This window comes from Agelaius phoeniceus, chromosome 5 (genome assembly GCF_051311805.1).
Source record: "Agelaius phoeniceus isolate bAgePho1 chromosome 5, bAgePho1.hap1, whole genome shotgun sequence".
In the NCBI taxonomy this organism is placed as follows: domain Eukaryota; kingdom Metazoa; phylum Chordata; class Aves; order Passeriformes; family Icteridae; genus Agelaius; species Agelaius phoeniceus.
In genome coordinates this window covers 11,488,233-11,555,172 of record NC_135269.1, presented here as the reverse complement: position 1 = coordinate 11,555,172, position 66,940 = coordinate 11,488,233, and the positions used below count along the sequence as shown (strand labels likewise).

At 42.0% G+C, this 66,940-nt stretch overlaps 1 protein-coding gene across 16 annotated transcripts; it reads right to left on the bottom strand.

Annotated features, from left to right (window-relative positions):
- Positions 1 to 7,116: 7,116 nt before the first annotated feature.
- RESF1 (retroelement silencing factor 1) lies at positions 7,117 to 59,944 on the bottom strand. 16 transcript variants are annotated; one of them, XR_013182300.1, is made up of 9 exons: positions 52,507 to 52,750; positions 43,948 to 44,125; positions 36,881 to 36,965; positions 26,307 to 31,596; positions 25,507 to 25,581; positions 15,688 to 15,834; positions 14,420 to 14,594; positions 9,374 to 10,322; positions 7,117 to 8,550 (listed from the first exon to the last, which is right to left on the bottom strand). XR_013182300.1 is itself a non-coding variant. In XM_054631654.2 (7 exons), the coding sequence occupies exons 5-7, from the start codon at positions 31,555 to 31,557 to the stop codon at positions 24,212 to 24,214; spliced, it is 5,469 nt and encodes a 1,822-aa protein (XP_054487629.2). In that variant the 5' UTR covers positions 31,558 to 31,596; positions 36,881 to 36,965; positions 43,948 to 44,125; positions 51,852 to 52,092; positions 52,507 to 52,750; the 3' UTR covers positions 23,167 to 24,211. The 16 variants fall into 16 exon arrangements, 11 of the variants coding, with proteins under 11 accessions (XP_077034413.1, XP_077034414.1, XP_054487629.2 ...); XR_013182299.1 differs by having other exon boundaries at positions 7,117 to 10,322; XR_013182302.1 differs by lacking the exon at positions 14,420 to 14,594 and having other exon boundaries at positions 7,117 to 10,322.
- Positions 59,945 to 66,940: the final 6,996 nt, after the last annotated feature.

The following is a 66,940-nucleotide window of genomic DNA, read 5'->3' as shown; positions in this document are numbered from 1 at the left end:
TTGGTATAACTCCACTTAGCATCATTTGGTTGACAATCTCACTCACAAGCCAAGGGCAACCTCACCTCTTCGGAACATCTGCACCCCAGAGGGGAAATCTGGTATTTTACAGTGTGTCAGTTTTTCTGCATCACCCCAAAAGAAAGTGCAGTGTGGAAGGCAGGTGTGGTGCCCTGTGCAGCAGTGTGTGGCATTCACATTCTCTGGAAAAATCCCTTCGCCCAGGAGTTGTCTCTGGGAAGCTGAGGAGCCTCAGAGAAAAAGGAAAACAATTCTTATCTCATTTGCTTCTCCTCTGTTTTGCTGCTTTGGAATGTGTTTGGAGATTGTTTACCCACAGGTGATTGTTTCATTGGATTCTGGAGTGAGTTGTTTTCACTCTTTGGCCGATCAGGGCCAAGCTGTGTCAGGACTCTGGAGAGAGTCACGAGTTTTCATTATTATCTTTTTAGCATTGTGTAAGTATCCTTTCTGTATTCTTTAGTAAAGTATAGTATTTTTTAATATAATATAGTATAATAAATTAATAAATTAGCCTTCTGAGAACATGGAGTCAGAATCCTCATTCCTACCTTTGTTGGGACATTCCCAGCAAATACAATAGCAGTGCACAGTGACTGTGAGGTCCTCAAGCTCCTCTGAATTGAAAACACCAAGATGCCCGTGATTTTCTGTGACTAGTGCCCATTTATCCCTCTTCTTGCCTCCTAAATGTAAACAATATCAAACCTGGATTCTTTGGCGATATTTGTCTCTGCTTTAAAAATCTACTTCTTTAAAAGTCTTCTCTGAAAAGTCCCCATTTGTGAGTTGTCAGTTTCTCTGCACTGCCTGGGCTGGGCAGCACACACATGGATACCTTCAGACATACATATTTAATTGACTGAATCCCACCTTTCACTTCTCTATCTTTTCTTAGGCCTAAAAACCAGCACCTACATTCTGTTACCAAGATTCTCCATTTGTATTTATAATGGACTACTAAGGTCACTGATGGATCTGGAAAATATTCAAGCTCCTTTCCCTGTTACAAGGAGCTCTGATTTTGCCTCATTCCTGACTCTGTGGAGATGAGAAAAGATGGATGATCTTACAATATAAATAGCATCTAAGTTTTAGCCAAAGTCTTCATTTAAAGAAGGAGGTGCTGCAGCATGACCCAAAGGTGGTCATTCCCTAGGAATTATCCCATAACAGAGGCAGTGGGACCTCCTCTGATTGAGTTCTCTGGCTTTCTGGGGTGCCTGTGAGAAACTATGGATTCAGTGGTGTCAGCAAAGCTCTGGTACCTTTAGGAGCTCACTCATCAGTGCAGATAGCCCTAAAACAATGATACTGGCATTTCAAATAATTCCACTGCCCTGGTGTGATCACCTCACATTGGTTTAAGCCCTGCTGCGATGCTCTTGGGTTTTCTGCCTCCCCAGGTTCAAAAAGCATACCCTGGTCTTATTAAAGGTTGGCATATCACCCTACATTGTTATCTCTCCTTCATTTTGCCCTGTGCACCACCTTCACATGAATATTTCAAGCAAGTCTCAAGTAATTTCATCTACATGTCATACCACATACTTTAATAAAACAAGCTTCATTCTGACTGCATCCATTTCATGGGCATGAAACTGAATTCCTTTGAATTCCTGAGATGTGATACCACTGGATTCCTAAACCAAGGATAAGAGGTTCCAGTACTGATTACACATTTTTTTAACCAATCAGATATTCAAGGACAGGGAAAATTCCACAATTCAAATCTTACTCGAGATATTATTAAATTTCAGATCATTTAAGAAGCATTTAATGACCTCTATGAAATGAGTGATTGGTTCTGTGCCTTAGTGACAGTGCAGCTGTAAAAGCAGCCTGCACTGTATGGCAGAAGGCTGGATCTGCACCTGCAGCATGCACAGACATCCCTGTGAGTCCATTTGTATGGAGCATCTCAGAGCACCAGAGCCCAAACCAACTGAGAACTGCTAATTAGCAGTGTTTGGCAGGCTCACCAGAGTGGCCAAAGGGGGAAAAAAAAACAACAAGAAAAAGAAAGGTATGAGGACCAATCTGTCATTGTTAATGAAAATGGCATTGATTTCCTGAATGGGAAGAAAAGGAAAAGCACTGAGAGAAGTCTCTATGGGAACTGTGCTGGGTCTGGTTAGGAAATAAACAAGTGACTGTAACACTGCCAAAGCTTTATTTTTCTCCAGCACTGAATGTAAACATTACCTTTGTAATGAATGGTCAGCCTAGAGATAAAAGGGAGACACTGGGAAGAAAATGAAATTTAAAAAGATATTATGAGATCCTAGTCCAATAGAAATGGTAATAGGTTTTAAGAAAATTAGTTTATGGAGACTGTTAAGAGAAACTAAACACAGGAGCTAAGAAACAATAATGCATATAATAAAAAGTAATGATGTTTCTCTGATTAATGAGTGTCAGCATTCAGAAGAGAGGCTTTCAAACAGATGTGTCCTTTTGTGAGTCCTCTGTGAACTGCCTGCAAAGGTAAATAATTTTAATTTTTATAAGCCTTTTTTCAGGTGGAGTTAAATGTGATATACAGGAAACTGTAATTTTACCAGATAATCATTTTGAGCTCCAAAAAGCTGGAGGTTGAAAACCACTTGTGTAGAACATATGGAACCTGAAAGGAAAATGGAGTAAAACAGAACACTTCAACAAGGAAACCAGGGAAAAGGGCTGCACAAAAATGGTTGTCAGGATGCTTTGTGTGTAATGAGCAGGGATTAGAGACTCAAAAATTAATTTTACAAGAAAACTACAAAAAATTAAGTGCAAGAACATTTAGAAAATACAGTCAGCAATAACTAAGCAGCCAACTGCTACTTGCATATAGAAAACTTACAGACTGCAGCAAAGAATGTGAATTATAACTGTTGTACTGAATAAATAATTTCAGCTTGAAAGGGTGTTGCTTTCAGGGAGTGTTGCACATGGGTCTTGGTTCAGCTCCACAACTGTAAGCTGAGTCTTTTAATTGACAGCATTGCCCCAGGCTCAAGATCCAGGACACTGCTCTTCCATTCTATGCAGGGACTCAGAACACAAATAAATAATGGCTGAAAGGAGCACAGAAAAGATTATTATGCCTATTTAAACCACCATGCACTTTCCTGTGACACAAGGAAGACCTGCCCACTGAGAATCCTTTGTGCAAACAACTTGTCAGCAATTTAGCCTAGATAAATCAGTGTCACAGTGCTCCTTACTGAACAGCTGCAAACCTGGGAGGAGAAGGGAGAACAGAGTTTATCTCAGATTTACAGCAGAAATACTCCAAAACCAGCAAGAAGCTGGAGTGCTCCTCGGGGCTGCCTGCTGGCCACAGTGCCTGGCTCCCCCTGCTTTGTAATGGCCACTCCCTCCCACTTCATCTTCCTTCAATCCCCATCAGCCCAGCTACAGCCTGGGGGCTCTGACACCCTCAGAGCAGTGATCTCTGGCCAAGCTGCCAGCCAGGACCCTCCTGAGGCAGGTGCAGCACCTGTGGGGATGACCAAGGGAGTTTCTGTCTGGAACAGCTGGTCCCTCCATGGAGCAGAGGCTTTTTGCTGCAGCAGAGATGCCCAAAGCCTCTCATGGCTGCTTGCGCCCCCAGCCCGCTGCTGTCCTCAATGCCCAAAGGCACAGCACAATGCCCTCTTTTCTTGGCAGCTCTATTCTGGCACTTTTCAAACCCTCTGGTTTGTTGTGTTTTTTTCCAGACTCTCACAAATCAATTTCTCAGTCATCTTTAGTGTGTTTCTGGGAAGTGAAATGAGGTTATACATTATTCCTCCAGTCTTCTTCTTCCTTTTATTATGTCAAGTCACCGCCAACAGCTTTGGAGTGAGTGGATGTGCAGAGCTGCTCAGTTCCCCTGCTTCTTCCTATCACCACAGCATGGGCAAAAGCAGCTGGCAAAACCAGAATAATAGGTAGATCCCACATTTGAAATGTGATCTGACTGTAAAATAAGAGCCAGACTGCAGGTGATGATCCCATTTTGACTAGTTTTTCTCCTCAGAAGTCATTAGTGTGGGAGAACAAATTTCTCTATAATAATGTGCCTTGTCTTGAATTTGACAGCCTAGAATCTGCAGTGCACCTATTAAATACAGCTTCAAAAGGCACTTAGTTCTGCTAAAGCTAGCATTTGCCTTACATTTCTTATTGTGCATCAATGACTAAAAACATTTACAGACAGTGATCACTGAGAGAGAAACTGAAATTTCTATGTGGAATCTTACTGTTATGCTGTGTTGATAATGTGAAGAAAATTTGATTCAGATACTATAAAAAGCATATGATTTAGTGATTTTTTCCAAGAGCTCTAAGCTAATATTTCATCACTCAGCTTCTAAAAACACATTACAATGAATGCAGAACCCACAACACAAAGAAAATTACATTACATTTCTATTAAGTGAGTGTGGCATTTGGGAAAGATGCCAGGTTTATGACACTATCCTATAAACTTGGACTTTGCTAGGCTTTTATCAAAGTACCTAATACAGAATGGGTGGTGTGTATTCAAAGCACTAAAACAATGGATTACAAAGAAGGCATCTGCATCAAAGCTACAATTATTTTCCTCAGCTAAGAGAGGAGTCAAAGTCCAATTAGGAGATTAAGATCTTGAACTGGAGACTGACTTCCGTGGGAATTTTCCCAATCACTTTTGGTACATCTTGGATTAAATGATTGTTCTATCACAAATCAGGATACTGCAAACTTAACCACTTTAATATCCTTTCTAGAACTTTTTCAATAATTGCATTTATACTGTAAATGCTTCTTCTTATAATAATCACATTATTCAACCTACAGACACAGATTGCAATAGCTGAAACAGGTGCTACATAAAATTATTTCATGTGAATTCTGTACTGTTAAATCTAACCCTTTAAAAAAATTAAAACCCATAAAACTTTCTAAGGATATTTTCTTCATGGCTTGTTTTGCTGTAATATTTTGGGCTATTATAATTTGCCTTATGCTTTCTGAGCCAAATCAAGACTGGCTGGTACTTTGTTCCAGATTTCCTTACAATCAAGAGCTTTATTCTTACAAAACAGAAAACCAAAAACAAAAACCACAAACAAAAAAATTAAACACTTCCAAGAGATTATTGAATGAACTTATGAACTTTGGAGGTCCAGGAGAGATGGACTCTAACTAAACCTGCAAATTAGAAAAACATCATGAGCATGGAGCAGTTTCCAGCCCTCACCTTACAGTCCCCAAAACATGACTGAATTCCTAGAGGTCTCCTGGAGGAGAACATGGGAAGGTTTTTTTGGGTGAAACATTTTTCTTTCAAAAGAAAGTCTCATCAATGTAGATATGTAGGAAGGTTGTGTTGTATTTTAAGAATAGCAATCTGATTGTATCTAGCTGGGAAACTTTAATACAGTGTAAGATGAGAGTAAACCAGTCCTATAGTGTGAGAGCCTTTCCTGATCTGTGCTACCATTTGGGAGGGGGATAAAGTTAATTGGGAGTTTCTGTGAGGTTGTCTTGCTAGGTTTTTTTTATTCCTTCTCAATGATCAGGAGTTTCTGAAGGCACACCAGATGGAGCTTGGCATGGGGAGTATTTGAAGTGGGGATACAGCCACCTTTGGGTGCTGGGTGCTACCCTTGCTCACAGCAGTTCCTGGTAAAAGCAGAGGAAAAGGCAAGAGGGATGCTGCTCTTTGCCTACCTTTGTTTGCCCAGCTGGGCAGCAGAGGATCAAGGGAGAATAGGAGAAGCAGTCAAATTCTTGCCAGCAGTGCACAAAATTGAGAAGAGAAATAACAGATGGCAATTCCTTTGATGCAAGGAACCCATCTGCTACTGCTCCCCCTTATGAGCTGCTGGAGATACTGTGTGGAAAACTTCAGAAAGGCTGTGAGAGGCAAATGGGAGTGTGGGTTGCATGGGAGAAGATGGAAGAGAGAGTAGCTCTGCTTGTGGAAGGGGACATTACAAGAAGGGAGCTGTCCTTCTGCTCAGCTCTTGGTAAGTCCCAAAATAGGCTTGTGAAAAGTTGAAGCAACTCGGCTATATAGGACAACATGCAAAGCAGCTGCTCCCTGATGTCCCACATTGAATACAGCAGTGAGAATAGCTTGCAAAAACCTGGCTGCAAGGGAAGTCCACACAAAGCTCATGCAGTAAGTGTGGCAGCAGGGTGCACAGTCCTGCAGAGCAGCTCACTTCTGCTACTGACATCTTCTCTCATCACCTCTCACTCTTGCCTGCTTTGATGAGCAGAGGTAATATATCTTGATATTATGTAACATTGATGCCTGACAACTACCATTTATTATTCCTTTTAAAATTAACAAGTTCATAAATCTTTCTGCTTTTCAGGCTGTCTGAGAACACAGGCAGCTGCTCTCATCACATTTATCTATGTGTGCGATATGAATGGAACAATGTCTGCAAATATGGGGATGTCAACTTCCCTGTAAGAAAGATGGTCATCTGGAGCATTCAGTACAGCCATAGAAAAGTAAATGTGGGCACCTCATTGCCTTCCTGCTTCTTCCTGACTGACAGCTACTGGTGTCAGCTGCAGATCACCCAAGGCAACTGAAGAAATAGCAAACACCTTCCATAAGAAGACTCACCACCATGGAGAAGAAAATACAAGTGCCTGGCTAGAAGGAGAAAATCAAATACTAACCCTCCTCTCCTCCTTACTTTTCTTTAAGAGCAATCCCTCTCCTTAATATTGTGAGAAAATGGCTACATTTTAAGGGATTTGACAATTTACTGATAGATGCAGAGGGGAAGCTTGATTTGCAAGCTTGTCACAGATTCTCTCTGCAAGAGAGAGAGTCATGTCAGAGTAGAAACATGTTTTGAAAGTGAATAAGCAGGATGAGGGAATTGTTTTGAACATTGGAATGGTCAGGGCAGTCAAGTCTCTTTAATGACTTCTGTGGCCCATAGCTGGCATCCTTGGACATCAATCCACAGAAAGCTGGAACAGGCAGCTTTCACTGCCATACACTTTGGATAACTCAGGGTTATCCAAAGAAAAGGGCAAGCAGAATACTTTTTTCATTGTCTTTTACAAAAAGCAGTTGAGATGTGGTGTTAAGTAAACATAAAACAAGAGTTAAACACCCACAGACAAACATTTATTTATACACTTGTTCATAAATACTGACATTACAGGAGAATCATGACTTTGCCTTGATCGGGTGCTGAGTTACTGAGCATCATGAGCTGTGGTTGGTAGGACAGTACAAATATAGTGAGGTGAGCCTTGTAATGGGCCATGGATCAAAAAGCCACTGAAGAACAGTATCTGAAACTGCTGGGAAGGTGGTTTCATGGAGAAATTTGCTAGTGGCCTATGTTGACATCCAGCCAGAAGTCCCTGAGTAGTGCAGATTTCATTGCTCTGAAAACATCCAACATCTCATGGAAGCAGATTGCTCCAGGTGGAACCATCACATGCTGGCACCGAGGTGCTGCTGCCCATTGCCCAACACAGAGACAGATTGGGCAGAGCAACTTCGTGTTCCTCCAGGACTGGCTGTGCATGCTCACTGTGCATGGTGAAGACCCCAGATAATTCTGATGTGTTGTGGTATTTTCTGGGTTCCCCAGACGGAGGAGGAATTGAGATTCTGACTCCGTGTTCTTAGAAGGCTAATTTATTATTTTATGATCTATATTAAAGAATGCTATACTAAACTATACTAAAGAATAGAGAAAGGACACAGACAGAAGGCTAAAAGATAATAATGAAAAACTCGTGACTCTCCACAGCCTCGACATAGCTGGCTGGGATTGGTCATTAAGTCAAAACAATTCATATGAAACCAATGAAACAATGACCAGTTGGTAAACAATCTCCAAACCACATTCCAAAGCAGCAAAACACAGGAGAAGCAAATCAGATAATTATTGTTTTCATTTTTCTCTGAGGTTTCTCAGCTTCCCAGGAGAAGAAATCCTGGCAAAAGGATTTTTCAGAAAATATGATGGTGATGATGTGTGAGCCCTGTATATGCAGTTTTTCCCTGTGCAGCCTGTCCCTTGCTTGGGGAACTAAGTAGGTTGAGCTTGACAGTACCACATTGGTGTTTCTCTTTGACCTGTGGTAGATGGGAACTAGAAAATCAGGGCTGGAGAGGGGAAAGAGAAGGAGGGATGGAAGGATGTCTTTGTCAATATGACAATAAGAAAAAAACCAAAATCAGAAAGTGTATGGGAAATGTGTGAGGCTTCAGTGACTGGCTGACAATTGTCAGTGGATTGGAGACAGAACCCAGGGTGAAAGGAATTGTCCTCAGAGATGGCAATCTGCCATCTGATCCTTGTCAGTAATGTCTGGGGATATGACCACACACTGAAACAGGTCCTCCCTTCCTTTCCCTTCAGAAAACACGGCCAACAGTACCTTGCTCTGCCATTCTCATGGGAAATGGATGTCAGGGAAGGAGCTGCTAGGGATGACAACCCAGCTGCCTGCTCTCCTGTGCAGCTCTCTCTTCAGTCTGAGTCTCTGTGTGCTCCAGATTCTGCTGTCTTGATAGAGGAGCTTGAACAAAAATATCAGAAGAAAACTTACTTGGGTGACTAAGCACTAAAAAATGAAGTAAAAACTTATTATAGCCAGCCTGATAGATGAAATTATATTGAAAAATGAGATTATATATGGGAAAGCTGTTGGCAGCCTAAGGGGAAAAGAAACCTCACTATTAAGCAAAGTTTCTTTTCAATTATTGCTATTAATAAGCTGTGGTTGTAATGATTGGATACAATAAATGTAGGTAGAGGTTACATTAGCTGCTCTGAGACTCCTGATTTTCCTTCTAACCAGTGATCTGCTTAAAGAGAAAAGCAAAATGTATTACAGGTGCTCAAAATTTGCTGGTGCATTACTTCCCTGACCTTATTCAGTGCACAGCATCACAGCATCACAGCTGCCAGGCTGGCTCAGGGAGCTGGGAGCGTGGGGATGCTGGGACACTGGGATCAGGCAGTGCCCGAGGCACAGCTCCCCAGACACCCTCCCACCTAAACTGACAGGCTGTCCCAATTCTGGATCAGTCTGAGCATGGCTAAACTGCTTCCTCTGACTGCAGTTAACCTCTACATGAACAAATGCTTCAATCTTTGGAGCGCGAGGTACTGACTGTCAGTGGGAATTTAAAGAAACCCTTCAAAGATAAAGGTCTCTGCAGCCTTTTGTTTCATTTTCTGCACATCACATTCTCTGATGTTTTCAGTGAATGCCTCTGAATTAATGGTGTTTATTCCTTGAGTTAGGAATGAGATCTGGAATAAAAGAGTATGTCTCTAAACAATCCTTCATGCTGAATGTTGCAGACCTGCCAATACATGTGGAAAATCACATTTACCTGCTCCACAGACTATTTCATCATCTTAACCACTAACACAGCTCCACGCTGACACAGCTGCAGGGACAGCAGAGCTGTGCAGTGCCCAGGGTGTTTGGTCTCTCAAATGGCCAGGGCAGGTTCCTGTGGTACATTCCAGATGTGTTCCTGCACTTCCCACTGCATCACTTGCAGACATTTCTGAACAGCAGGGAGCAGCAGGCAGGACCAGCTCGTGCCTACTACAAGAATTATTTGCCACAGACATGGATGTTCTACATTTCTGCTCCCTGTTCTTCCTCACAGATTTATATGTCAGTAGTTCCCAAGAAGCTTCAATTGGTTCCCTGGGAGTCAAAACAATTTTTTTTGGTCTTTAAGTAGCTTTGTTTTTCTTAAATCCACCTTCAACACTCTGTTCTGCATATTCCTCTTCTTTTTATCCTCTCTCCATTCCCCTTTTACATTCTCTGCTTTCCTCAGGTTTCTCCTGCCACCCTACCACTGATACTATGAAGGCATACAACAAAAGCTACATTTCTTTACGTGATTTAATTTCATATTTATACTGCATAGAAGACAAGGAGTCCTGCAAAGCCATTAATAAAGTGAAAATTCACAGCATATCTATATATAAACCCTAATCTAAATAATTCTGTCATTGCTGCTGGGTTCAGCTGCCATGTGCTGACAGAGTACTGATAAAATACACATGTGATGTATCTCCATCCTTAAAAACACATATAAAAGAGCTATATACCAATGAGACCAATTATTGTTCACTCTGTATAATGAAATGTGCCAAAGCCAGCAAGGACTCGTTGTGAACAAATCGATCCCCTGTCTTCAGGCTTTTCTGGTTGCAGCATCAGAGGAGTTCTCAGACAGACCTCCCACTCCCAGCAGTTATTCTGCCACTCCTTGCAGCTGCCTTTATAGCCTGGTCTTGAAAATTTTGCTCATGGAGTCCCTGCAAGTAGATCAGGGAAAGTAGCTTTAGTCTCTGCCTTCAGTTTATAACTAAAGGAAATGGTTTGCCTGAAAATCTGGAAGGCAAAGTATGTTGGGGAAAAAAAAGAATTCTTATGTTTATTTTTGTCTCTTTCACTCTAGGGTGCTGAACAACTGCAAGCAAACAGAAGGGGAGCAAAAAAAACCTTCAAAGAGGTGTGGCATGTAAACCTCTGTCATTTCTGGGTTTGGGGTTTTTTAATCCAGGAGGGCTAATGCTTCAGACAAACAGCATTTAACTTGCTAGCCAGAAGTTGCAGAAAGATCTGGCAGGACTGCCCAGCTAACAAAGCAGCAAGAGAAAAGCAGCACAGATGAATGCAGAGCAGTGCACACGGTGAAGTGACCTTAATTCTACGTTCTCAACAGCTTTTGTCACCTGGCGTTCTCCCGCGTCACTGCAGACAGCGCTTGCAGGATGAACCTTTCTATCCCCTGAGCAGCAAAAAGACAGCAAGGCAATATATGGATTAACTATCTTTATATATGGATAAACTTTTGGTATTCCACAAGGCTGTGGTGTACCCAGGCTTCCGAGAGGCTCTGGCCACTGCAAAAATGAGATTTTCCAACTAGAAAGGGTACAGATAAGGGTCAGATTGTTTCCTATTTGTGACTCATCTCGGCTATAGAAGAAAGCAAAAAGATTTGGTTTCCTCGTTTTGAAAAAAGAGATTAACTGAGGACATGGTAGAGGTCTAGAAAAACATAACTGACATGGAGTAGGTAGCAAGGGAATGATTAGTCATTATTTTTCATTAGATAGAACCATGGGGCACTCAATAAAACCATCCAGCAGCAGGTCAAAGACAAATGAAAAAAATCCACTGGCACATGTAGTGCCTATTTGTATTGCAGGACATAACATCCTGTTATTTTATAAAATCCTGATTTGTTTGGATGCCCAAAGTATAAATAAATTCTGAAAGCTGCTAGATGGCTTCCTAGAAGGAAAGGTCTGTTAAGGACAGTTAGACAACATTACATAGATACAATTTCTAGATGAGAAAGTTTCTAAACTAAAACTTGCTGGAAATCGGAGAAATATCTTGGAAAAAATATGAATCCAAGATTGGTTTTATGACTTTTTCTTTACTACCAGTGCTGTAGTAGAAAGACAGCACATCAGATGGGGTGTATGTATATAGTACAGCTGTTTGTCTTCTATTTCATCAGAATGACTATTTACAAAAGCTATAGATAGTCAGAAATTACTCTATTAGAGTAATTGGTACTGAATGTTTCCATGAGAAGATCAAACACTCAAAACCAACACTATTTCTCCCTTAGAGAAAATCTATGGATCTTGAATCATAAAGAAAGTTCAAAGTTTTCAAGCTGGAGGAGTGGAGACATGAGAACAATAGAAATTTATACAAGTGAGGGAAAAAATGGAGAACACAATGAAGTAGCCCTCCTGTGAGGTTGAAATCTGATCTCCAGTAAAATTGTGAGCTTTTCTGTTGTTTGCAGCATTGTTTTCATGTGCAGGATTAGATTTTGCAAGAAGTCCATAGGGCAAAATGACATTTTCATATCTGTAATTTTTTTCCCTCATCAGGGGTAGGAGGAAAAATTAGACTTTTTTTTTTCCAAAAGCTGATTGAACTCAGAATTTGGTTGTCAAATCATATAAACTCAGGAAATGCAGAGAAATAAGAGAAGAATAAAGAATGGAGCACTCATGTACAACCAGGCATTTTTCTTCACATTGTTTCTAAAGGTGATGCCAAGAAATTTAAGACAGGCTTAAATCAAAGTGTTGCCTTAAGCATCAGCATTTAATTTCCTTCCAGCTCACATCCCAGCCAGTGCCAAAGATAGATTAGGAATTTGATCAACAAGAGACCTGATTTCCATTTTGATAAGGAACAATAATTACTAGAATCATCTTGACAAATAGGTACTGTAAGAAATTAGTATTGCTGGAAGAGAAATTTGTTTCTTCAGCTACAATAATGAACTGGTTTTACTGGCTATAGAGGCACTGGTTACCTCAGTGCCTCTTTAACAGATTTTGGGAAAAGCCTCTTCAAAGTGTACATGCCCAGGAAAGTTGATAATGTTCATCTCCAACCACAGGAGAACTAGATTAATAATTTCAACCTAAAAATTACTGCATATTATTCAGGTACATACTAGAGATTCTTTATATCCTCACTGAGTCTTGCAATTTTAGAATGTTGTTGTTTAAAGGTGGTGATTATTTGTAATTTTTGGTATCACACATCTTACTGAAATTTAAATCGCATTACCAGGTATGAAGATCTAATTAGGTGTCTCAATACAATGCAATATCAAGTTAATTGGCCCAGATACAAAGGACAGTTTTTCTTCCATTTCATGTCTGTATACCTTTAAATCTTTTCAGAGTCTAAAACTTAGGCATAGGGGTAGATATTTTATTTGGATTTCTTTCAGCATATTTCAACTGAAATGTTTCAGATTTTTTTCTTGGGAGGATGGGCCACATATACTTTTTTTTTTAAGAGGGAATCCTAATAAATGCCATCAGATTTTTTTCATGGGATTTTTTGCCCCCAAAGACCTGTATCCTGGTGCCTGTGCCCAGGCAGAAGGATGTATGTGTATACTCCTTGGAAAAGGAAGAAGTTCTTCTAAAACAATTTTTTTCAGCTGCATTTCTCTATACTCCTGTGATTTGCATTGTATCAGGCCTCATTCATGTCAGAAAAGCAGCAGGAATAGCTTTTATTTTCCAGCAGAAATTTCCATATGGGTCAGCCTTTTTGATCTTGTAATATTCTGCAGCACTGAGGAACAAACTCAGACAAATTATCATCAACACATGGAAGCTGGAGATAGATGACTGGAAGTTTTTTGGCCCATTTTTTCTCTTATTCAGCCCAAACTACTTTATTTTTAGATTATGCTACTTTGTACCCCTTCCATAAATACTCCACTCTTCCCTTTGATTGCAAGTTCATAATTAATTTATATTAACACATTTAAATCCAGAACAGGCACTCATATAATGATTTGCAGATTTTAATCGTTCTTTGCCATCTCCTCTCTCTTCCTCCATTGATCATCTACCCCACTATTTCTTCCCAGAATTAATAAACTTTAATCCAATTGGTAAAGCCCTAGATAAGCTTCATGTGCAAAAGTTACAGTGCTGAGCCCAAATTTCCTTTTTCTTGTATCTTGTGCTAATAGATACAAGAAAATAATAATAACTCACGAACTAGTATTGTTCATGAGTTATTGTTCATGAGTCCTGTGTCCTTCAGATCCAGTGCTCTCAGTTCCTCTCCATTTATTCCAAATAAATGTCCTGTAGCCACCAATTTGATGTATTTGATTTGCCTGACCTAGAAAACCTCATCCATATGCTACCTGCAGTTTCTGCAGAGCCCAAGGGTGCTCCAGGCTGTGAACACAGGCTGGGTCCAGTTTTCTTGTTCAGGGGGGATGTAACATAGCAAGTTGCTCACAGAGCCTGCAGAAGAGTGTCTAAACACCAGATTTACTCTAAAAACTGATCAAGAAATTATACAAAGCTAAGGCTTGCTAACAGCAAGGACTGCAAGCAGTTCCTCTCCTCAGCATTTTTCCACATTCCACCCCTCCAGTCCTCAACTTCTGGGCAAGCAGCTTCAGCTTTGTTCCACCCAGCTCCAGGCCAGATCTCCACCTTCTCACTCTCCCCAGGAACTGGTCATCAAACAACTCCTTTTCTCAAAAAACCCTGCCTTCTTCTACCACATGGCTTTCCTTGAGGACTTCCATGCTTTGCCAGGTAATGCAAGGCTTATTACCTGCTCCTCAGATAGGAGACAGAGTTATTCAGATTACTTTAACTAGAGCTTTGTTTATTTTCTCCACAGAATATATTAAAGCAACACCCAAAGATCCAAGGTTCCAGTCAAAAGTAATTTATTACAACCCTTTCTGCTTTTGCAGGTATGTATTTTTCATCAAGCCCCATCAAAGTGGCAATTAATGCATTTCTGCCCTTTTTTGGCCCATCAGAGCAGCACAGTTACTACATGCTGGTTTCCAAACCCAGATGCACCACTTTGTCATACCAACCTTACTTTGATTTTTCCAGCTCACATGAAGAAGTAGCTCTTGATAACTGGGTCAACAGGAGGACAACGTTTAATTACAGTTCAGAGTAGTCTTGATCATGTGTTTCCTTCTCTTTGATGAAACCCAAATAAGATCAAAGACCACAGGTCTTCTTTTCTGCCATATGGACCCTGTACTGAACAGTTGATTAAAAGTCTTTTTGGCATTAAACAGTTGGCTCCTTTCCGAATATAAAAACAACTTTCGCAGAACTAAAATTTTCCACTAAGAAAACTTTCTGTTTACAATTAGAACAATTGAAATATTATTTTCATTGTACTCAATGAAGAACATACTGAAGTTCAACTTCTTCCAAGTTACCCAAAATGTTTCATTCTGAAGGATTTCTACAATTAACTGCAAATGCCCATTGCAGTGTCTTGTATGATAGAAATTAGTGTCAATCTCCATTCTTTCTTAATGTCTTGGTATCTGTGACACAATTCAGTGCATTCTTTACTTCAAAAACATGAATGTTTCATTGTGGGAGCCATAGGATTTTCATAGCATTATGGAAAATGTGTCTGACCAGAAAATTGTGCTTTATAATTATGCTTTTGAATAGCATCAGGTTATTCAAAAGTAACATCCAAGATGCAATGCACAATGTTGGAAAAGCTTCATGTGAAAAATCACACTAAAGTCTTTTTTTTTAATTAAGAATTATTTTTTCAGATAATATGACTTGGTCCTATGAAGATATTAATATGATTATTGTACAGTGCAGCAGCATTCACTGGTTATAGAATCAAGTTCTGTTAGCAGTCACAACAAATTGACTCCAAGTGGGGCTGCACTACCTCATTTAAACCCAAAATTTGGTCTGTGTTACTGTAGTTTCACAAGAAGTTAGAGCAAACTGTGTTTCCCTTGCTCAAAGTCAAGCTGCTTTGTTTTCACACAAATTTTTAGCACTTCCAGAACAAAATCTTAGAGGGAAAACCCTTCATATTTGTATTTTTAAAAGTGCCTAAAACTTGTATAAAGATCTGATGTATATTTAATATGAATATTTTTCTCTGAGAAGAAGATGCAAAATGAGATATTTCTTTCAAAATCAGGATTATTCCTGGTTACTTATTTAACTCTTTGTTCTGCTGGCCAATTACAAATTGTTTTGGCAGCATCACACAATCAAGTATTTGTAAAATTTTATACTGCATCACAGTACAAGGAGTTTTTTGTGCAAGTACCCAAATTAAGCACTTGCACATTCAGGAAGTACTTACCATGGTAATTCTTAATCCATAAGTACCAAGAGATTTTACATCATGGAATTTTCTTCTGTTAAAGGGTCAGATTCTGTCCCTGCCTAAAAACCACTGATGTATGTGTGATACCAAGCTTGGCCCAGCTGAGCTGCTGTGACTGATGCACTGAAAAATAAAAGCAGATAAATTTGATTATCAAGGTGATGAGATGGTTGTCTGATCCCTGGGCAGGTGAGCTCTTGCCCTTGACTTTAGGAACAGGCTACCCAAGGAAGTGGCTGGGTCACCATCCCCGGAGATATTTAAAATATGTGTAGATGTGACACCTGGGGATGTGGTTTTGTGGTGGGCTGGCAGTGCTGGGTTAATCATTGGAGTCCATGATCTCTAAGATCTTTTCCAACATAAATGATGCCATGATTCTGTGACTTCAGATCTCTGATGCACAAACCACCCCCCAGTCTATGCCCAGCACAATTTTAAATGTCTCCCTCGTGGCATCCCTCGATTTCTGCTTCACCAAGGTAGGACCAGGCTAGCTGAGAGAAGACAAACATTTTTCCTAAAGTATCCACCATAACCTCATCCTCTCCAATGAGGACTCTCATCCCCACTTCAACTGTGATATCTTGTAAAGGGTCTTTTGCTGCTACACAGTTTTATGCAACAGGCAAAGAGACTAACAGGCATCACTGGGAGCATCAGCAAAGGCTTTCCTGGGGCCTGACACCTTCCCTGTGCACTCCACTGCCAAAATGAATTTACAGCAAAGACATTTGCAGACATCTCCCTGGAAAATCAGGAGAAGGGAGCCAGCCATGTGACAAACCCATCAGAGAAGCTGCCCCAGTCCCAGGCTGTCCATCATCCCTTCCAGAAGGAAGCAGTGCCACTCCAGAGGATTGTTTCTGGCTTTGTTGGGCTGGCGTCAGAAGCTCCCCGCCCTTCTGAGTTTAAGGGTTGCAGAAGCAAAGCCCAAACGTTTGACAATTTATAAAAACAAGGTTACTTTGTTTTCCATCCTAATTTCTCATTGCCTCGGCTGCACTGCTGGCAGGCAATTCCATGAAGATACGGTCTGATAAACTGACTTTGAACACTGAATCAATTGTGTGATTTAAAGCAAGAGCCCAAACTCAGCCAGCAAGTCATAAAGCAAAAATTCATTAGAAAGGGAGCTGCAGTAAGCCACTCTAATAAGGGGCATCCTAATAGTTTTATGTTCAAAGCAGCCTTTAATGATAAATAATACTGTGTTTGAGAAGTAAAGAGACTGAAATAATTGTTTATGAAATTGCAATATATAGTTAATTTAGAAGAAAAGAAAGACTCACAGACATGCTGATTTTTAAATCCTTTTCCACAGAGCTGCCTGATACAAAGGCCATGAAAGACTGGTTGTTATTAAGTGAGATCACTCATGGCATTTCTTTTCCTCTTTCTAGCCACAGAAAAGGCAGTAAGAAAAATTAGACTGACAAATCTTCCCCTAGATGGAAAGAAAAAGCAGAGCAAAAGAAAATCCATCTGTTCTCACTTGTGGAATTTCATGTTATCCCATATAAGGCCAAGTTTATGCAGCATATGCATCAAAAATCCTAAAACCCTGGGTGTTATAAAATCACCAGGACAACTGCCAAATGCCAGTTTCAAGGCATCTGTAAGAGGCTAAGACAAAATTCAGGGCACTTTGGGATTCCAGCACATGGTAAGCTGCACTAGAATAAATGGCACAACAGATTAATATTTCATGTCTCTCAAACTAAGGCATCTGTTTTAACAGGGGAGAGACCCAGCAGAAGGGACAGGCTAATCAGCTGAGCCTCACTGCCAGCAATGGGATGGTTCAGTGCCCTCTGACCAGTGTGTGCCCCCCAAACATTCCTGCTCTGGGTAGACATGAAGAGCAGGAGACTCAGAGCCCCATCCAACCTGAGCTGGAATGTTTCCAAGGATGGGGCATTCACCACCTCTTTGGGCAACCTGTGCAAGTGTCTCACCACCCTTATCTTTTCCTTTTATCTTCTCTGAATCTACCCTTTCCTATTTTAAACCAAATACCTCTTTGTCCTGTCACAACAGGCTCTGCTAAAGAGTCTGTCCCCCTCCCTGCCTGGCTGCAAGGCACAGCAGAGAGGTGGCAGGTGTCCCTCCATCCCTCAGACCACTTTTCATTGCTACTCCCCAAATCCAAGTCCCCAGACCTCTAGGCTTTGGAAAAAGTGCCAGAGAAATGATGATCATTTCTTTCATGCCAGTGTTACAGTGTCACTATAGAACATTAAATAAAAAAACATGGACACTGGAATCTGCAAGGTAAAAAGGTCATTTAATTTCTGACTCCAACATTTATAGATTTTCAAAAGTGACAGTGGATTGGAGGGTGACAGTGCCACCTCTCTAATGACACTGGACAAACCAACAGTCCATCAAATTTCTCCTCCTCCAGAAAAGAATGCAGAACAATAATTATTTAGGAAAAAATGCATTTAAAAGTCCATTACAAGAATGTAAACATCAAAAAGCTTAAAAAAACTTAAAAGAACAGAGCAACATTACAGTACTGACCAAGACAGCCTTCTCTCTGCTGACAGGGCTAAAGCCCCTGGGTGGGAGCAGAGGCCCACTGCAAACTTTGGGTTTCTAGAGCAAGACAATGGCCACAGGCCCTTAAAGAACAGGCAGATGTTGCTGTAGTGCCGAATGCAGTCTCCACACTGTCATCTAGTGGATTTAGTGGTGATAGCCAGAGCTCAGTTTAATACTACACTGTAATTTCACTGAACATAACTGCAGCATAAAACTTTTTTTTTTTTTTTGTACTTTCTGCCTTTTCTCATCCAGTTCTCCTGGGATTTCTCCTTTTTGAATCGTCCTTTTACAATAACTTTATTCTCATCATTTTAAACCTTTACTACAACAATGCCTTTTTCTTAGGGCTACTGTAATTCCCAGGCAGGCTATTTCTGCACTGCTGGCCAGTGACTGCAGAGTGTATTTCCCTTTCTTTTAGGAGACTCTATCCTTTCCTTAAAATAGAGTAGAAATAAGTTTCTTGTGTGTCAGGGCAGTATAAATGCCCTTGGAGATTTATTATGAGTAAGTGCCCTCTGATACCCCTCCAGGCTTCAAAGACAGCTCTACAGGCTGAGCACTCTGGGTGTCTGTAGCTACACAGTGCCTCTGACTCCCCAGGCTCCAGCCCCACAGCTTGCAGGCTCCTGCTCTGAAAAAGTGCCAGATAAATTCAAGTACTACAAACACAAGGAACACAAAATTATGCCAGTTATGTTTGCCTAAACCTTACAAGTCTGGAAGTACGATAAACCTGGAAGTGTGCAGGTATGATAAATATTGGCAACGCGGAGTATGACAAGCACCTCAAAATCCTGAGTTCTCCCAGTTCAAGAGGGTCTGCAAGATGCAGCTGTTGGGTCCATGCTCATGAAGGGTGTCCCACCTTATGTGTCAAGCTTTGTAGCTGTGGACTCCCAGACAGTGGGGTTTTCAATGCTGATCCTGTTTTGCTACGCCTACCACTTGGTATTTGATTTTCCCTTTCATCCTCTAGGTTGTAGTGACCTGTGACCTTCTGTACTTGCTCATTTCTGGAGCCAGATTGCTCCTCATTCCTGGGGAGTCAGCACTGAGTCTGTCCCAGAGGCAGCCCACTATCAGATAAGCAGGGCCCCTGATGCAGGAAATAATGATGAGGACTTTATGATATCAGAAGGTTAATTAATTACTTTATTATACTGTATTATTCTATACTATATGACACTACATCTAAACTGGAACTGCAGAAGCACTCGACTCAACAAGATTTCTTGACTGTCTCCTGACCGACCATCAGGACACAGTTTGTAGAGATTGGTGAGGAAAATAAAACACTTATATTAGAATTTAATTAAGTAATTTTTTTTAGGCAAATAATTTTCTAACATGTTGATGTTATATTGCAAAGGTTCCATATTGTTGTCTCCTTATTGCAAGAGTTTCATACCTCCTTGAGGTTTCCTGTAGGCAGCTCCTCTAAGCACTGAATTTGCTGCTTCTTGCAGCAGCCAACTGACTCCAGTTCCCCTCTCACCCAGCCACCCCACTCTTTTATAGCACTCTTCTTCTCATTGCTTACAGCTGTGGCCTGTTAAAGTCAGGCCTGTTCCTAATCTCTCATAATTGGCCCAGCTGCAACTCCTTAGGAGTAAGATTACTTTCTACACTACCTTTATTTTCTTATATTCTATCCCCCTACACTAACACATCCTACATGTTTCAAAACACAGGAGCAGTAAATGAGATAAGAATTGTTTTGGTCTCTGCTTCTCTCAGGTCCAGAGAATGTGAATCCCACAGCTGCTTTCCTGAGGAGTCAGCTCCCCAGGCTCACCCAGAGACAACTGATCCCTCCTCTCTCGCTCTGCAGCTGGTTCAAGCATTGGGATTTTGCAACATCGACCCTATGGTCTTACCAGATGTTAAATCAGCAATTAGCTAAATATATTACCTCCAGGTCAGCAATTCTCTCACCATTTTGCAGTTATAGTTAGTGTGTGATTTGGCCAGTCTCTGTCCCACAGAAGAAATGCTAAATATGTTTGTGCTGCTTTGGCAATTTTGTCACTGGCCCATCTCAGCTCAATGGTCCCTTTTCTGTGACCCTTGACTGCATGCAGCTTCTCTTAAAAAACTGAGAGAGAAGGGAAAAGGATTTGTCAGAAATTGTAAACAAAGGATATGAGGGCACTGACATGCATCAGAAAGGAGAAATGCAATTTCAAACATTCAGTCTAACAGTTTACAATCCATGCTCCAGAGCAGCTTTTCTTCTCTGCATCTGTGCTTCTGCATTCAGAGGCTCTATCAAAAACCTCTTGGATGAGTGCAGAGGTTATTTTTAATAAAAAATTTCAGTTTAATAATCATTTTAATGAGACTCTGGAAAAAAAAAAAAAGGAGAGGTATCTTCCACAGGCCACAGTATTGATCTATCAGGGAAAGAAACCCATTGCCACATTCATGGCTGACTCCTAAATAAAAGCTGGGAGTGCAGGAATCAGTCAACCTCCTCTAGAGAAACCTGGATTGGCTTCTTCAGCAATTAATTTTCAAGAATTGAGATCGACTCAAATGATGATAAGCAAACAAAGAAGGACATGACAAAAAAAGGACAAAGAAGTAGGAGCTAACAACAAGTGCTGGAAATCAAGTCTGTGTTAGACCTTGCTAACAGGTGGCCACTGTCTGGGAGATGACAGCTAATCCACCCTGTCACCAAGCTTTTAACAGAAACCATCCCTGCTGAAAGGGCCACTGGAGTAACAGAAGCCAGGAGGAGAACAGTGATTTCAGAACAGAATTTCCCTTCTGTATCTTATCATGAGTACACAGACTAAATCTCCCAAGTAAGGTAAGTAGATATACTTACTTTGGTACTGGTGCTTCAGCTCATTTTTGGGAGGAAGCAACGTGACACCCTGCTCTGCATTCACCACTGAGAGCTCTCCAAATAGGTTTGAGTTGTTTTACCCCCACTCCAGGCAGAGCATCCTCCTACTACAGGATGAGACTTGCCTCAGGGAAATTTTAAGTTCATTAATTTCCAGTTATTAAAAACATTTGAGTAGTGATTTGGATTTTTCTTTTGGAAAAAAAGAAATATTTATGCACAGGTAACCCTTTTATACTTAATATTTATTTAATATGAAGTAACCCTCATTTCAGGCCCAGCTTCTCTCCATCACCCCAGGCACCTCTCCTCCCCCTCTTGCAATCATTGCACAGTGCAATACACTCAGTTTTTTCACTGAGGCAATGGACAGAGCAGGGCTACAAAAAGACAACAGGGATTTCTTCTTCTGGAATCCCAGGAAGACCTCTGGCCAGCTCCATATAGACAACAGCGCTTGCAGGTATAGATAGCACCCATGTCTAGTGCTCATTAACTGTGCATTTGGCCCTTCTCCTGTTCCCAGCACACAGAGCAATGGAGTGAGTGAGGTTCTCATCAAAACACTGCACAACAGCTCTCTGCAGTTGCTTATCTCCCTTGCCACAAAGCCTCCCAGGAGCACACAACAGCTGAAAGCCCCTTGCACTAACCCAGAAGAGTGCCTCCCTCCCAGGCAGCAGTGGAGTTCCTCATCTTACTGCACTTTCCAATCCCTGAGAGACTTTCTCTACACTGTGTATGGCAACTTTTCATCACAGTACTAAATGAGTACAAGTCCACAAAAACAGTGAAATTTACAGAGCCACTAAACCCTAAGAACTTACCATGTGTATTGAATAGTCACCTCCAAATGTTAAACATGTCCATTTCATCCTATGCTCTCTTTACCATACTCTTTCTATAAAAAGTTTATTTTTGTCATAATGTTTTAAAATTTAAGGTTTAGGGACTCATGCATATTGTCTGTAGCTGTTTAAAGTCTTATCAGGGGAGAAATTTGCATTGGATGTACTTGCACATCAGAACAGGTTCAACCATAGTTAGCTGCATGAGATGAAGAGCAGAAATGCTGAGAAGCAGCATCAGGCTTCGCTATGGAAACTTTTTCTTCTTGGCTCCTGTGGCTGCCCATTTATCTTGTAGCTGCTGGAGATGCCCAGAGGTGGAACAGGCAGTGTTAGAGACAGCTGTGTCTGCTCTGTATCTGTCTGTCAAGCCAGCATGACCACAGTAAGGCCTGGTGTTTACATGTGACATTTATGCACACATCCACAGTGCTCATTCCGTGGAGCAGATGGTCTCCAGGCTTTTCTCTGCAGGTACTCCTTGCAGCCCTACCACTGTTCCTTACAGATGTTTTCCTTCCAGCAGCTGTCTGAATGGATAGTGGCCAACTTAGGAGCCACAGCAATTGAGCAGAGAGATTCCAGTATCAGCAAATCAGTGCAGGCACAAGTCACATTAAACATTGTCACAGAGCCAAGATGCACTTCCTGGTATAAGGGAGGAAGGAGACACAGCTGCATCCACTGGGACTCAAAACTGGCATTCTTGCTCATTGGGTGCACAAGATCAGTGAGAAGACTTCTCCAAATATTTAGAATATAAACATCATGGGTCAATGGATCAAATAATTTCCTACTGAAAAGAATTCACTCAAGCATTTATGTCAGCTTCATGTATCATTGTGCAGAACAAAACTCAGATTAAATTCCTGATAAGAACTCTGTTTTGTTTGTACTGGGTACACTTAAGGCTGCAATAAATCTTCCTTCATGCAGGCAGTATAATACAGGTAATTAAAGAAAATGAAAAACCTTTTCAGAGTTGACAACATTACTACAAAATCCTCCAGTGGCAACATTCCCCACAGACTAATAGTTTGGCATCCAGAGACAGAAACAAACTAATAAACTTGCAACTACAACCAGGAAGATCCATCACTTATTTTAAAGCTGCATTTCATCTGCAAGAATATCTTCAATTCCTATTTAACTAACTGCAATAAGCACAACTTCATATTTTTAGGAAAAAAAGACAAGGTGTAGTCCTCAAAAGTTTATTTCAAGTATAAAAATTGTTCAGTAAGGTATCTACAGGTTTTTTGTTCAGCATAAAGGTTTAATAAGATAGAAAGAATCAAGTACCAAATCTCTGTAAAAATACGATTTGATTTTAAATTTGGAGTAACAGTGAAAAGGCACTTAAACAAAAGATAGCCAATGACAAATACAACTGTTATGTCACAGTGAATGTGTAAGCAAACATAATCTAACACCTTATAAACAAAGAAATTAATCACAGTCTGGCTGAACTCAGCAGCATAATCCAGACAAGAGTGAATTTGAACTCCCTGCACTTCAACAAAAGAAGTGCAAAGAAAGAGAGAAAGAAAAGCAAGAGAAGTCTCCAGTAAACTAAGGGTCTGCAGCACTGTGTTCAAACTATGAACTCAAAGCTCCATTCATACAAGCTCCAAAAAAAGAAATGTAACAAAACTGGGTAGCAGCATAAATACTTCATAAATGCCCCTGGATCTGTATGCTTGCATTGAGGCCTTTATATTTCTATTCCCAGTTTAGAAAAAAAAAAAAGTTTCTACAAAAACAGAAGCAAAACCATCAGACTACCGTAAGTGTGAAACAGAAGTGTAATGCTTTGGAATCCACTGCAGTCCCTTTGCAGCAGAAATATTCTTCCACTGCCAGCAATGGAAAGTATAATTAGAAGTTTTTGAGAATCAGGAAAGAAAAGAGGCTATAACAGTTTAAATGAGTTTGTTATTTTTCGGTCAAGATTCAATGAGCTACTCTATCTTAGGAAAAAAAAAAAGAATCAAAAAATGCCAAAAGAAACAATATGTTTTAAAACAGCATTTACAGCACCAAAGAATATCTGGACAATAAATACAGAATAAGATGGTAATTATTCACAAATATGACGAAATGGGGAAGGAAATTTTCCTTTACCCACCAGAAAACTGTGGGCTTTTACAATTATTCAGCAACATGAAGTAAACAGAAAAAAAAATCATCTTAGTGTTGGCATTTTTTTCTCAGTGACAGTAAGACCTTTGATACAGGAGTGCTATCAAGACTTTTGCATCTTTTTTTCCAGATACATTTTCCTGTAGGTCTGAAACATCTCTTTTGAGCCTTTGACAGGAATGTGAAGAGTCTCTCCATCTCCTCCCAGGATCTGTATAGCTGTATCAAGGGGAATACTGTCCTCAGCTGCAAGACAGACAAGCATGTTAAAGCAAGAGTCACAAAGGACTCCACTCCTTACACATGTGGTACCTAAGACCTTCCAGTGTCAAAAAAGGATGCCACAAACTTCCTTCCTAAAGCACCAGGCACTTCAGATTTAAAACCATCTCCAATGCATCTTTCAGCACAAAATGGCTATTTGGGTGTCTTCACAGGAGAGATTTCTGGAGAGCATTAAGAAAGGTATGACAGAAAACATGCATTTGTGAAAGGAAGAGAAGAAGCAAGAGGAAGGGCTAAAATGATGGCAGACACCAAAGCCCAAGGACACAGGCAACAGCAACAAAAGATGCAAAGGATGCAAACTATGTTACTTGCAACACCACAACAACACAAGTACCAGCATGCAAGCCCTCTGTTCTAAAGCTAAGAAGCAGATGGCAAGAAGGCTACAGAATGCATTCTGTTTCCTGTTATACCACTAGAAAAACAAAACTCGAGCTAGAGAAGTACCTAAAGCAAAGAAACAAGGACAGCTAGGAGCAACCTCACCCAAGATTTACAAAAGGATGGAACAAACAAGATCCTGAGATGAAAGTTGCCACTGTCGTGACAGTTGATTCCTAGAGGGTATAAAAGACCATCCAAAAAGCAATTTGCCATTCAAGAGAAATGAGGAAGATGTCATAGTGGCCCCACTTTTCCTCTGGGTGTCACACAGATTATCTTGTCCAGACTACTGGGACACACAGGTCCTGGAACTTGTGAGCACAGGTGTTATGTGTGGACAGCAGCAAAGTACTGTGAAAGTCAGATTTATTTTAAAAATCACTTTCTGGTTTTGCACTAGATTCTGCTACATCACTTTCTATATTTTAAAGCATGAAAGAGTCTTTATATACAATTGAAAACTGTATTTAAATGTTACTAGTGCTACATCCAAGTTAATGGCACAGAAAAATTTCAACATTTCCAACAACATATTCGTAAGCAATAAAAAGCTATACAAATCTTTGAGACTTTTAAGTCTATTCTATGGTATCCATTTAATCAGGAGAATGAGTAAATAATAATTTTAAATACTTTATTAAGGTTTACTACTGTAAAGGAACTTTTAAAACCAAGCAAAGAGGATTAAACTTGTATTTCAAATGGGACATTCAGAAGTCACTTCACCTGCAGAGATCTCTTCCAGTTTCTTTTGCTTCACTGGTTCACATTTTAACCAATCTTCTTTTTTACTCTTGACACCTAAAAAGAAATTTTCAAAAAAATTTTTGAGGTTCCTTTATCACAAGTTTTGGCCTCTATTCAGCATTAAATTCTAACACATATACTAGCACATGCAAAAGGAAATTTCCTTTGGGTATGAAAATGACTTCCAAGTGATGATATATACAGCTTGAGAAAAATAAAATACAACATTTGATATAAATATGCTTCAGAATGCACCATGTAAAATGTTGAAAAATGGGGTAGGGGAGAAGAGTAGGAAAAATGGATGTTTAAAGCAAAGATGGCAAAGATTATGGGGGCTATGGGGCAGGATACACCTGGCCTAAGCCCACTCTATTCCTCAATGGCACAAATGATCTCTCCCTCCTCTGCCCAGCCAGACTGATGCACAAGCAGGAGAACAGGGAATACAGATCAGATCACCTCACTACTCCAAGGGAATCTGCTTTCTACAATTTCTACAAATACTTTAGAAAGCCTTCTCCCAAAGTTACTTGAAACTGCCATGCTCTTAAGTATTCTAATTTCATTCACTAAGACTTAGAGAAAATTGAAGGAAAACTCCCATGTTCTTTTTCAGCTGAAGACACAGCTGTGGTCTGTCAGAGAGCAAGTTAGGATATCTCAGCCTTCAGCCTCCACAGTCCCATGTTTTCACTGTCTGCAGCTTTGTGCAACATGAATTCAAAAATGAATACGTAGTTTTTATTTACAAATGAATATTTAAGAGAACATCATACCTTCTACAATGACTTTATCTCTTTCTGGAGAATTCTTTGCAGCTAAGCTTTCTTCACCAGGGGCTGGATTCCTGAACTCTATCTCTGGACACAGCTTGAACTCAAGGACTTCCTGTTTGCATGATTTCTCAACTGTCGAGACAGACACATCTTTTTTTGAGTTGCTGCTTTGTGGCACTTTGGTGGCTCTATGCCAGACAGGTCTGACAGGTGATGTCTCTAATTTTGTCAGACAGATGCGCTCCTGTGCCGTACGTTTAAATGCCACTCTGTTCAGGTAGTGCTTTTTGGGTTCCTTTTGAAGATGCAGCTTTAGTCTATTTCTTCTGTTTAGGTATAGAAGATTTTTATCAGGAAACATTTTCTCAGAGCACTTGTCTTTGTTTTGACCATCAAGATGTCTTTCTTTGCTAGAAAAGAAGTTTTTAGACATGCTAGAAGATCGAGCCCTTTTTCTCTGCAGTTTAAGCACAGAGCAATCTGCTAAGGAACTCCTTGGTTTCCAACCATTTTCTCCATTCAGTTTTTTAGCTTTGTCAGCATTTAGCAAACAATTGTGTGCAAGCTGCTTAGAACTCTTTCCTTCAGACTGTTTCAATCCTTCCTCTTCCAGCTTTGCTTTCTTAAATTCTCTCTTCCCAACCATATTTTCCTTCATCTTCCGTTTGTATGGCTGCTCTTGCAAAGGATGAACTTTCACAGATTTATGCTGAGAATATTTTGTGTGTCTTGATTTGAAGTCTACAGAGCTACTATCTGAGAATTTTACAGCATCGGCTCGGTAACTACTCAATTTTTTGAGTTTCATTTCTGCTGGTAATTTTGTTTGCACTTTGACGCTAATTCCTACATCTTGCCTAAGCACCTCCTTTTGTTCCCTACAGTTTTGTTCTTCAGCTGAGTTCTCTTCACAAGTTTTAATTTTTTGTCCTTGACTGACTTCAGAATGCTTAATTTCAACCATTTCTGACTTCACAGACTGGAGAATGTCTGTTTTGGAATTTATGGTCAGACCTGGTTTGGTTGTATCTTTTGAAAGGGACTCAGTTTTGAAAACTCTCTCCTTCTTTATGGACAACTTTGCCCTGTTGTCTGCATATGTATGATCAGTTTTTTCTCCTAACTCTTCGGAGGCTGTCTGGTGCTCTTTTTTGAAAGAATTCAATTCTTTACTTGACACTTGGGTTCCTTTGTCAATTTGCAGATGTTCCTTCAAACCGCTGCTTTTGCATTTATCAGCATCCTGGTTTTCAAAGGAATTAACTGGTCCAGTTTTTTCCTGCTGTGTTGTAGGCAGTTTGTATTCATTATCCACCTTCAGCCTAGGTTTTTTGTTCATTTCAGAAGTGTATTTGCAAATATCTTTATTTTTGCTAATACTGTCTGGGATTTTTTCAGAAATTGTCAGGTCTCCTCCCACTGCACAGTTTTCCTTTTTCAAGGCATCAGATTGACTGGATTTTTCTTCTGTCTCTGCAGAGTCAGTATTTTCAGCTTTTGAAAGTTGACAACCATTTTTCTCTGAACCAGATGTTTCTAATTGAGAGGGATAATGTGATGTTTTATATGCTACAGATGGACCACGCGTTAAAGAGCAATCTTCACTTTTTTCACTGGGCTTAGAAGTTTCTTGTGGGGTTTTTTCCTTCTCACATAGATCCTGACTAGGCTGGACACTGCCTTCAAGCTTGTCCTTGTCAGCTGAAGCCTTTTCTGACTGCTGACTCACTTCTCTCTTGCTGTCACTAGAGTGACACTGGTTGTGCCCAGGAGACAGTTCTTGAACCTGTTCAGATCTTAACACTGCAACTTTAGTCTGATTTACTGGGTCCTTCAAATGAGAATTCTTGTCACAAATTTTAACCTCTTTTTGAGACTGGTTCTCTGTCCCTTCAGCTGCTGAACGATTTTGTGCTGCTTCTTTTGTTAGCATATCAGCACCTTCAATGCCATATGGAAACTCCTTCACTAGAGCAAGCAGCTGATCTTTTAGATATTTACTAGGCTTTGCTCCAAAAAAGTTCACGTCCTTTTCCATGCTATTTTTACTGGGCATGGAATTTTGTTTACTGTGGTCTCCTGAAACAGCAGGTGCATTTGTTTTAGCAGTTATGCTGATAGAGGAATCCAGTGAATTTTGAGCTAACTTCTGATTTATATTAGCAAGATTTTCTAGGGAATTTTCAGGATGCTTGGCAGATGCCTTGAATGACGTGCTTTGTTCAGAGGTAGAAACTGCTTTAGGAGGATTGCCACTGCTTTCCTTCTCCGAATGACTTGATGACTCTTCCAACATTTTTAGCAGCAAGCTCTCTCTTTGGGCAGTGTTATTGCTCAGCTCAGTTTTACTCAAGTCCAGATGTTGCTCCTTTTGCCTTGCACCAGATGTGTTTCCTTCTGATGCCTGTGTCTCATAGACTGACTTGAACATGCCTGCTATTTGTGGGTTATAAAATTTATCACCTTCAACAAGAGAGCATACACTAGAAATACAAAACATGTCATTTTCCAGCAGAGCTGTGGATGCATCCCCTGCCTCTAACACAGCTTGCTTGTCTTCATGGTCTCTTGTACCTTCTTGAGAGATTTGACTACAAATATTTGTGCCTGATTCAGGAAGAGGAGCCTTGTTTTGTAATCCAAGCTGCAGATTTTTTCTCGCATCTTGTGCAGATTGGTTAACTTTGCTTTGGTTTTCATCACCTGCTTTGATCTGTTGCAAATGTGAGTCCACTATTTGTTCCAGAACACAATCAGTGGGTGATGACCAACCGTTTTCTACAGTTCTTTTGACAGTACTTGCCACACTTAAACCATTTTCCCCCTCTTCTTGCAAGCTACACGTGCTCCCCGAGTTGATCACTGGATAGGTTTTACCTTCAGGTGTTGGGATCTTGCCTGCCTGCTCACTTAGTGCTCTTTGTTCACTAAGTACTAAAGGAGAGACAACTGCAACTTGAGGTTCGAAATTTTTTATCAAACTGGAAGTCAGTGTATCAAGCTTTTGTCCCACAGAGGTAGTTGTTACAGGCAAAACAGCCTCATCCATGCTTTCCAGCACATGATTTTTTTCTCCCTTCTTTGTGTTTTGGTCAGAGGGTGAAACCTGATTTGCTGTGAGGTTTTCATTTGACTGTTTATTTTCCACGCTTACAGATTCTGGTGGATACTTCCCCCACAGGCGCAGGCACGCAACCACCTCTTCCATGGAGTAACTACAATTGCTCTGGCTACAGGATACATTTTCAGTAAATGGTGTTTTTTTCTGAGCTACCTCAGTCTGCAACTGAGCATCACCAGATGCAGCTGTTTGTGATGCAGCAGAGTTTGTGTGAGACACAGATGCCTGCTCACCTTTCAGACCTTCTACGTTCTTCTCACTGGTGTCTTTTAGCAAGCTTCCACCCGAGACAGACGTATCAAGCAGCGGTTTTTCACTACACAGGAGATTTGTCAGTATTTTATCAGCAGTAGCACCAGCTGTCTTCTCTTTCAGTGCATTTGTGCTGCTCAATACAAACTGAAGAAATGATGAGTTCTCAGGGCCAATTTGCAGAGTCTTTGATGCAGCCCTGACAGAGCTCCCTGCTGGAGTAAAACACGAAGCACTGTTCGAGGAAGTCACAGTTCCTGGAGAAGAGGCCAAGGCATGCACATCCCTTTGTTCCAAGGTGCTCTCAGGATTATTAAATTGAGCTGGGACTTTGCTCTGAGAGGGAACAGGAGTGAAGCTTGATGAAAGACTTCCCTGCTTCACCTGAGGGCTACTTTGAGTCGCCTCCAATCTTCTGTTATCAGCACTGGCTAGGTTTTTGTCATTTCTTTCTTCATGTGGAACCATGAATGTGGGCCTCTCTGTCCTCACTGCTTCAGATGGGGGAGGCTGTACATTTTGTTTGGGCATACATGGAAGACAATTAGAAGGAGAACATGGATAACCAGGAGGAAGAGAACGAGTATTTTTTTCATTATAGATTTTTTTTTTATAATTATGAACCGTTTCAAGCAGGACAACCCTTTTTTTAAGACATTTCAGCTTTTCAGCTTCCCAAGCTAGTCTCTCCTTTGTAATTCCTCCATGTGTTGCTGCTGCTGAGGAAATCTGAGCATTAATAGGCCCATTTATCAAACCACTAGTCTGGCTCTCCGGAACTGAAGCAGGATCACTCAGAGGCTTTGAAGAAAGAGCTTCTATTTCTTTCACAACATCAAGCAGTTCTTTGGGAATGCCAGGGGATGACACAGAACTTTCACTAAAAGACCGATTTACTGTCACACTTCCACTTGGATTACAGACATTCCTGATGGATTGACTGACTTCTCCAGGTTGCTGCTTCTGACAGTGTTGCTGAATACTGTTAAACCCAGGAGCATTTTTTGGGTCCAGTGGGAACCTCTGCTGGGTAATGTTGTATCCATTGGGTACATTTTGAATTTCCTGTGGTACACCCATTGAAGATTGTGCTGCAGGCCTTGAAACACAGCTGGCAGGCAACAAAGATGGTGCAGAACATCCTCTAGGAGCTTCTGATGCCATCTGACTCTGCTGAAATTGTGGCAGCTGTACAGTTGTCCCAGTATTTTGATTCACCGAATACAAAACTTTACACTGATTATTGGAATTAAACATTTGGGGTTGAACATGTTGCCCGGAAGTAGGGAGAGGAAAAGAATTATTCTGGGGATGAATGCCACCTTGATGTAGTGTTGCAAGTCTCAGGGAATTATGCTGCAGCATTTCTGGCTGCGCCGTGTAAGCGTTGGTGTTGGTGTACTGGGGCTCCCCAAGCACATTTCTCAAATTATTCCCTGTGTTCACTTGGGAGGACAGGGGGGGCACATTCCTGCAGGGATAACTGTAGGGATTAGACACTGGCCAAGAAGTCGGAGTCATCTCTGGCCGCAAAGGGGAATTCTGAAGGGGAGGTTTCAGACCTGTTCCATACATCGGCTGATGTCTTTTAACTGAGAATTTTGACATAAAGAAATTATTACCAGTTACAGATGCTCCTGGTGAGGTTTGATCTGAAGTTTTGAATCCTTCGGCATTTACAGCAGGGAAGGCAACATTGATAGTTGGCATATACACGATTTGGTTATTTTCAGCATGAGTGCATGTATTTTTAGAGGAGTTGGGATTTGTCTGAGGAAAGCCATGTCCATTAGGAAGTAACTGAGTGAAACATGCTCCTTCACTTTGCAGGTTTGTATTTGCATCAGCATTCTGGACTGGCCTTACGTTCCAGTCCATCTTTTCTTGTTTTCTTTTTCTTCAGGCAAAACCAAAATGCTGAAAAAAAATTTTATAAAAAATTACAACCTTTTGATCAAGACCTATTTCACTTACTAAGAAGTGATTTAGAATGCATCATGAACAGAACTGTTGAACCTAAATTGCTGGGTAGGAGAGCAACCCCAGCACAACCTGTGGACATCAATCCTGTCAATGTCAAGTTGCATAAATTGTTTCCCAGAACACAGTAAAGTATAAAAAGAGAAGCAACTAACAACTCTATTGACAATCTAATGACTAACAAAACCTTCACATTATTCTGCTAATTCTATTATCTATCAACCTTTTAATTTAACAATAGATTGCTGCATTTGCCTTCTTCATGCAAAAACAAAGAGAAAAAACCCCCAAGGCACGTGTGTAACACAACATAGCAATACTTAAGAGCTGAACATAAGAAACACCTATAGAATAAGATACAGGCCAAGATTTTCAGACAATAAGACTCAATCTCAATTACACCTTTAAATGCAACAAAATAAATGGAAAAAAATAATTTGGGTTTAGTAAAAATCTCTCATAATAATGTGACCCACTAGTTTAATTTTGAGAATGTGCCTCTAGCGAGCTACAAGAAAAGAGCCCCTAATTCTGTTGGTAGCATTAACTTACTCAGCTGGGAGAAGGCATGGAGAAGCATGGAGATGACATCTCCATAGCATGAAGCATGGAGATGACAGCAGCACTTCTGGAGCTGACAAAGCCACATATCCCTAAGCCTTCATGTGCCATATTCCAGAGTGCACATGGATTACCAACTGTAGGACATGGGGTTATAATTATCAGAGTGGTTAAGGTTTATGCTCACCAGAAGGCCCTGGACAGAGGCACAGCTGCAGGACAGAGACATGGAAGTCAATGGAAGAGGGAGAGGAAGTTAGGAGCGAGGAGAGAGCCAGTGAATGACAGTTGGGAGTGAGATTGGGATTGGCTGGAGGAACACGTGGACAGCACATGAGCAGGAAGCTGATTGGCTGAAGGAACATGTGGCCAGCACATGAGCAGGAAGCTGATTGGATGGTAGAGCACATGGACAGCACCATGGCAGCTGAGCCAGCCAATGGGTGCCTTCTTTCTGTTAAATTCTGTTAGGTCTGGGTTTGGTTTCAGTTATGTCAGGTAGAGATTTAAGGTATAAAAAGGGTGCGATTTCTATGATAAACTGATCTCCTTCAGATGCTTAAGGGAGTCTGTGTCGCTTTGCTCCCCACTGCTACAGATGGCTGGCCCAAATTGGGACTTATAGGGTGCTGCAGAGTGAGTGGACTGCTCCGGTAAGCAACTCCCACTAGGTCAAGGAACCGGCCAGGAAGAGTCCGGAAAAGGATCTGGGGAAGGATCCGAGAAGAGTTCGGGAAAGAACTCAAGAATTTAAAAGTGCGCACACCTCACCTGGAAGGTGAATAGCCCACTGGGAGCAAATATGGGAGGTGGAATATCCCCGGAACAAAGCAGGAGCTTGGGCCAGGTACGGTGGCTCCTACCTCAGCAATCTGTTAATATGGCTGATGTGAAACTAAGCACCCTGCTGGACTGGGTGCCTAATCACGTTTAAGATTTCCCCTTTAATGCACCCCTTCAATCAGAAACCTGGCAAGCAGTAGGACAGACACTTTTCACTACATGGGGACAACCATGGCAGCCATTAAAGGAAGTCACGCGAATGTTGCTGATTACACAGCTTTGGAAGCTGAGTCCCCTGAACCTTCAGCGCCACCAGAACCCGAATATGACCCCAAGATTGACCCAAACCTTGAAGAATTGCCTTATCCCGAGATAATCCCAGCCCTGCAGAGCTGCCTTACTCTGATAAAAATCCCTGCATAGCTGGCCCCCTCAGTGCAGAATTCCCACATTGCAAGCAGGCAGCAGGCTCATTCCCTGCCCAAGACAGAGACGAAGTAGTCCAGCAATGGCAAAAATGCAGGAAAGACACAACAAAGGAGGCAGAATTGGCCTCTTTTGTTACAGCCTGCCCAGTAATATATGTGCCAAACCAACACCCAGCATACTAAGAGCTGGACTATAAGGTAATTAAAGAACTGAGGGCGCTGGTAAAAGAAAGCAGTTTATCCTCCAATCCATCATGCTAAACTGCCTAGAACCCATCAGCACTGCATACGTCCTCACACCCCACAGTATTTTAGGAAAATAATTGGAAAAGTATATGTGATTAGAGAAGCAGATGGGTTTCTTTGTAGATGATAAAAGTGGGAAACAGGATATAAAAGTTGGATTTGGCCTTGGGAATGGATGAAGTCAGGAAGACTCCCAAACCAAAACTGGCATCAACTGAAGTTAAGACAACTCCCAGAGCAGGGACTGACTAAATAAGGTTGGGACAATTCCCAACAGGGAGTGTAAAATAGTGGTCTTATCTATGAAATAAATAAGATTTAATTGGAATACAGTGCCTTACTTAAATAACACCAATCTTAATGTGCATGTGCCACCTGCCTGGTTATTCAAAGGACAGAAGATCATGAGCCTTCCTGTGAAAAGACCACCAAAGAGCCAGAAGACCCCTTGGAAACAAGTGGAGCATGCACTGTGTAGTATAGTGATGTAGATTTTAGGAATCAAAAATAGGAGGAGACTTACAGAAAGTATTAATGAATACGTATTAGCATACAGTATATAAGCTGCATTTGGATCCTTTTGTACATGAGGCAGGGTGGGAAGCCCTCCCCATACCCCGATCAATTGGTTTTGCTTATGCTTTATCCGAACCACTGCCAAATTTCTTTTTTTAACTACTGGATTACATTTGATCATATTATTTTATCTCAATTAAAACCACTGCTAAATTTTAAGTCTGTAGTTTATTAAATTAGACATATGGGACCTCATCCATAACAAAACTGATTCTAACAGTGAGGCAGTTTGCAGTCTGGCTAACCAATTACTGAGAGCTATGTACAGCTGAGGCGGAAGCGCTGCAGGACAGAAATGCATCAATCACCATTGCACAGCTGACCAGAGTGCTTTTGCAGTCCCTGCAGCGCAGACAGGCTGCCCACGTGGTGCATGTGATATCATCGCTCACCTAGCCCTGCAGGCCCTGTGGTGACTCCTAGGAACGGGTATCAATCCTAATCTTCTTTTGCTAAGATCCTACAGGGTCCAGCGCAGTAATTTGTGCTGTTCCTGGACAGACTGCAAGCCACACTCTCCCGGTAAGTCGACGATGATGAGGCCAGAACTATTCTGTTGCAGCAGCTTGCTTTTATAAACACAAATGAAGATTGTAGACAAGCATTGCTTGCTGTTCATAACCCACATCCTTGTGACATAGCAGATATTGGTTTGAGCATGCTAAAATGTGGCAACTGCTGCTTAAAACACCAACTCTGGCAGGGGTTTTAGCCACACTCTTCTGGGTTCCGGACGCGCATGCAGGGGTCAAGGCAGGCCGGCCCCAGGATGGGGAACGGGGTGAGTGGGGATCAGGATGCTCCTGGTGAGCACATTGGTGGTGCTCAGCTCACTGCAGGTGGCCTGCAGGCCAGCCTCTGCTACAGTCCTACCCTCACGGCAGCTCAGCCCTCAGCACAGCCACAGGCACATCAGGGACTGCCGGCCTGTCAAGTACAGCAACATCACGCACAAAGCGTGGCCTGGTGACAACAGCATGGCCGGCCTGTGGCTGTCACCAGAACGCTTGTCTCGCACATCCACTCACAAGAGGCAGCCAGAGCACAGGGCCACCAGCGGTGAAAGCGGCCAAGCCGTGCTCTGCCGAGGCGTGAGGCCACCAGCAGCGGGTGGGGGCTCCCCCAGTGCAGGCCCTGCCATAGTGCAGCTGTCACTGAGGGGCTGGGCCAAGCGGGGGGGACGGCACTGCCAGGGAGCTGAGTGACAGCTGGGAGATTGTCCTTGGCTGGAGGAATGCGTGGAGAGCATCATAGGAGTGTGCCCCCCTGCTGATGGAGTGACAAAACTATCCTCTGTCCCCTCAAGAAGAAGCCCAGAAGTCCCTCTCCTCAATTAGGTGAAGAAAGGCACCTCATAGGCCCAGAAAACTTCACCTCAAACTTAAGGATAGCCAATTGGACAGAAGCCAAAAGGTCCTGCCTCGGCAATTTAGCAGAAAAAAAAGTGAACAAAGAAAGTAATCACTTTTGTAAAGTGTTTTACCAGGAGCAAGAACATCTGGCACCTTGCTCGGTTTTTCTGTTTCTTATTTTGCCTTTTACTAAACCTTTTTGTTTCCAACACTGCAACAGAAGCCATCCTGCTGATTTTTTTGCCTCCAGGAGTAGCTGAGCTATCTTGGATGTGTTAAAAAGCCTCCGAGAGCTTATTAGACCCAGCTCCAGGAGTTTACTATAACACAGCATATGAGCAGGAAGCTGATTGGATGATAGGACACATGGACAGCACATGAGCAGGAAGCTGATTGGATAATAGGACACATGGACACCACATGAGCAGGAAGCTGATTGGATGATAGGACACATGGACAGCACACGAGCAGGAAGCTGATTGGATGATAGGACACATGGACAGCCCACGAGCAGGAAGCTGATTGGATGATAGGACGCATGGACAGCAGCATGGCAGCTGAGTCAGCCAATGGGTGCCTTCTTTCTGTTAAATTCTGTTAGGTCTGGGTTTGGTTTCAGTTACGTCAGGTAGAGATTTAAGGTATAAAAAGGGTGTGATTTCTACAATAAACTGATCTCCTACAGAGGTATAAGGCGTTTTATGTCACTTGTCCCCCACTGCTACAACCAACAAACCAAATGGGTGAGCATGTTATTCTGTAAGTTTTTTAGAGGCCAGTATTTTCAAAGCCAAGCACTATTTCAGCCTCCAAAAATGCACAAAAAAGCCCAAAAGCCCCCAGGACAAAATACAAGAAATAATGTTTGCCTGCATCTTGACAAGCTCTTCCCAGTATGGTCACACCCAGCTAGCACAGAACAAACACCTTGCTTTGTGCAGGTTGTTAGACAGTCTCTAAACAGAATGTTCCGTGCCATTTCTCCCAAATCACCAATGGGAGACTTTCCTTCATGGGCTCTTTTAGATTTTAAGATTCTTCTGATCTCAAATTTGAGAATGAAAAGTATCACTCATATCTAGCCTATAAAAAATGAAAGACCCATTGTTATAATTTTATAGGTGTTATTTTCAAGATTCAAATACAGCTCTATCTTTCTTCACTCTTTTACTTTCTCTGCTCTCATAAGACACCAATAACAAAAGAAGACAGGAAAACAAAGTGGCATATGAAATTCCTAAAAAACATTAACATCAGTGTCCAGGCAATACTTACAGTGATGCAGGAATCTTAGCAAAGAAAACAGACTTTAGCATCCAAGGTAAACCTTTCAGGCTGCTAACATTGCACTGGGTATTTCCTGAAAAATGATTGGGGATAAAACAAAATCACATCCTTGAATTAGACAAATGCTGAGGAAACTTAAGATATTTACATTTTCTGGGAACATAACTTGTGAGAGAGGCAAACAAGACTAAGATACCAACCATTAGTAACTGTAAAATCTTTGCTAGAAGAGGAACTTTGACTACATGCAGCCCAAAACTTCAACAAGAGTAAAATCCTACCATTGTCACTGTCAAGATCAAAAAAAATTAGGAACCCCTTACAGAAGCAAGGCTGGAGACAAGGGGAGGGGTTCACTGCCATGTTAAGTCCTATAACTTATAATGGATATACCTTGAGGTTCTTGTAAGCCATTATTTGAGTTGTATGTTACAGGAATTATTATTAGAGGAACCACACAGGACCATCCCCAAGAATCACCTGGTGTTTTGAGATACACTACACTAACATATGCTCAAAGATAAAGGCCTTGAGATGACCAAGGTCCCCTGACTATTTCCTGGGGCAGTCCCAGAGATTTGGGATTAAACAGAATTAGGCTGGTTATCAATCATTCTTTAGATGTGCCCATGTGCCAGATAAAGTCCTATGAGTTTGTCTTCCATCTGAGGCCCAGCAGCACCCACTAGTTAAAGAGTCCTGGCTCACTTCAGAGCCCACTAGCATGGTGCCCAGCACCACAGGGTCCCAGCTTGTCACTATGGCCTTGAGTTAGAGACAGGAATGAGACAGATGAGAGGCTCGTTTATTCGAGCAGAATAGCTGTATCTTCATTGCACACAGCTCATTTCATCTGGTATCAGAAGGCACCATGTTGGAATCCAATAGGTCAGAAAATCATTGAGACTCAGTTCATTGCTTGGTAATGGCTAGCGTACATGTCCATCAAATGTTTTTCTTTCTAGGTATGTTTACTTTTTATCTTCACGGACTCTCACAGGATAGACTCGTTTTTGCAGGTGCAAACTGTTTTCTCACAAAAAGAGATTGTTATGCAAACTGCTTCTCATTCTTATGATTCTTTTCTCATGAGAACTCAACAGGCCAGCTTAGCCAGAATAGCAAGGCCTAAACCATGTTTTACAACCTTTCTTTTATAAGGTTTTACCTATATGTACCACCAACTATTTTCTGCTATGCTTGTTCTGCCATCCTGCCTCCTCTGTCAGGATGCAGCCACAGTTACCACCAAACCCCTAGTGTCAGAGTAGCTAAAAACCCCCTTAAGCCTGTGCTAAAGGGTCTTGACCCAAGGAATCTTGAAAGCCTCTTTAGATCCAGGTATTCCAACCAGGCAGCACACAGAGCACCAACATTTGTTTCACCAGCTTTTACCAACAAGCCCCATATTGCTGCATCTTTTCACACCAGGGCTTGAGCAAGGGCCCTAGTCCCCTTCCCATCACTTCATCAGCTGGAAACCCCTCAGCCCTTGGTTACCCAGACTTACCAGACACACAGTTAGCACCCCAGACAGAACCTGATGATCCTTCTCAGGTGCCATGGAAGGCATACCTTACAGAGACTTTCCATTTGGAAAGTTAATCATCAATGGCATCATCATCTGTGTGTCCTCATGGACAGTCAAAATTCTGCCTTCAGCTGATCACAAGGGAGGGGGAACACTTCTCTCACCCTCTGCAGTAGTCCACAGGTTACAGATGCCCCTTCAGCCCTTCCCAAGATCAGTCAAGTGTGACTTCCCTAAGAGCCAGCCAGCCTAAGGATCTGTTTTTGAGAGGTTCTAACCTCTGCTGTGGAGTAACTCCTATACAATTCCAGTCAGGTCTGCACAGCAGCAGTTTATCACTGCATGCAGCTGCAGAGCCATGCACCACAAAGAACAGGCAAGTAACAGCCTCTGCTGAGCTGAACCTTGCCCAGCTGGGTCAGTGACAGAGTTTATATTTATATACCTCTGTGTTACATGCCTTGTTTTTCACGGGACTACAGGCACATGTCAGATAAACAAGATGCAGTAAGCTACCAGAAAGAATGGTAACATACAGATTGCTTCAGGTAAGCTCCAGACAGTACATCCTTTTACAAGTATTCCACCCCAATAATTTGGCCACTCTTACTCAGTGAGGCCATGCTGCAGATATTTCTAACTGAAAGGCGTACAAATGTTTTTTTTACTTCCACAGACAGAACCAGTCATAGACCAGACCTTCCATGATGCTCCAGGGAAACATCAAATTACAATCTCCTCGTACTTCTGAATCAAACTCCCCCTACTTTGGGCACTCTGAGAAGCACCTCCCCTCCAGTGACCATGCTGTTAACATGCTGTGATCCTGTGAGCCCCAAAATTCATCGTGTCTCTGTAGAAGGATTCTTAGCAGAACAAGGCCATGCTATTCTCCTACAGGAATTGGACAACCCTGGCTTGCAGATTTGTGGTAGGTAAGGGACAGGCGTTCGGAAGATTTCGGGCTGTGACGGAAAATTACAGGACTCCTTCTGCCCCTCTCCCCAGAGATAAGGATCACCCTTGGAATGTAGCCAAACAGGTAGCCCCCCTAACCTATGGATGCCAGTAACTTTCCACTCCATACTAACCCTAGAAAGTATAGCCAAACCCCTTTCTGACGTAGAGAAACCCCTTAGTCCATAAATACCCTTGAGACCCCTCAATAAACGCCTTTAACCGTCCACCACATTGGTGTTAGCGTCCGTTACTGGCCCCGAGGGATCCCAGGGGGGGATCGCCGTGCTGGACTCCGAAACGAGGTTGCCGCTGCCTTCACAAGAAGGCAACACAGATTACAGAGTTACTTTGAAGACCATGTACTGTCCTCGAATAGATACAACAAGGAAGAATGATCATTGTGCCAAGACCAGACCAGATGCCAAGCACATTGTGGGAACTGCTAATTTGACACACCTTAGCTAAAAATGCTTACAGCATGACAACCAATCAGTAATTAACACGTATGCATGAATATAGCTACTTAACCAATGAGCTTTAAGCATTAGTGGTGTGAGACAATATATAGAGAAGGATAAATATGCTGAAAATGAAAGATAAATATGCCAAAGTTGCCGAATAAAGTAGGATGACATGTAGCCACATTGGTGCAATTGTCATTGCTCAGCCGACTCTCCAGTTGAGACCTTCTTCATGGCTCTTTTCAGAGAACTGAAAAAACAGTGAGCATTCACTTGCACCCACTTCCCCTTTTAACAGCCCCAGCCAGTCAGCTCACAAGTCCAGTGGGTTCTGGCATCTGACCAGGGCTACTGGAGCAGGACACACTGCCCCCGTGGGGGTAAAGCAGCTCAAACAATACCCTGATTGTAAAAGCTGTCAGTGATGGATGGAGAAGGGGGATCATGCTGCACTTGGTGTAGAGCAATGCTGAGACCAGCCTGATTTAATAATCCCAAAGTTGAACATTCTGAGGATGTGAGGAACAATGTTTCCTGGCAGAAATTGACACAGGTGAGAATGTAAAAAAGTTCCTGATAAAGCAACAAAGAAGTGACAATATTGATAATTTACCTGACACTGCTGAGCTAAAGGCTGCTGACCTGGAACAGTTGGCCCAGAAACATCTGACTGACAGTGGATCTCTATAAAAACCCAGTCCCCATTTTTAACAGCAGAGACTTGTTATGAACACACAACTAAAGGCCTGGCACTGGGTGCTCCAATAGTCTATTTGCATGCAAAAGAACCAGCCAGGTTCACAAGTACTATGGTTTACTAAATGCAACAGACATGGCTCTTTTGGAGTGCCAGCACAAACCGGAGAGCGCATAAACTGCAGAGAGGCTAAATATAGCCCTGACAATACAATGGCAATCACAAGCTCAATTTCTCACGTCAAAACACTCAGCACAGCCAAGGATACAAGTCTTACTAAAAGGTGCCCCTTCTGCAGAGGGCGAAGAAAATGTGTTCCTACAATTTTCATGTCACATTCTCATCCCCCAGCTGAACACAAAATCAGTCCTTTTATACCTCATTAGCCATTATTGTGCGAAGTGCTGTGGGTGGTCAAATTGTCTGTTCTTAGCGGCTATGTCGTATGCAGTATTTCTTGGTAGGAGGTATACCTGGTAGCAGCTGTACAAAACATTTCCTGGTATTGAGACTGCACTGCTCCTTTCCCACTTCACATTCCCACCTGATGCCATGGCAACAAAAACCTCCACCAGGTTTCCTTGTCTGCTCTGATCACTGATGCTCTGATCTGTGGGGCCCATCTCATATTTAGCTTTGCTATTTTCTTCACTGTTTCATGGTTCCCACACTCTTAGCATACCCCCTTCTAGAAGTGTGTGTGGAGATTCCTCCTTTGAGTGGGGACACCTCCAAGGTTATTTCCTGAGGCTGAGTTAAAGAGCTATGCCCACAGACATTGGTCTAAGTAAGCAACATCAATCTCTACCTGATTATTTTGCCAGCTTTTGTGTCACTGTAATTATAGTTAACTATCTATACTGTGTAGTAATTCACTCTGATGAAGGTTCTTTAGTCTAACTAGTATTATGATCAAGATCATCAGTATAAGATGACCATATAAATAAGATCACCAAATAAATAAATAATTTTTCATATTGGTTTACCTTCCCTTATCCTGTGTGATAAAATTGTATAAAGATTCAACTACACCTGTGGAATTCTTTGGACATAAACCTCTGAGTAAGTTTGGAGCTAGGACTGGATCCAGCCACACCCAGACTCCTCTCTGAGGAGGAGTCTAGAAAGAAACTGGATCCTTTCTGCACCCTGTGATTCAACAGGAGGTTACACGTGATAAAACCTGGGTGAAGCTTCCATTCTGCCTGTGACAGCTACCTAGGCATAAATTTTGTCCCCTCTCTGCCTCATACCGCAGTTGCAAAAGCTGCCAAAACCATCAATGCCATTTATCTTTCCTCTTATCTCTGCACAGTCAGTTTGGACATTAAAGACATGACACCAGTGTCCCACCCACCAGGCCTACCAAGCTCACTTTGCTTGTGCTTGGAATGGCATTAATCATACCTTACTCATTTACCTGCATTAATTATACCTTTACTCATTTACCTGCAGGCTATGGCTACAGTCCTGCCATTGATGCCAAGGGAGCTCCAGCAGTATTAGCTGAAATTTCTCCCACTCCTGATGTCTCTCATCAGCATTATCTTGCTGGCTTTCCTACCACATGTAGATGGGAATCTCACACAAGAAATTATTCCAAATTTCAGCCCTTAAAGAACACCAGGATTTTTTTATCTTCCTGGTAAATGCCAGGGTCCTGCTCAGAATGTGAAGTGTTGGGGTAACTTTTAAAGGAGTCTTTTTGCATGCCAGTACCAAAGGTATTTCTGTAAGTGTCTTGCAGTCTTTTTTCTTTACCCAATCTACCCCCTCCTCCAAATGCAAACATCAAGTCTTCTAGGTTTCTAAACTGTTGTCATGAAAGGCCCAGGTTTTAGTCAGCTGGGCTGATCTCTCTATTCCCTGCTGTGCACACATTGCACCTGAGACTGGAGTATAAGCCACAAACACTTCCAACCCTTCTCCTAAAAATATTCAATGATATTGGTATCTCTATGTGCAATGGTATATAATAAGCATTAATTATAATTATTAAGCTAAGCAACTCATCAAATAACTGTACCCTCACCACTTATGTGCAGTGCAACACACACTGATGACAGAGTGCATTTCAGTGCACATAACTGTACTACCACTCTTAAGAGTCAATAAAGTGGATTGACTGTAGTCATAGGAATGAGCTCAACTCCTTGACCAAGTTATTGACAGTTTGGCTCAGGCTCACAAGGAGGTAAAGGCCTAGGCCATGACCAGGTCAAGCACTTTCCTAGTTCCAACCTATTCTTTGAAAACCCACATAGGAACAGGGAGACAAAAAGCTTTGATGCATGAGAGTTGGGAACACCAGCCAAGTGAATAAGACATCAATAGCAGGTAGTTCCTCCAGAACTAATTAGTAAGGAACAAATGAAGTTGTGGGTGCAAGGAATTTCATGGAAATTCCATGACATTTAATTTGACTGCAAGCCAACCATTTTATTCCACAAATATGAAAGCCCAGGTGAGCTTTTTTTTGATCTCTCCCAGCTGCACAGTTGTAACCTCTCCTTGAGCTGGGTCACCTCTAAGTTGCTCCTCGAGGAGAAACTTGGATCTCAGGTGATTGATATTGTGCATAACTTTGTATCATAAGGCATTAAGATAATGTATTAATACTTTTGAATTATTATTGTTACTGTATCTGTACAGTAAGATTAAACCTCCCCAGGGCATTTTCTTAAGCCTCACTTTCACATCATTTTACTTCAATAAAATCCACGTTCCAGCTATCTGTTCCAGTGCTTCTTTAAGTGGTCTAAATCTCCTCTGCAACAAGTGTAACTGAGGCACTCACAATAGCTCTAAAATATTCTTATTCATTGCTAAAAGCTCCCTTTAATAGAGTCAAAACCCTATAAAATGCGCATTTCAGTGCCAGCCACTGAGATCACAGCTATTTTGTACCTCTGCAGAACATAGTTCAGCAAACAGAAGATTCTAAGAACTGAAAGGACAAAAGTTCAGCTGCAGGCCAGCAAAATTTTGCTCTCCTGTTTCTGTTCCTGGACTTGTAGTGGCATATCTCATTTAACCTAAAGTACTTAAATCTAATTCAGCACATCTGATTTATGGTGTTATAGAAAAACAGCCTGAATCAACTAAACACACACAAAGAAAGGAGTACATAAACATCCATAATTCTCATTTTCCTCTCTTTATAACTGTATTTTAGATACATTTTAGATGAGACATTTTGGATGTCACAATAGCACCAGCATACAGGAGTTTTCCTGCCCCAAAATTCTTTAGTTACATGAGATAATTTGCTGGAAATTGCCTTAATCTCAGATTGCCAATCAAACACAGAATGTTTAGAGTAAACTTAAGCACATGTAGACCAGTAGTCACTTCTCTTTGCAAATTCCCATTTCACCACTTCCAACAGTGTATTTCCCCCTTTTACCTATTGACTTCTGACAAATCCTGATGGGAGTCATCCAATAGTATTTAAAGAGCTGCTGATGTCATCACAAAGTCTCTCTTGATGGTTTTTAAATGATCTTGGGTGTCTGGAGAAGTCTCAGCTGACTGGAAACTGGTGAACGTTGCCCCAGTTTTCAGGAAGAGCAAGAAGGAGGACCCTGGAAAGCAAAGACCTGTCAATGTCACTTCAGGGTCTGGTAAAATCATGGAAAACATTTTTCTGAAAGGTACTGAAGAACACTTGGAGGACAATCATCAGTCACAGTCAGCACAGCTTCATGAAGGGAAAGTCAGCTTGCCACACCTGACTTCCTTCTAAAACAAGGTTACCCACGTAGCTGATCTAGGAAAGCCAGTACATTAATCTTTTTGGACTTCAGTAAAATGTTTATAGGATGGTTATGTTTTACTCCTGTAGCCTTCATGTTGCATCAGGCTGTCCTTCCCAGCCTTCCTTTTTGTTTTTCCACATTGTCTTCTCCCAAGACCAGGACTCTCAATGTGATTTTAACCAGTGTTATCCAATATCCAAACAGTACTTCTCAGTTTGTTAGTGGGTTTTTTTCTTTGGAGATGAAGTGAGCACACTTCATTCCCACAGTCTTTAAAAGTCCAGGTGCTCAGGTGGAGCTTTCTCTTGCCTTTGGCATGCCTTTAGGCTCTACTGGCAACTCGAGAAGCTGCATTTCCCAATCAAAAACTATTTCAGAGTGAATTTTGCAACACTTGCCTGCAGCCACGCTGTTGAGCCCACAGAAGCAGAGCAGCCCAGCTCCCTGTTTGTGACAGGACATCACTCCCTACCACAGATGGCTGGTGCACGTGGAAGAGATAACCCAGGCAAGGCCAAAGGCCTGGCAGGGGCCATCTCTGCCAGAAGGGCTGAGACCCCCAACTAAAAATCAACATCTTGGTCTGGAGGGAAGATGTGGGAAGAGATTAAGAAAAGTAAATGCCATTGACCAAGACACTGCTCTTTACAACTATAAAAGCCACACAAATTATTACAGGGATGGAAACCTCTCACACACTCCCTGGAAATGTGTAGTGTGGCTTCTCCTACGAAGCTTGGATGCATCTTTGTAGATACTTTTCCGGAAATTGAGAGGAAAGATTTGATGTAAGATTCAATGTATCTTACCATTCAGTCCATCAGCAATTGGATGATAAAATACATTGAATCCTAACCTATATTATTTCTTTGCTAGCTGTAATATAGACACCTCAATCACACAGCATTATCTATCTGCTAGTAATGTCTCTTTTTTTTAATCCTGTGTGGTAACAAGTCTGGTTTACGGCTCATGTCTGCTTTCCTTGGTCTATTCAACAAATAATTCATTTTGTAATAGACCTAATTGGCCATTTTTAAGAACTTGCAAAATGACCATGAGTTTTGGGGTGTTGGCCACCTCAATTAAGTTACTGTCTACTGTCAAGGGCGGGGGCAGAGGCAGGGCCTGGTTTAAAGTCCCCTCTCCATTGGTGTGGAGAGGGTGGTCCAGCATGGTGACCCCAGCCCACCAGCAGTGCCCAGCCGAGGCCAGAAGGCTCCAAAGGCTTTGCCTTGCTGTCTTCTGCCCAGGAGAAGGCAAAGTCCCTCCACAAGTTCCAGCCCTTGACTGAGTTCAGCCACCAGAGAGATAAAGGGAGAGGAGGGGGCTGCTGCCATTTCCCCTTTGTCTCCCCCGTGGCAGGCACAATCTTGGGAAGCCATCACTTTGCCATTTTGAGTTTCTCTTTGTTCCCTGGGAGTCTGGGAGATTCCAGCAACTTCCTAAAAAACTGGTGCTCTTACTGATACGTTTTGCCTGTTGCTATTTTGGGGTTTTTTAAGTAAACTGTTATTTTTCCACATTGCTGGAAAGGGATTGGTTAAAACTAAGGGGAAGTAATTCATTTTAGAGCGTTCCCCTAAATTGCCTTCTTAAACCAAGGTTGGTCAAGCAGGACCTGCCTTTCACAAGCTCATGCTGGCTGGGCCTGATTCCCTGGCTGTCCTATAGGTGCCATGTGATGTCATTTAAGATTATACGCTCCATGACCTTCCTCAGTACAAAAAGTTCTAATTGCTATTATAGTGCACTATTTATTAATTGGTATTTTCAAAACTAGCTTAATAATTGTCAAGAAGAGACTGGTTTTGGTCACCCACACTCATGACCATGGGCAAATCTCTTTCACTCAGCCCCAAGGAGTTACCACAAGAAGCATCCCCACTTAAAGGAAGAATCTCCACACATTCTCCTAAAAGGAATGTGCTGGAAATCCCTACCATAAAAAAGAGACCTTGGACTTTTATATGATAACGTGGTTGACTGTCATGACCTACATTGCTAGGCTAGCTCAGCAGAGCATAATTCATTTAAAATACATGATTAGTACTACCACTCATTGGTTCCTTTTATCAGGAAACATCTGTCTCCCATATCTATGCCAGTGCCAGTTCCCATCAGGAAACACCAGTTTCTTAACATCCTCACATTGTTTAATTTTGAGGTGTTTCAGTCAGGCTGATATCAGCATCCTTTAACATCAAAAACAACATGGCCACCCTCCCTCCATCACTGGTGATTTTTGCAAGTAGGGTGAAGTTCAAGCTGTTTCAGCCCCACCTAAACAAAAAGAACATCCTGTTAAGTTCACAAATTTTCAATTTTAGTACTTACGTCAAAAAGTTTTGAAATTCCATTTCAACAAGGATGTTTGATGCAGGCCTACAGCTGCAGATTTCCACTTATTACACTTCACAGTAACAACAGCAAAATGTTGAAGTACTAAGGCCTGAACAACAGACCTTGGGCCAAAGCTGACCTCTAGATGAACCTTCCAACCAAATGTTGTATGTATCTGTTCATTGGCAAAACATGCTTTCAGTATTTACAACCCAGGCAAGGCCAAATCTAGCCTTGGTTGGGAGTAGAGGATTAAAGACAACTCCCTTGGTTCGTCCTTGAGCCCTGGCCAGGCTTTGAAAGAAACCCAGCAGGAGAAAGAAAAAAACAGATGTTCCTGCACTAGAAGTTATGGTAGCTTGTTTATTTAGCAGAGTAAAAATGGGATTCTCTCACAGCTAAGTCGGAAGCTTCATTTCCTGTGGGTGGAAGCACCTGCAGGATTTCCCAGTTACCAGGAGTGGTTCTCCAGTCCTTTGCTGTGACAGTAGGTTCCCCCAGCTGATGCTTAAATTATCTTATATTTTTGTAATTCTTTGCAGTTTCATATTGTATTAAATTACCCTTATTCCTTAAGTTGGTGTCTGTGTCTTTTCTGACCCTGCCCACGGCAAAACAAATTTAGAAACACAACGAAACAAGCATCAATCTCTGAATGTGCCTTAAATCTTAGTGGGAACTCAGTAATTCTGCAGTTCAGAAATTACAATTTTGTAATTGCATTTTAGGACTTTTTCAGGGGATAGTACAAAAATCAAAAATCAAGGAAAAGGCATGCCATGGCAGCTGGCAATGGTCCTAATCTGCTCTCCTAAAGCTACTAATTGCACCCAGCAACACTGTCATAAGTGTCATGGGAACTGTGGTCATAGTCAAGAGGTCAAGAATAAAGAAGTCATTCTTTCATTCTTCTCACCACAAATGAGCTAATGGAGATAAACACCATTCCACATACCAACAACCAGAAGCACTAGATACAGAAAAATCAGAATTTGTCATAAGCAACACCTAAACTGAGGTCCAAGAGGTTATTCTGAAAGGTAAAAGGGACTCTTCTGCAAGCACATCAGGCATTTGGAGGAACCATGCTTCACAAGGAATTTTAACATTCTAGTTCTCCACGGCACCAAGCAACATACCAACACCAGCAAAAGCGATGCCATTGTTCAGAACAAAATTAAATCTTCAAGATTGTATTTGATTGCTTCATTGTATCGACCAAGCATTTATTGCTTTTGAATAATAGCTGTAAGCCTGAGAAAGCAATTTTCAGCAGAAAAGATTTGTGGGGAAAAGGCATTAATAACACAGGGACTGGATTCATCAGGCAAATTGACGTCACCAAATATTCCATTCGGAATCCTACAGATGAAAGCTTTTCTAATGGTAGCATCGGACCCCTTTATACAGGAATATCCTTGCCTCTGCAGAAAAGTTCACGTATATAACTGAAACACATGGCTGTAAGTATTATCTATAGCTCATGCCTTCCTGGTTGTGAATATCACTATGATGGAAGAAAATGATGAAAGAAGATTACTATGATGGAAGAAGATTACTATGATGGAAGCTAAAGATGAAGCAGAGTCCTAAGCTGCCTTGTCTTGGATGGAACAACATTTTTAGAAAATACCTACACCCCTGCACTTCAACTGCAAATTTCTATCTATTACCATCACACTGGTCTGCCAGTGGACATTGTCAGCACAAAAGACACAAACACCAACTTTAAGAAATAAGTGTAATTTACTATAGTTTATAACCACCAAGAATTACAAAAATGTAAAGCTAAACAATGCACGTAATCGCTACTACAGAAGATTACCTATAGTAATTAAGAAAGGTACATCACCTAATATTTTATTATCATCCAGATCTGCACTTCAGCTGGGGAGCTCCAGCCACAGCCAAGGACACAAGAGCCACTCCTGGTAACTGGGAAATTCTTCAGGCACATCCACCCACAGGCAAGGTCTCCGTCTTTGCTGTGAGAGGGTCCAGCTTCCATGCTGGTGAATAAACAAGCTTCCATACCTTCTCTGCAGGACCATCTGGTTTCATTCTCCTCCTGAGTTCCACCCAAAGCCTGGCCAGGGCTCAAGGGGGAACCAAGGGATTTGGCTTTGACCATGTACCTCCAAACAAGGCCAGGTATCTGATTTCGTGGCCTCTAAACAAAGGAAGAAGTACATTGTGATCACACTACGTGTTTCACTCGTGATCACGCATCTTTCAGTAATACATGGATACAAATATTATACAGTGTTTGGTTGGAAGGTTCATTGAGAGTCAACTTCAGCTCAGGGCCTTTTGTTCAGGCCTCAGTGCTTCACAGAAATAAGCGGAGAAACCATGAACATGCTTCAGCCTCTGAGGAATTTCCAAATTCTTTTCAAGTTTCAATGCACATTTAAAGAACTGTCCTAAATCCCCAGTAGTTGTAGACATCCTCTTCTAGAAGTATTGATCCCTAATCATCCATCCAAAGCCTATAGACCACTCATTGGAGACAAGCTTGCAATCTATGTACGAGATTCTGACTGAAGTGCAAATTAAGACGTTAATTGAATTTCAGTCATTGAAATCTTTCACAAGCACATACTAGAAGACCTCTTTGGCATATCTGCATTTTATGGAGACCATTTCTATCCAGCATGAAGGCATAGCACTACCTTCAAGGTCACAGGAGTGTTTTTAAAAAGTCTCTTTAAAAATCTTCTGATTGGTGAAGTTTCCTACCTGCTATAATATCAATCCTTCCATTAAATTAGCTTCCTTGAAATTCCTCAAAGTAAAAATTCATGCAGCATTTTTGCTCTACATTTCCACTGCCCTATGCAGTTTTGAAACTCCTGAGAACTTGAATTGCTTGTGTTTATCAGAAAGACAAATAATAGTCAGAAACATGATAGTAGTGTCTAACAATCAAATGGGTGAAAAAATAAAAATCCATTCCCTGTCAGCAATGGGAAATTACTACAGTTCTTTGAAAAACAGCATGTAACAGTATTGAATATGGCTTAGAAATGCTTTGAGTAACAACAGCAGGTTGGTAAGTTTCTATTTTCCTTAACCCTATTTTCTTCCCCATTTCCATCTCTTCAGTTGCACTTATGCTGCCACTTGTGGTACTTCAGGATGAATCAAATTAGACAATAAAATGGAATCCACAATTTCACTTTAAAAAGGAAAAAAAAATCACTTCAGCAATCTTGTGTGTCTCTTCAGACAGATGTGGAGGAACAGGAGCTCCTCACTGGTCTTGGCTCCTAGAAGGGACAACAGTCAATAAGCTTCAAGTGCTGCTTTTACCAAAGCAGCAATGACCCATACCAACAATACCACCAGAGTCTCCTATGTCCTGATTACCGGTGCTTTATCAAAAGATCCCCTGGCAGATTTTGAATTCCAATTTCCTGTGCAGCACCAGTCTCCTTTCATCAGTTCACTTTAACAGTTTAAAAAGGCAAAGATTAGCATTACCTAATGCTAAAAACCATAACGGGTATTTTCACCATTTTTCCTCGCTTTTCTTTTTTCTTTCCTTTTAAGTCACCAGCAGGCTCTCATAGCTATGCTTAGCAAAGCAGAAGCTCCTCTAGGCATCAAGAGAATTGAACTGCACCTTCTTGTCTTTCTGCTCCCTCTTTTACTCCTTTTGCTGTGTCTTCATCCATGCCTTTTAATTTATGGGGTGGGGAGTACTGCTCTGCCTCTGACAACTGTTAATCTTCAACACAAAGAAGAAAGGCTCAACATCAATGTAACAGGTTAATTATTACAAGACCACAAATCCTATGATAGTCTCACATCCCCAATGCACTGATATGACATTCATGGCTGCAGCAAATGAAACCGAACAAAAAAAGGCAAATAAAACAGATGGGAGAGGCTGATTTGTGTAAATTTTAGAAACACAAAAATATTCTCCTACCGAAACACCTTAGCCTGCAAAAAACAATCCAAGTCAGCAATTTGTTGGGTTCTAAAGAGTCCGTATTTGAGGGAGAGCCTCCTGAAAATCAGAGTATTTTAGTGATTTACAACTACTTTTTTGAAGATTAGTAGGAAGGGGGAAGAGCAAAAAAGCATCTGTGTTTTAAACAGAATTTGGAATCATAACAATAAAAATAAAACTTCCAAAAATTCCAGCAGACCAGTGAACTGGAGAAAGTTTTAGCTTTTATTTAGAACAAAACACCCCATAACAGACTTGACATAAAGCATGCTGTAATGTTTTCTGCCTTCTGTCAAGACATCAGACAATGTATTTTTTTCTGGGGGAAAAATACTGTTTAAGTTCAAACTACGAAGAGATCTGGATCCTTGAACTCTGCCTCCTAAATCACTGCAGTGAGCCACACAAACACACTGAATTAACGGGTCCTGGTAAACATCTTGGGAACCACAGCAGTGAATTTTCCAAGACCTTGCACCTTGAGACCCAGGGGAACTTTTATGCTGGCACAGGCATCAAGAGTAAAGGATTTAATTTTGCAGACAGTAATAAAAAAGCAACCATTATCACAAGTCTGTTTTCTCTGCCAGGAATATCTGTTTGCATGTTTTGGGACATCAGTTGGCCAGTTCAAGGGAACAGGGTGATAAGAGCCCAGTAGGAGTTTTTGATGTTTGTAACAAGTTTTACTCCCATCATTCTCAGACGAATATTTTCTCAGGAGAAAATATTTACCAGGAGTCATGTCGAGCTGGGTTCGTCTTATTCTATTTTTAAGTCCTCCCAGGAGGCTAGTTAAGAGCAGGGAAATGCCCAAAGTTACCACGGAGCTCCTAGAAAGAGTTGAGTCAGCCCCTAACAACTTCTAGGAAAACAACTGCCAGCATTCCTATGGGCTTCTGAAACACATTCGGTGCTCCGGCAGAAAATCTACCCACGTTCTACCTGATGCCTCCGGTTTTCATTGATGCCACGGACCAACAAAGCATGGGAAGAAAGCTGCTACACATTGATGGGGTACTTGCACTATTTTCTCATATTTCCATCTGCCTCTGCAGATGGAATAAATAATTCTATCAGCTACACTACTCAGACAACCCAAAGCAGAAATAGCGAGCCTATACCTCTTTAAATGCGTTCTGGTTTTGTTGGTTTTTTTTTTCTTTGATAGTATAAACAATTTTATCAGTTATATCATAAAACACGACTGCAGGTGTCCCTCTTACACAAAGCAGAGCACTGGCTCCTTACCGCACATCTTGTGATGCCTATCTGAGAGGCTGAAGCACAAAAATCACTAACGCTGGACTTTCATCGCAGAATTTAAACACAGGACACTCGAAGCAGCCAATCTTCAACCCTGACAGCGATTACTTTCTCTTGTCAGTTTTGTTCCTCTTCGAGGGAGAGGAAGAGGGAGGGATTTCCTCGTTTGTTGTTGTTTTAGGTGTTTTTAGTATCTTTCAACCGCATCTCCCTGCACTGTCATACCCTACGGAGAAACAGCAAAAACAAACCTCTGCCTCCTTAAGGTGATCGGGGCGGGGGATGCGTTCCGGAGCCTGCGCATCGCATTGTCCTTGTTCAGGCAGGACTCGCAGGACTCTCTCGCTAATTGATGGTAATTGTTTCTGCGAGACCAGCAGCGGACGAGCCGCCGGGCCCCGCGCTCCGCCGCCCCACCGAGCCCGCGGCCCCCGCTCGCTGCTGCTGCTGCGGCCTCCCCGCTCCCGGGCCCGGCCACCGAGAGGGCTCCGCCCGCCCCGAGCCCTCCGCAGGGCCAGCAGCTCCCGGGGAGCGGCTCCTGGCAGCCCCGGGGGCCGGAGGGGAAGGGAAGGGAGGACAGCACGGCCCGGCCCCACCGCCCCGCTCCCTCCCCTCCCTCCTCGCCGCCGCACGTCCTCACCGAGCCCAGGCAGCGACTCGTCCGGAGCCCCGAGTGCCGGCCCCGATGGGAGACGGAAGGAGAGCCCGGCTGGGCAGCGGGGCGGGAGCTGCGGGCAGCGGGGGCGGCGCGTCCTGCCCTGCCCGGCCCTGCCCGCCCGGCGGCTCTGCGGGATCGGGGCCGCGCTGCCCCGGGGCTCACCCGGCGATAGATTGAGCCTCCTGGTCCTCAGATCCCTCCAGGCTAAGCCCCTCCTTCCTGCCCCTTTCCCTGCCTCCCTTCCTGCCTCCTCAGCTCTCCGGAGAACTCCCACAGCTCCCTGCTTCGAGCGCGTCACGTTTTTTTTTTTAAGAAAAATAGAGTGGTTCTTTCACATTCCCCCGAGGACTGAGGGCCAATTGAGACCTCAGTTAGAAGAAATGTTATAAAAGAATCGTTTTAATAATATAAAAGAGGTGGTTATGATTACAAGTAGAAAATTGTGAAGTGTAACGTATGGGAATGCCAGGAGTGCTGTGTTTAAAATATGCAGCAGAAACCTCGCCAAGAAGCTAATGAATGTCTTATGTTTTGTTCCAGAAACTCTGGAGATCATCATGCAGAGCAGCTATGCTGCTTGGAAACCCCCTACCCGTCCCACCTTGATTGGAATAGCAAGGATTCCAATCAGTAGAGCTCAGTAGAGATGCCCCAATTGTCTTAAAGTAGGAATACTGATGAAGTTATTTATTTAACTAGCAAAACGAGTTACGGTGAAGGTTAGATTTAAGAGCAGGCATATTATGCATAAAATGTAGAAGAACTTACATAACCGTGACCCAGCATCAAAAGGATGGATTTTGTTTACGAAGTAAAATGTGCTAGGAGGAGTAATTCCCTGTTTTCCTGGCGCCAAAATAAAGAAGCATCTGCTTATTCACATTGTGTGGAAAAGTCAGTGTCTGTAAAGGAGAGAGAGAGTACACTGGGCTTCACACCTGTGAAGTGTCCCAAGGTTTTGGAGGGCACAGCCTCCTTTTATCCTAAACTCCTGACTGTGTGTTGCTGTGTTCCTTTCCTCATTGGCTGAGGTATTAGGAAAGCATGGATTTCCTGAACCACCTACTACATATTCCCTCTTGAACATGCATGGTCATTTTCCCCTCAAGTTTGGAAGTTCAGGCTTCAGAGTTCCAAAACAGACATCCTCCTATTATTCTCAACTCAGAAAATCAAACTGCCTGGGTCCAGCTGTCTGGCTTCTGTAACTTGCTCAGCTTGGTGTTCATAAAGACAAAGATCCATTCCCCCTAAAGGCCCCCACAGCCACTCTTCCAGAACCTGACTGGTTCTTTCAGTCATTCCTGGAGACAATAATGCCCTATTTCTTCTATCCTTAGTGAAGACCCCCACCCATCGAGTTGTTTGCGAAGATATTAGCATATATGTTTCCTATCAACATAAAATTGATGTTGGATAAGTTTCTTTCATGCCATTTGCTCATACAACTGGAGACTAATAAAAATTCACTGGAGTTATCCCAGTGCATCCTGCACCATCATGAAGTAATGCCTGTTTCTTAAAACTACATTGGTGTTAGGGAGTTCTATTCCTGCATTTTGGTGACAACTCAACAATGCTGAAGTCTGACATTCTGAGGATGTGAAGAACAGTGGCACAGGTGAGGATGGGGCAGGCAAATTTCCTTATCAAGCAGCCAACAAGTGATACTACAGATAAGGTATTTAAAGTTGCTGGGCTAACACAGCTGGCCTATGACTGGCAGTCAATAACTTCACCATATAAAAGCCTGGTCCTTTTTTTTTTTAAGAAATTTTCTGTTACAGTTTTGAAGTATTAGAAAGCAGGCATTCCTTGTCACCTGGAGAATATTTCCTCTAATTAGGTGTGTCAGGACACTTTACAGCAAAGCAGTCATTCCACCATGCTCATACATATGGATTACAGTGTACTTCCTGGCTAAGACATGATCATCACATTTCCTAGAACCAATTTCCATGCATCTCCCTCTTACTGGAAGTCCTCTTATAAGGACTTGTAGAGGGTTATCTGAAGGGGTTTCTGGTGGTCCCACTCACCAAGTGCCCACAGTGTTACAGATGACCATGTCTTGACCTTCTCTTAGGGCATGTACTGTTGCTTCCTATTACATGGCTGTGCCACAAAAGCCACTATATCCCTCATTATGTGTTTATCCACTGGTTCCAGCTACATTTAGCATCTTGTGTGTCTACTTTTACATTCTGTTATCTGCTTCTTTGAGACACACTGTTCCTTTCTTTGGGCTAATAAAGCATCATTGTGTCCTGTCCCTGGCTAGGGCTGTGCAGAAGCCTGAGCACCAAGGAGTTCGTGTTCTGCTGTGTCTGAAACAGCAGCAGTAGCCACTGTAGTGCAAGTGGGCAGAGTGGAACAGGATGTGGTAGGAGAGGAAATCTGCATGTAGGAGGAGCAGCACCTTTCTGGGGCCCACTTCCCTGTTCTGAGACTACACCCAAAAAACAGTGCCAGTACCAAGATGAAGTCAAGAAGCAGGCATGAACTGTTGACCAAAGCATTGAGACCACCAAAGACCCCCTCAAAAATCCCACAACCCACTTCTAGAGATATCCTACAGAGAGATCTAGATTGACTGGAGAGCTTTCACAGTCATCCACCTCTATGAGTATATCAAGAGCAAGTTCTGGATTCATCACCTGGGATAGGGTAATCCTGGTTACATGTACAAATTGGGGACTGTAAGGAGTTAAAAAGCACAGTTGCCTATCTGAAACACTGTTCAAGGCTAGGGAAGGACTTGCAACAGGATAAATGTTGTCATCTTACTGCTTAAGTCCCATACCTTCTCAGTGAGTGCTCACATGCAGCTCCTCACAGCACTGACCTTCTTCTTCTTCTTCTTCTTCTTCTTCTCCTTCTTCTTCTTCACAGCACAGCCAACAAACTCCATCTCTCCCCTCACCCAGCTAACCCACTCTTTTGTAGCACTCGTCTTCTTATTGGACACGGCTGTGGCCTATGAAGGGCAGGCCTGTTCCTAATCTTTGGTGATTAGTGCAGCTGCAACTCCTCAGGTGTGAGATTGCCTTCTGCACCATTCTCTCACATTCTATCCCTCCACAGATAAACACAAAAAGAAGGAATTTACAACAGGAAGGCTCCCATTCCAGGCCTGGTGGAGGCTTTATCTGGTTAGCACATCCTGGTCAATGCATCCAGACACAAACTTCTGTTGTGGCAAGCTGTGTGAAAGGAAACAACTACTCATACACATACAACCGGTCAAACAAAGATCACCCCATATTATGGACAGACAGTACCTGCAACCAACAGAAGCCCCTCAAAGCCTTGGAGGAAGCATTCTCAGAAAGAGGACCTTGCCTACCCTCACTTTTGCATGCCATGAAGACACCCCCAACCTCACTTCGTGTGTAAATTAGGAACACGAACACACCTCCATTGATACTCAGAACTTGGACTGTATAAAGGTGGGACCACCAAAAGAACAAGTATCACCCCACCACTGAGAAGCCCAGGGTGAGCAAGGAGCAATGGGACACCCCTGGCTCCATGGATGGTGGATCTGCTTGATATCTCTCTCTCTCTCTCCTCCTCTCTCCTCTGTTTTCTAGTTCTTTTTCCATCTCCCTACCTCATGTTTGTTAAATAAAGTCCATGTAGTTGACTCCAGCATATAGTCTCATTTGCACCTTAATTCAGGCAGAGTCATCTCTCACTAGTAAATCTCTTAATTCAGGCAGAGTCATCTCTCACTAGTAGCGGGGATGTGAGGCTGAAGAAAAGGCCCTTGAAAAGAGTTCTGGTGATTTGGATTGATAGCAAGTTGGGTATGAATCAACAGAGTTCCCAGGCAGCCAAAAGGGCCAACCACATCCTGGGGTGGATATCAAGCACAGCACTTTGAGCCTTTTGAGGGAGGTGATTGTCTTGCTCTACTCTGTATTGGTGTGACCCCACCACTGTAGGGAGAGTTGTGTGTGAGTTTTAGGCAACCCAATATAAGAATAACATCAAATTACTAGAGAGTGACCAGAAGAGGGTGACCAGGGTGGTGAATGGCCTCAACTGTAACCTTTGTGAAGAGTGGCAGAGGCCACTTCATTTCTTCAGCTTGGAGAAGACTGAGGGGTGTCCCCATGGCAGCCTACAACTTCCTTGAGAGGGATGTATGAATGAGTATTTTGGCTGCTTAAAGAATCATCATCATCAAAGTCATTAGTAACAGAGATTTTAATATATATTTTGAAAGTGTGGCTTTCAGATGAGAGAATTCAGTGGCAAAGTTTACTACTACATAGAATAAAGCATACAAAGAAAAATTGCATCCAAAAATGTTTAAAATAATTTTCACAGACTCTGGGTTACAAAAGGATGGGAGTGCTAAAGATTAAGGGAGACATACCCATTGGGTCACAATATTCAGAATGGATCCCCTTGCCAAACTTAGCCTCAGGCTTGCTCAAGAGTTTTATGTCTAAAAGATTTAGAAGCACTTAATCATTATTTTAACACTTAGAAAATTATTCAATAGAGTTTGCCATAGGTAGAGTAACTGAACTATAAATCTAAGCTGGCAATTTTCATATAGTACTTGCCCTAAGGGATCTAAAGCCAATCAGACACTCAGACACACAGACAGAAGGCAACATGTACAAAGGTTCCTATTAAAAATTCCCCCCACGCCGAGGTCAGTGAAGGAATGCCCTTGCATCTCTGAGCAAGCTGAGCATTGAAGAGTGGTGGATCAACACAGGCCCCCTTTCAACACAGCTTCCAGAGATGGTCCTCCAAGTACCAGCGTGAGAGCTGGCAGCTCTGAGAGCTGTCCCACCTGGAGTCAGAGGCTGGGACACAAAGCTGCTGACCTCCAGGAGAGCTCGGAGGGTCTCGCTTAAGACTGCTGCTTACAGGGTTGCAAAATGCTTGGCTTTAGTCACCTGTCAGTCTCCAGGATGATTGAGGCAGGTAATGTCCCAAGGCTGTCAGGGCATGGCTAATTATCTCTTGTCCTTTGTTAGGCAACAGAAGCGTCTGCTAAGGGCAGTGCCTTCCCACTATAGTCATGCATGAGTTTCTGCTAAATGGAACACATTAGGAAAAGGTTCTTCACTGAGAGGATGGCCAGTCAATGAACAAGTTTCCCAAGGAATTGCTTGTGGCTACAAGTCTGTCTGAATTCAAGGACCTGAGAAACACTCTTTGTCATATGGTTTGGTTATAGAAAGTCCTGTGAGGAGCAGACAGTTGGACTTGATGATCCTTATGAGTCCCTTCCAACTTGAGATATACTATAATTCTGTCATCTGAAAATCAGTAGCTACAGAGTTGAATATCCTTCTCAACATGCCAAAGGGATTTCAAGGGCCTGTGCAAATGAGGAATTAAAACTTGTTTCTGAATTAAAACAAACTCAATATCATGCTACATTTCTATTACCCTTGCACACCCTCACAACTTCCCATCACAGCAGAGATATCAGGAGTCTGCTGCAGCAGATGCACTTGGGATGCTCATTGTGTATTGGTTTCCTTGCCAGCCAGTGCCTAATCTTTTGGGGATCCTTGACCTTTGCATTCTCCAGGTTCCAAGCTGTCAGAGCATACCTCCCAGCCTATTGCTGTTGGTGTGGCATCATCCCTGCCCCTTCCTCCACGGCCTCTCCTTGGTAAAGTATGTACACTTGCACAGTATCCTGTGCAAACAGGAACTGGAATACAGTGAGGTGTGACCAGCACTCTGTGAGTCAAGGTATCTGCCCCCAAGGCTGAATTTTTCTGTCACCTTTTTGTAAACATAACTGATGTTGTCAGATAACTTTTACAATGGAAGCTGCTTAAAGAAGAATTTCGATTTTTTTTAACTGATAAGATTCACTCAAATCACTTAAGCATTGTGTAAGATCACATCCCTAATAAATATGCATTAGGTAGGCAGAGGCTATGCATTAGATGGGTTCCTGTGAATTTTACTTTGTAAAAGAGATAATTTTTTGTCCCTCTGTGTGCTTGATTTATGAAACCTACACCTTGTAGTCTGCAGGAATCAGGTATACTGAGCCCTGGTGTGTGCCATGGCTGAACTGTGCACAGGAGAGCACTCTGAAAAAGTAAAGGAGTCCATGACACATACCACCATGAATTAATTATTGGAAGGTGGTGTCAGGATGCTCTACTTGAAGGCTGGTGCAGTCCAGCAATTATATGCATTACACTGCATTGGGCCAAATTGCCAAGGTTACAGTGTTGGAATCACCAAGTTGAGAAGAAATATCAGCAGTAGCAGAATTCAGGTAAATTAGGTAGAATTACTATGGTGAATGTTGGGTTTCTTGGGAGGAATCTGGGCAGAGACAGGCAGGTGTGTGCAGGAACAGTGAAAAGAGCAAATGTATAATTAGTTATAATATGAGGTAAAAACCAAAGAAGAATGGGATCTTTTGGTGCCAGGACTGGGAGTGATTATCAGTGATGCCATTTTAAAATGGAGGTACTATGGCCTAAACATGTTCTGGTTTCAATATCCATTCTGTCTTGGGTTCCCATGCAGTCCATGGCCTGTCTTATTTGTGTGCTTCAGCTCATCTACCTGCTCAGATTCCATTTATAATTGCTCTACATTATGTTGATTTTTGACAAGATTGAGTCTGAATAAACTGGTCAGGTCACTATGACTTGTAGTCCACACAAAGTTAATTTTATTCCACTGAAAACCCACCATCAGTAACAGTATTGTTCCCTGCATCTTGGAACACAAAAAACCTTACTGATCCATTGCACTGACTTTCCATAATTCGCAGAATAATGAAGGCACACATGAATTCTCAGAATAATTACACTCTCAGACACACTCCCACACTTGTTATTTCCGTGATATTTGCTAATAATAGGTGGAAATTGTGTTTTCACTGAAAGAAACAGTGTTCTGCTTGTTATGGAGATGCTGTTGAACAGTATCCTTTTTTTATTACCTGGATCCACATCACAGCCCTGGTTGGGTGCATCCCCTGGCCCTTGCTGACACACCTGAGGCTGTGCCCGAGCCAGCCCTGCCCCACTGGCCATGGCAAGAGCAGACAGCTGGGCAAGGCATCCGAGGTTCAGCTCAGTGTTACACACTCCTTCCTTTTTGACAGCAGATTATCACACCCACACAGTTGCACTCAACCAATTCAATGCTGCAGTAATTGGAAGCTGGGGTCACTGTGAGCTGATGGTTGTCAGCAGGCACTGGATGTTCATGTTTCTGAACTGAGACTGGGTCGTGCACACCAAGCCCCGTCCTTGACTCCTTGCCAATATTTCCAAGTCCTCCCCTTGCAGTGAATAACATGGCTATTGTCATAAATATTCATTATAATGTTGGCTTTTCACAGATATTAAAATGGATGCTATATGTATAATGTTAAAGTAACTTTGCTATAAAGATACAGTTTTTATTTCTGCTATTAACTAAACCTAGACATAGTAGTGAAATAGCTGAGTTATATAGTTATGCTTGTGGTAATTGAACTGCCTGCTTGGTTGAGATAACATCCAGTTAATGTTATGATGAAGACCCCTGCTACTGATAAGCCAGCTATCAGCAACCACCATCTGTAGAAAGTATGGACCAAAGCCCAGGCTGGATGTGATAACAAGGATGGACTAAAACCACAGCCAAGGAATTATCATGCTCCAAAAAGGTGGATCGAGGAGGAGCCATGCTAAACAGTTCTTGGAACATGTAAACTAGTTTGGGGAAAAGTCTAAATATGCATAATTGTTTATGAATATATAATAGGCTGGCACAATGGAAAAGGTATGTAAAGGGTGTCTCTGAAACAGCAGGTGTGCTCTTGGCTGAATGCCAAGCACCCAGCTGTTAAACTTTGCTCTATCATCTTTGTCTCCTGTTGTTCTTTATTAAAGTTTTAAATTTTACCAGGAGAGTGAACCTCGTTTTTCACAGCTATCAAAGGGATATAAACCAGCAGAATAGTTTTTGTAGTCTACCCATTTTAACCGTGGTGCAAGTACTCATTTTTCATTATGTCATTTCATTGATTTTATATGACAGACAACCCATCCTATTTATAGCCACAGCAGGACCTTCACCTTTATCCTTAAAATTGTGTTCTGTCAAAAACTTCAAACACAAAGCTGCATATATGCATATTCAAAAGGGCACCTCCACTTCCATCATTTCTATTCTTGTATTTTCCTATTTTATTTTGCATCTCTCACCATTCCTGATGCAACTCAGTTATCCACGTTAAAATATCTCACTCTGAAGGAGTTTCTAGTGAAGCTGAGTGCATAATGAACAGCATCTGCATTGCAGAAAGAGGTTTCAAAGAACTAAATCCCCAATGCCCATCAATCTGATTGTCTTTAAACTGTCAAGATCAGGGATAACCAGTAATTTCAGCTCTTCCCTCTCCTGTCCACTGTCTTTGTTCCAACTCTGTAGCAGTTTTCGTGCACCGCTTATGTAGTCAGGACAGCTGAAGGTCAGCGCTTGCTACTGTTGCTTCATCCTCAGACCTTGGAGGCCGGTCATGGTCACTAAACCCTTGAAGCCAGGGCCTCCAGCTGAGTCAGTGACTTGTAGAGTCACAAATACACCCCACATGTGGGGTGTATTTCCAGTTTCCAGTTTCCTGTTTTCTTAATCTTCCTGTTTCTGTTGGGCACCAATGTTTGGTTTTACTGACCGCATCACATGCCCCAGGCTGGCATTCTCTCTAACAGACATATTCACCATTCTTTCAGTCAGTTTCCTAATCCTGTTTCTCTGATGAGCTTTCCAATCTGATCCACAAATGGTTCCTAGACAGATTCATCCATTTATCAATCTCTTTACTTATTGAAATAATCTTCCCATTTCCCATCTCTCCACTGCATTTTGGCTCAAGCAAATATCCAGAATCATAATCCCTGCACTCAATAACCTGAATCTCAAACCACTCATCCTTTTATCACCTCATGACCTCTAAAATCACTGTCAGGCCTGCATTCTGGGATCATCTGCCCAGGAGTTCACAGCTGCACATCCAATGCACTTAACACTGAACTTCTAACAGCCAGCTGCATTTTGCTTGTGCTGAAATTATAAATTCGTGCTCCAAAGCCTTCTGCCCACATGATATCCTTTCACAGTGGTTGTGCATTCTTGTTTTGGTCCTTCCTTTCTAAGGGCATGGAATCAAAATCTGAACAGAATCAAATTTAAACTCATACCAGTAATAAGCCATAATGAGACAGATATTAAGGAGAAGCAGTTTAAAAAAGGCAATGTATGTATTTATTGTATTACCACTAAAGTGAATTTTGAAGGTTGAGTGATGGTGTAGCCTTGAAGCCCGGGTAAATTGGTGTTGTGTTTGCTGGTACAGAGGCAGGAGGCTGCAGTTTATTTCTGTACTGCTTCAGGGCTGAGATTTGCCAAGAGTTGCTTTGTCTGAGCTTGTTTTGGCCCGCAAGGGGCTCTGCATTTGTTGGTTTAGCTGTAACAGCAGTTGCCTAACAATCAGATTACATATAGTGTTATCTAACTGGTTCTGACATTAGTTAACTTTGTGCAATTGTACACTAAACTGTATTAGAACTTTTTTTTTGTGAAACTATGGTTAGTGCAAATAGGTCATTATTCTGTGCCTGTGACCTAGAATTGCCCAGAAGAGTAGGAGTGCAGGATGATAGCAGAGTCCTTGAAAGTCCAGGCACATGATGATACCAGAGACCCCAGGGTCATAAACACATTACTGGCACTCAGTTATTGGTCACTAAAGGAATGTAGCCTTGGGAGCTGGATAAAACCAGTTTTAAGAAGAGGAAAAAAAAAGAGAGAGAACAAAGAGGAAGTGTCTAACATAATATAAAATATAGCAGACAGTGAATTTTGTTATAATAAGAAATTGTGAAGCAATGAAGAAAGAGGAAGGTGTGGTGCGTGTTACAAAATATATAAAATAAATCTAAGCACAGACCCTAGAGAGAGGAAGTTTCCACCACCAGCATCAAATTTCTCCCAACGAAGAACAAGAGACACCAACAAATCTCCTATTTCGTGGTCAACCTTTGGGGCCAGAGGGGTACTGGGAGAGTGATTCTAATACCAGAGAACAGAGACACTACTAGGAAGTTTCCATACAGCTGTTTTAACTGCTAATTAATGTGGCTTTTTCAGTAAAAATGTGAAATACAAAGTTGTGTTTTGTGTCAGGTAAATAAAGGTAACCTGTGTAATTGTAATTGTGAAATGTGTGGAACACGGCCATGGGACAGTTATAAAGATGAGTTCTAATAAACAACTGAGGAAAGCAAAGCATGGAAAAAGGCCTTTGAACCAATCTTTTGTTTGCAATTAACTATTATAAGTCTTAAGCTCTTTTGTAGTAAGAGTATTTGAATTATAACTTTAGAATGTTGCTTTTTGATAAGAGCTTTTTGCTTGTAATTAAGAATTAAGCTGTTTTGTAATAAGAACCTTTGGATTATAGCTTTGTATTAAGGATTCTTAACCTGTAGCTTTAGAATGTATAACGGATTTAAGCAAAAGAGGGAAGTGAACCTATCTCAAGCTCCTAAGGAAACGGTGAAAACATCCTGAAAAAGGAAGATGGACATCAACATCACTGGTTAATGATTTCAAAAAGGGAAGCTGGACATCACTATCATAGATTAATGGTCCTAGAAAATAGAAGCTGGACCCCACATCTGGAAGCTAGACCCCACCATCTGGGATACACATCCTGGGATGTACATCCTGGGATGTTGAAACCTGGACTAGATCCCAATAGAGTATAGAAATTGAAAAGGAACCAAACCAAAAGGAACCAAACCATCACCATCATAGATTTACGGTCCTGAAGTATAGAATTGTGACATAAAAAATTGGAAATAGAAACTGCTGAGAGAGCTTATGAATATGCATGAATATGATCACTAAATACCAGCAAGCCTGGCAGTGTGCAGTTGGAGGGGAAATCCCCAACCACTGTACCCAGTGCTGTTTTTGCTCATATGTTACCATATTCATTAAAAAATTTAATTACTCTTTGATATATTGGCTGAGTCAAGCTTCTCATTTCTAACAAAAATTATAGTATTTAAGCTATTCATGTTGCTGCTGTTGTCACCAGACTGACAGCAATGCTTTGCTCTTAAGACATTAATTATGCAAGCAATAAATTTTACTAGTAGAACGTATTTCTTTAGCCCACAGAAATGGTGCATGCTGCAGCCCAATGTCAAAGGAAACCACAACCCTGTAATTCAAACATTGCACAAGGGACCTGCAACATGACCACGTGGAGGGTCTGTTGAGGACGTGTACGAGTGGTATCAGAACAGGAACCATCTTTAGATGTATGCCTAGGGCTGGAACAAAAACAACAAAGCCCACATGCCACAGGCAGGGTAACAGTTATAACTCCAATATAACAGTGAATACTGATAGAACAGGCACCATTGTTTCAGAATCAGATGTGCAGAATCAATCACTGCCATTCTATAACCATGCTGTCTATTTCAGTTTTACCTTAGTAAGGGCAAATGCACCTCTGAGGTTTGTGTTGTCTCCCATTTCTTCCACTTGAAGCCTGTTGTAATATGGATGCAACTGTCTGGGACAAGAGATTTATTTACAGAAGTATTTTCTTGTTCAGGCAATGCCAAATCAAATAAAGTTTTTCCTCCCAGTCAATCAGATAAGCTATGCCTTAAAGCAGTTTTCAGGATCTCTGACCACATATACCTGGAACATTTGTTTTCTCTAAGTGTTTCCAAACATGGACTGTATCACCTGATTTGCAGCTGACTGGTTTTCTGATGGCTTTTTTTTTGTGGCAAGAGTATTGCCTTTGGCAATGCAGTTGGCATGGTGGCTAAGAAGGATGTGTTGAATCCAGCATGTTTAGTCTTGCAGCTTGCAGAAAAGTTGCCAATTTCTGCCTTGGACCTGTCACAAAATGAGTGGTTTCGCTTGCTTAAAGAATCACCATCAAAGGTTTTGGTGAAAACAGATTTCCGTATGAATTTGCAAAAGCACAACAAAGTTTGATGGCAAGGTTCAACCTACTACATATTGCATGCATAATACATATAAACAAAATGCAAAATAGAACCAGATTAGGGTGATTTGGGTGGAGGGCAGCGATGTAAAAGGGGTAAGGCACAAAAGGGTAAGGGTGGCCCTCTCTCCTTCTCAGAGAGGAGCCTGGGTGCAGCTGGGTACAAACTTAGGCTTTGACTTGGTCAATGGTTTAAGTCTAAAGGATTTAGGAGCCCTTAAATATTATATTAGCCAATAATCAATTACAATCATGACAATAATGACAGTTATGGATTCAACATGATAACATGTCTACTATATTTGCTGTAGAATGTTCAAGTCAATACACACACACAAAGATATGTATATTTACAAAGGCACACCTATTAAAAATCTCCCTCCAGAATGAGTGAAACACCCACATCTAATGCCTTTTGGTGTTTCTCAATGGCAGGGGCTGAGTAGCTGGGATATTAACCCAGGTCCCATTACCAGCCAAAAGTCCTCCAAGTTTCACAAACTGGGAGTTCACACACTGAGAGGTCCCACTCAGAGGGAGGTGCTGGTGCAGCCCACTGCACTTCAGAAGAGCTGAAAGGGTCTTGCTTAGGAATGCTGTTTTATAGGGTCCTGAGATGGTTGGCTTCAGTCACCAGTAAATTTTCTGGCCGCAATCCAAGGCTGGCAATTACTGAAAATTTCAAAATTCCAGTAAGGGTAGTACTGTTCCACTCAGGCTGCAATCCAGATAAGGGGTATTTCTGGGCTGCCAGAGGATGACAGATCATTCCTACTCTCCTCTTCCACCTTGGCCAGGCAGCAGCAGTTCCTGGTAGGGTCAGTGCTGTCCCCACGCCAGCCTTGCAAGAGTTCCCAGTACAGCCAAGGGGTGCTTCACTGCTCAGCTCTTACCCACAATTATTGAGATCACAGAGCAGATGCAAGCAGGCCAGAGAAGAGGGGGTGAGGATGCATCCCCACAGGACCCCATTCCCACTCATTAATTGGATTGAGCAAGAGTCACATGGTGTTCATGTGCCTAACGTGTGTAATTTAAAAGATTGTGCAATTAATTAATCAGTGTGTTTAATCATGAGCACATGTGCAGCATATTTTTCTGTCCGTGGGAAACACCATGTCTCTTTGATCACCAGCTGCATTTATTCTTCCTAGGAACTGTATGATTATTAATGTAATGAGGATAATAGCATGTATTGCCAAGGGAGTTTCCAAAGCTGATCCCAAATCTGATTGCTCTTGGGACTGAAGACATTGTGAGCAAAGCACTCACTGCAGGAGTGCACAGATGACCACAGAGCTGGCCCCCCTCACCATGGATATGGTCTGAGCAGTGTGCCATGCCATCATCAGTCCAATGACCAAGCCCCTGTTCTTCAGTTATATTCAGGTGGGTGTTCCACCAGAAAACTTCTATTTTCTCTTTTCTATTTCTACCTATTTATTATCAGCCAACACCTATAACTCATCCACCCAGAGCTTTCATTTTCCTTATTCAATATGCCACCCCTCAGTCTGTGTTGCTGCTAATGTAGCAAAATGAGAATGAGAGAGTGCTTTTTGTTTTAAACAATACTGATTTAACACCCATTCATGGTCTTATAGCATCAAACACACAACCACTAAGAATATCTGTCATATTTCATTTGTCTTGGCCAGATCACTAAGAGAGTCTGGCCAAGATGACTTGGATATGATAAGGGAATATCACCTGAAACTCTTCATCATGTCTCTTTTGACTGGGGAAAAACAAGTGGTTTTTGAATGTGCCTTTCACTCTTCAAGCTACTTCTTGAGTTGGCAGTGACTGTAAATGTTTTTTCCTTTCATCCTGTCCAACCTACCTGACCTACTTTTTCTGATACAGTCCTCCATGTGTCTCCCTCTGGAGATTTTATGGATCAAATACTGTTCTTTCTCTTCCTGCCATTCTCCACATCTTCAGTTCCATCCTTCATTTTCCTGGTATACTCACTGCTGTTCTGGGGTCTTGGTAACAATCTGGCCTCTGTGTTGTCAACAGTCACAAAAGTATTTGCACATCTTAGTTTTCCTACCACAAATTTCTGCATCAAGGGACCCCACGACTATATAGAAATCAGCTTTTTTATGCTCTGTCTAAATTATCAGTCCACTCTCCTGTGGTTCCTACCTTTTCTTTCTTTTCCAATGAATGAGTCTAACCACTTCCCTCCACAATGAAGTGGTGGAAAGATCTCTTCTTGCCTTCTCACTTTGGATTCCCTGCCAACTTATATGGCAGTTAATGAAATGAAACTCACTTCAAGGCCCTACAGATAAGGAAAGTGATTTCTACTTCATAAATCAGCTGGCTCTGTTTACTCATACTTTCACCAGCAGAAGAAGTATCAGTATGTGTGTG

Coding starts and splice junctions, on each gene's coding strand:
- RESF1 (XM_054631658.2), bottom strand. CDS start 31,557: ATGGACTGGAACGTAAGGCCAGTCCAGAATGCTGATGCAAATACAAAC. Junction 25,582..26,306: donor AGATAAAGTCATTGTAGAAG/GTATGATGTTCT, acceptor ATTTCTTTTTAG/GTGTCAAGAGTAAAAAAGAA. Junction 24,355..25,506: donor ACTGGAAGAGATCTCTGCAG/GTGAAGTGACTT, acceptor TCTGTCTTGCAG/CTGAGGACAGTATTCCCCTT.